This window comes from Vigna unguiculata, chromosome 11, assembly GCF_004118075.2.
Source record: "Vigna unguiculata cultivar IT97K-499-35 chromosome 11, ASM411807v1, whole genome shotgun sequence".
NCBI lineage: Eukaryota > Viridiplantae > Streptophyta > Magnoliopsida > Fabales > Fabaceae > Vigna > Vigna unguiculata.
In genome coordinates, this window is record NC_040289.1 from 35,400,321 (window position 1) to 35,471,624 (window position 71,304).

The following is a 71,304-nucleotide window of genomic DNA, read 5'->3' on the forward strand; positions in this document are numbered from 1 at the left end:
TTTCAATAGAATTCACCGAGGGAATCATTTGAGCCTCTCTCAATTGTCCTTCCATTTCTCTTTCTTATGGCCAAAACTTTCCACATAAACGACTGAAATCACATTTACAAATATTCACAATGATATTTTGATTACTAAATTTTGACAATTTTATCTTACAACATGATGTGTTATTTTTTAAGTGGTTTTGAAATATTAAAAATGAAAAAAATAGAAAAATGGAAAACCACTTAAAAGATGACACCTAAAGTTATAAGAGAAAGTTGTCAAAATTTAGTAGTCAAAAAATCATTTTCCTACAAACATTTGAAATAGTCCAAGTGAGTCAAAAAAAAAAAAAACTTACATTGGATAAAATAAAATAGACAAAGTCAAATACTATATAAGAATAAAAACCCATAACACCATTGCCTTAAGGTTTTGAGGTTAAGTGGTATCAAAAGTCTTATATATGTAAAAACTAATGTCATATGATAAATTATAAAACTCATCGGTGATGACTGACCGCATAATTATAACCAAAAAATCCCTTGAATTAAATACTTATGTCATATATATATATATAAAACAAACATGGTGTATAAAGAAAAAATTGGTTTTTTTTCTAATTAATTGTTTATTCATTATTAGTTTCAACATGGGCTTTTATGAAAAATGAGAGAATTAAAGAGATGAGATTGTGGTTTATTGGAGGTGATGTGGAAGAGTTGGTGACAAAAGGAAGGTGGGCCCATTATGCGATGTATAAAGTTTTTGAATTTTGCAATGTGTTGAAAATAAGAAGTAATCACTATAAAAGTTAAATAATTAATAAAGATATATTAAAGATAATGAATTATATTCTTGGGATTTATGTCTTATGGCAATATAGTTAATTGTTTGAGTGTATAAGATAACAGTCAACTAAAAAGTAATAATTAATCCAAGGGTTAGTGTCTTATTTTTCCAATATTTATAGGAATTGTTTAATTCTTTTATTACTTTTTTTAATGCAGTCCTAATATTTATTAAATTGAGTGAAGGTGATCTCAATATTTATTAGGAGTTAATATGATTCATTCAATTAAATCAAAGTTAACATTATTACAAAGTGATGAATTGACATGATATATATATATATATATATATATATATATATATATATATATATATAAACCCAACAACAAGTTAATGGCCAAAAGAAAAAAAGAGTAAACATTTAATCGAGATAATTCTTTTATAAGCCTTTGCCACAAATTAAAATTACTACAAAAATCTAGTACGTTGTTATAAGGTTATATTTATTAAAATAATTAATAAATTAGTACTTTTATAATATTAAGTCATTATAAAACGCATTTGTAACATTTCATATTGAAAAAATGTCAGTAAACAAATTTAGTAATATTTTTATAAATGTAATTATTATTATCAGGTTAAAACGATACTAAAATTTACTCCTAAGATAAAGTACAATTAGTATGTATAAAATTTATTAAATCATTAGTTACACTATTTTGTGATATTTTCTTGTGTAATTTATTTTAAGTTTAATTATTTGTTTGTTATTATTTTGCTCGGAAAGTTTCAAGTTGGTACACGCTTAATTTTTTGTTTCAAGCATCCAAATTTTTAAAAAAGTACCTTAATTAGGTCATTTTCAAAAAATAATTACTAATTGCGTTAACGACATGTCATATGTTAATATGCAATTTATTTTATTTTATTTTATTTGCAAAAAAATTTATTGTCTATATGTCTGGTTCTTGCTGTGACATGGAGTACTGTTAGTGTCACGAAACATGGTAGTATCACGTATCAATATCAGTATAAGCGTCATTGTCTTGATTTCAATTTAGTCTAGTCTTATATATGTTTTTTTTATTCAATTTAGTCTTAATTTTATTCAAAATGAAATAATATAGTCTACCTCCAAATTGAGACAAAATTTATTAGATTTAAATGTTATATTAATATTTATATATTAAAATTAATTTTTTAACATATTACATTATTGTATATATAGTTAATTCATCTCTTATTAATTCATATTTTTTAAGATTAAAGCTAATTAATTATAAATATTTTTAGAAAGGAAATAACTATTTAAAATCAATATATTATTAATCTATATTTTTTATAAGAATAAATTAATGTTTAGTCGTCTCATTTTATACGGTTGGTTTTTATTCTTAATAAAGAGTTGCACGTTGAAACTTTTTGTTATATAAATCCAAGGTCGCAGATTGAATACAACATAACCTTTGAATTACTTGGATTTGAATCTGTCGTTGTGATAGAGAAGAAGGGAAAGATGGATAGCACAGCGAAGCAAAGTCGTGTTTGTGGCAACGTCTTCTTCTTGTTCTTGTTTTGCACACTGATCTTCAGCAGCAGTGCTGCTTCTACCAAGGGTATGAACTTCTTCCATACATATAGTCTTTATTATCTCTTAAACTGTGATTTTGACTATTGGTGAAATTGCAGATAGTGAAATTGCAGAACGATCGGTGGCATTAACGGGTGGGGCTAGGAAGCTGATCGGATCAAGACCACCATCATGCTATTCCAGGTGTGCCTACTGCACACCCTGCTCACCAATTGTTGTAAATTTGTCACCTGATGCTGCCATCTGGAAATGCTCCTGTGGCGGCAGAGTCTACGACCCATAGATTTTTAATTATCTCTATGGAATTTCACATTTTCTCAAATAAATAAATGTGTCTAATAAATTGTGATTTTAATATCCAATCTTGGCATGTTATATAGGTTTTGGAATTAATATTCAAAAGTGACGTTCATTAAGTCTCTTGTATTATTCATGTGGTAGATCATGATGATAAAAAATAACTTCAAGATCCAAACATAAGTTTATTGTTTCTGAATGTTTCTAAATCATATCGTTTGATTTCATGTTCCTTTCACGTTGTACATGGTTTCCAATTGGGTGCTATTATTTTTGTTTTATTAAAGTTGAAGTGATATAAGATAACACCACTTCGTTTAAGTTTTTTTTAAATAAAGTTGTCATATGTGATACAATTTCAGTTGTATTTTTTTCTTCGTGTTGAAATTTTTTTTATCGTTACGACTTCAATTATGAATTTTTTATTCCTTTTTTCACACAAAATAAATTCTATATTTTTAAATTTTTATTCTATGTTTCAATGGTATTTATTTTTTGTTTTTTATTTAATTAATTGAAAAAAATTGATGAAGACTTTATTATAATTTTTATTTTTTGAGATTTTAATTTAACAATTTGTAGTAATTTATATTAATAAATACTTAAGGAAAATTAAAAGGAATTGAAACAAAATAACTGAAATGTATCTTTTTGTGTTATTATTTCCCCACTTTATTAATTTTTTTATATTAACTATAGAATTAATTTAGTCTTATTCTAATACACTTTCTAATTATTCATTTATTAATATAAATAACTATATTTAATTAAATTAATTAAAATCTTAAGAAAAATAAAAATATTCAATTTATTCTTGTTGTTATAAATTTTTCAATTATTCATTCTGTTAATATAAATAATTATATTCAATTAAATTTATAATAATCTCAAAAAAATAAAATAAAAATTAATTTTTCTTATTTTAATAAACTTATTCACGAAAAATATAATATTAAATAAAAATTTATTTTAAAAGTACAATTCAAACCAAATTATTTACTAAAATATTAATGTAATGCAAATTTAAATGAGTTGTAAAAAGAATTAAAAAAATAATCTTTTTTAAAATAACCAAATTTTTAGATCTAAATAAAATACAAATATATGAAGCGAAAATTTTAATAATTCTTCAATAATTATTATTTGCTTTCACTAGTAGCTTTATTTTCATTTAAAAAATATAATGAAATAAAATTTACAAATAATTAACTTTTAAAGAAAAAATATAAAACAAAATAATTATGAGCAAGTAACTTTTATATGCGGATCGAAAACCATAATACTCTTACTCGTTCCATTGGCAAACAAGTACTTAAATAGCTGTATTTATTTCTCGCAAGTATCCAAAAATATTTATTTAGTATCTGTCACAAATTTTATCAATAAATATCTGCGTCTACAAATTTTTTGTCATCCTTAATAACTGGTCTTTGTCACAATGCAACATATAATATTATAAATTATACAATTAAAGTCGAGTCTAACTTATGTCGAATAAATTAAATTCACCCCAAAATGAATTAGTTCATGTCGAGTTTGGTGATATCGAGTTTGGTTCGTTCTCAAGTTAAGTCGATGTATAATTATATGGAGGAATAGTGGTCTGTGTATATAATTATAGAGTTTAGGTTGTAAAATGTATTAAGTTTATGTTGGTACTAATGTAATGTAATGTAATAGTGGTGTACTGAAGAACCGGAATGTAAAATAATAGGTGGTCGTTATCTTGAAAAGAAAATCAGTTTTTTAATTAAAGTCTTATTTTATTATATATGATTAAAAGTTATAAGTTATATTAATTATAGAATTAACTTAAAATTCATGCATCAAAGAGATTAAAAGTTATAAGTTATATTAATTATAGAATTAATTTAGTCTTATTCTAATAAATTTTTTAATTCTTCATTCTATTAATATAACTAATTATATTCAATTAAATTAATTAAAATACTAAAAAAAATAAAAAATAATTAATTTATTCTTATTCTAATTAATTTTACAATTATTCATTTTATTAATATAAATAACTAAATTAATTAAAATCTTAAAAAAGTAAAACGTTATTTATTTTTTTCTTGTTCTAATAAACTTTCCAATTATTCATTTTATTAATATAAATAACTATATTTAATTCAATTAATTACAATCTTAAAAAAATAAAAAGTATTTAATTTAGTGCTACTCTGATAAATTTTCTAATTATTCATTCTATTAATCTAAATAACTATATTCAATTAAATTAATTAAAATCTTATAAAAGTAAAAAAATAAAATTATTTTATTGGTAAATTAACCTACATTCATTAATTCATCATTTTTTACAAATTTAAAAGTAAACTTTTTTAAATGATTAAAATATTCTTAAAAGTTGATTATCAAGTATATGATACTTTTTTTATTAGCAAAGAGTAAAATAAATTAAATAGAGTACTTAAAGGGTGCTCTAACCCTTATACAAAGAAGCAGAACCTGAACAATTAGATGCAATAGCTTAGTATCGTGGCTCCATCAAAACAAAAGACCATCCAAAACTAGATGATCACAATTTGGTACAACTTTGTGATCCATAAAACAAAGGAACAAAGAATACGCATACCTAAAAACAAACCCCCACCAAATTTCCAAACAGTATAATAATGGTATACATTAATCAGACCACATTCTTCCTAATACCAATTCTTCAAACGTTTGAACACGTACTCCACCTCATAGAAGGAGGATAGATGTATCCAGATGGCTCTCCAAGAGAACAAGAAAGATTAAAGTACGCTTAATACATTTCATTCTCATTACATTTGTTAAACTGGCAATTTCACTTTTGTCCCAAAGGAGATTGATCAACATGTACTATTGTTTTTATTATTTGTCTTGGTCCCTTCGTTAATGACCTGTACAAGCTTGCCTGGCACACTTAAACACGCAACAATTAATCATATCACAAAGATTTTAAGCATATATAAGGAGAAAGAAACCAATCACTATAAGAGAACATAACAGATGAACTTTAATGTTTCATCCAAACCCAAGCTGTTACTTGAGCAAGAGCAAATATCTCTACAGGATCAACTTTCCTATGTTTAAAAGTTATCCCATTCCTATGTTTCCATATTTCCCCTACTATTGCTAACTACATTCCTTTCCAAATCTTATTTTGTTTTCTATTAAGGTTCACTAGATGGAAGTGTTGAAAATTATCCCTTGCTTTAACATGATGCACTGAGCTCACCCCAATCCATATATCACACATATTCCACACCTTATGGGATTACATGAGAAGAATAGGTGTTCTACATTCTCTTCACATGCTAAGTACATCTCACATAGGTTATTTTGTAATTGAACTCCCTTTGCTGTTAGTTTAACCTTTGTAGGTAACTTATCCATGAACAATCTCCACCCTAATAGTTGTGCCTTCGGGGCCACCCTAATACTCCACAATGTTTTAAGCTCTTTATTCCCTTCCTCATCAAAGGAACCTTGTAACTTATTATAAGCAGACTTAACCGAAAAAATACCATTGTCATTATCCTTCCACTTCCAAGTATCAAAGCTCCCCATTCTAAGACTATGTCCGTTTAATAATACTTAAATCAAATCTTTAAAATATTAAATTAAATAAAATAATATTTTTAAAGTACTGGTGACTTTCTTTTGATCACTTCACTTAAAAAATATATATTAAAATAAAACTCATCAATAATTTGTTTCCAAGAAAAAATATAAAAAAATAATTATAGGTAGGTAACGAATATCCACAGGTCGAATACCATAATTCTAGAACCCGTCCAATACAAAATGGATAATTAAATACTCGTATATATTACACATAAATACCATTAAGGATATTTATTTGGTATCCGTCACAAATTTTATCGGTGAATATTCGTACTACAAATTTTATTATCATCTCTAATAACTTGTTTGTAGCAATGCACAATATGAAGTTATGGATTATACAACTAGGTCGAGTTAAATTAAGTTTAGCTTAACTCGAGTCATGTTAAGTTCATTTAATAATGAATTGATTTGAATCTAGTTGAATTGTATAGAGTCAAGTTATTCGATATCAAGTTGAGTCTATATTTATTGAATTATGTTATATATGCAAAGTTGTGTTATATGGAGGAATAGTGTATAGTTATAGACTTTTAGGTTGTATATTGTATTACGTTGGTACTAATGTAATGTAAAACTTAACCTCAAGAACCGGAATATAATAATAGTAGGTGTGGTTATCTTTAAAAAAAATCAGTTTTTTAATTAAACTCTTATTTTATTATATATGATTTGATTCATGCATCAAAGAGTTTAAAAGTTATAAGTTATAGCTAATTCCTTTTATTTGAAAGTATGGATTAAACATTTATTATTGGATAAAAAATTATAGGTAAATGGTCCATATAATGCTTGGAACAATTAATTTATAATTTATGCTATCGTACGTGGTAAGTAACATTTTATTTTCTGTTTTCGAATTAACATTTAAATGTTGAAAAAGTATTTATTAGATGTTGGAGAACATTTACAGTGAATAACAGATTTATAATAACTTTTTCTATAAAAATATATAGAATACTACTAAGAAGAATTTACTTGAATAATGTTATCTTCATTAAAAAAAATTACCAACAGGCAATAATTTATAATTGTTACAAATAAAAATTACTGGTAATATAAGGTACAATTAATATTCATAAATTGTTTCTAAATCATATTGTTTGATTTCATTGTATTCCTTTAATGTTGTACATGGTTCCCTATTGGGTACTATTATTTTTTGATATCCAATCAATTTTACACATACTTTACATTTATGGTTAATTTACTAAATGGAGTCAATTTGCTTTTTAATTATGTAATGAGGGTCAATTTTTAAAATATTACGAAAATTGGGTGAAGTCGCAAGCCTGGGAGTGTGGAGTCATATTACCTATCTAGCAAAATTGTATTTTTGTTTTTTCTCTTTTAAATAAAATCGTATTACGTGCCACAACTTCAATTTTTTTTTTTTTTATGTTGAAATTGTTTTTACCGCTAGGACTTCAATTGTGATTTTTTTTTTCTTTATTCTTCCTTTACACAAACGAATTTTATGTTTTTTTTTTTTAAATTTTTATTCTATGTTTCAATAATATTTATGTTTTGGTCTTTAATTTAATTAATTGAATAATTTGATAAAGACTTTATCATAACATTTAAGTTTTAAGATTTTAATTTATTAATTTGTACTGATTTATATTAATAAGAATTTATGGAAAATTAAAAGTAATTTAAATACAAAATTTAAAATGTATTGTTATTTATTTTCTCATTTTATTAATTTTTCTATATGAATTATAGAATTAATTTAGTCTTATTTTAACAAATTTTTTAATTATTCATTCTATTTATATAAATAACTATTTTCAATTAATTTAATTAAAATATTAAAAAAATTATTAATTTATTCTTATTCTAATTATTTTTTCAATTCTTCATTCTATTAATATAAATATCTATTCAATTAATTAATTAAAATATTGAAAAAATAAAAACTTATTTAATTTTTTCTTGTTGTAATAAACTTTCCAATTATTCATTTTATTATAAATAACTATATTTCATTAAATTAATTAAAATCCTATAAAAGTATAAAAAAAAATTATTGGTAAATTAACCTACATTCATTAATTTATCATTTGTTTACAAATTCAAAAGTTAACAGTTTAAATGACCAAAATATTTCTAAAAATGGATTATCACGTGCAAGCACTTAAAAAAAAGAAAAAAACTTCTCCTTCCTATTTTGAAGAGTTTTTCTTTGATATATTGGTTATATAAATTCATGCTCTGAGAGTGAACATAACACAACCTTTGAATAAATCGGAGGAATCTGTTAATGTTGGTAGAGAGGAAGGGAAACATGTTGAACGAAAGTAGTGTTTGTCGCAATGTCTTCTTCTTGTTCTTGTTTTGCAGTCTGATGTTCAGCAGTAGAGCTGCATTTAGCAAAGGTATGAAAGTTGTTTCACAGATATACAGTGTTTAGTATTACTTAAACTGAGAATTTGGCATTAATAATTGCAGATAGTGAAGTTGGAGAAAGTTTGGTGTCATCAAGGAGTGAGGTAAAAAGGGTTTTAAAAGGTTTGCCACATCCACCAAGATGCATCCGCAAGTGTGAGAGATGCTTACCCTGCACACCAGTTCTCGTAGCTTTGCCGCCACCTACCGCCCAGCGATCCGTCATAGCCTCCGGGGGACCAGGCGACTATGTCCCCCAAGTCTGGAAATGCACGTGTGGTGGTCGCTATTACAACCCTTACGATTAGTTTCTCTGACTATCGCCTGTTCATTTTCGTATATGATATTGGATATGGAATTTCACACACAACTTCATTTGATCTCAAATAAATGATACATTCACACAGGTTACGGATAAACGTGTGTAAGAGTATAATTATTCCCTTCCATCGTTTCTTTTTGTTCTTCTGTTTTGTTTTATGAATTGTTTCTTTGCTTTGCCATGTTCAAAAGTATATTTTAAAATGATCAAAGTGGCGCGTTAAGCAACAGTTCTACGTATCTCTATACATTATGAAAAAAGAGACAATCATGCACACCTTTTAGGTAGGCTAACACATCGTACCGAGTGGGAAATAAAATAGAATTTCTGTTAATAACTTGTAGGTAAATTATAATTCTAATTATCAATGCAATTTCTGTGAATAATGAATATATTGATACATTAAAATTTGTCGATAATTATATTGTTAATGAATTTTTATGAGTATTTGTTAGTAATTGAACTTTTGAAAATTCTTTAAAAATTTCATCGATAAAAATGCAACCTGTTTGAGACTTAGACAAAACGAACAATGTTCCAAGCTACCATTTGGATTGATGATAGTGATAGACCCTCTAAAGCCAGAGGAACACGCAAAGCCCACCAAGAAGAGAGGGCTAGACTAGGAGAGAACCCTCGACCAAGGCCAAAAGATTGTCGCCAAATCCAAGACTATATTAAAAAGAATCGAGAGGAATCATCTCAAACGGTGGAAAGGTAAATGAAGCTTTAACTTACTTGTGCTAAGAATACAACTGATATTTTTTCCAAGAACTGTAACTATAAAAGCAACACAACATTAGATTTGTAAAGAAAAATATATGTTTTTTAAAAAAAAAATTGGCAAGAAAAATTGTAGCCATCATATTTTTTAGCCAACGATAATTTGTATTTTTGTGATTTTGGTTTGTATTTGGATTGTATTAAAGTTTATTTGGATTTTAATTAGAATTAGAATTTAGTTTTTACTGAAAAAAAATGTATTTTTTTTTAATTAAATGAGCCCGTGAGCCAACTTATTTAATCCACCGATTCGTGATGAGTTGGGCCGGATTCAAATTTTGTTGACTCGCTAATAAGTGAACAGATTTGGATTAACTCACTAAGTGATAAACCCGTGGTGGGTCAAGCTAGGTCGAGCAAGGTTACCCGTTTTGATAGCTCTTTGTGTTGAGTCCTTCGAGAATTTAGGATGAGCCCAACCCATACTTAAAAAATTGACACTACTCTTAATTTAAAACTTTAAAATAATAAATTTATAAATCTTGATTCTTATGTGTTGAACTTTTTTTATTTTTAGTCAACATGTCATCTTCACACTTTGATTCCTAACATAGTAAGATAATTGTATTATTGTTTGTTTATGTTAGCCGAATCTTCTTTTTCAACCTTCTTTGATTACGAAACCTTACAACTAGTCATTGCTTAACCATCTCAAATCCTCTCAATGAATTTGAAAAAGTTATTGAAGAAATCATAAATCAAACCAAAAACACTTAAATTTATTGAGGGAGACAACAATCAGTCAAATCACAGACACTCTAATCTGTAATACTCGGATGATTCGCCACTGCAGTGCTCACTCCTTTCTCCCAATCATATAACACTCTTGAATATTAACTGAATAGTATGTAATGCCATCGATTTTTGTAAATTCCTCAAGTCCAGTTCTTGTTTACGAAGACAATGCAGTCACAGCAACTAGTCCAAGAACAAGGGACACCCACTTTCCATGCACATGGATTTTCTCAGAGCCAGAGTTGTTGCTGGTGGGATTAGTTTGAGATGATTCTGAGGAATCTGGGGATAATGGATCCTTATCCGCTTTAGGAGCCTTTGCTGAAGGTTCTGGTGCCAAAGATGGTCCCTTTGCAGGTGCCTTGGCCACAGCAAAGAAGTCCATAGGAAGAAGCACCTTACCCACCTTGTAAATAGCAAGATGCTTATCTGTGTATACAATGCCAGTGATGGTGGTGTTAACCTCACCCGTTGAGATGTTCACACTCCCTCCGTAACTTATCACATTCAGTTCCACCTTTCCAGGTTTAGCTCCTGCAAGTGTTCTCACAGGGTTGGTTAGAGTATCAAAGTTGGAGCTAGACACATACTCTGAAATAACGTGGAACTGTAAGAGCTCGAGCTTTTGGCCATCAGAAAGAGAGTTGAGGAAGCCTGGTTTGAGTTCGGAGAAGGAACCGTCATCAGGTGCTAGAATGGTGATGCCACCTGATTTAGTAGTGAGGAGTTGTGCATTGAGTTGGTTGATCAATTGGGTGGTTTTCATGAGTCTGATTAGGATGTTGAATGCTTTGGCTTGTCTCAGGATTCCAACAATGTCAACAGCTGAAGTGTCAGGGGTGGAATCACTTGGTGACTGTGGCAATGAGGGAACCAATGGTTGTTTAGGAGCTTCAGCTGGTGGTGTAGGGGTAGGTTGTGGTGGTTTTAGAGGCGAAGCTGCTGGTGCTAACTGGGCTAAAGTGGTGGTGAAAAACAAAGATGAAAGCAGCACTGCTATGGAGAAGGACAACACAAGTTGCTTTTTCATCATTTTTGTTGAATGAAGGTTTGGATGATATTGGAAGTGATTTGAAATGATAGGAATTGTAATTGCAGTGTGCAGTTGATGAGTTGATGGCATGAAGGAGTAGGCTTTTATAGAGAAAGTTTGGAAGTGGGAGGAATTGACAGATAGGTGAAAGGCTATTTTTTGAAACCTTAAATTGTGATTTATGAGCATACACACAAAGTTTCTAGCTGGCAAGGATATTGAGATGTTGCATCACAGAGCAATGTGTTTTTATGATTGAAGGCCACACCAATCTCCCATCACAATCAATTGATTTTGTAAATTTTATTGGTTTTTTCTGACACCACTTTTATTATAACATGTAATTTAGCAACATGTGTGAGTAGAATTGTACATATCAATTACTGTCATGTTGTTCTTGCTTTGTCACTTATATCAGTTGGGAGAAGATGTTTTTCATTTTCCTTTTACCTTAGTATCTTCCTAACATCTTTCTTGATTAATAACAGATTCAGGGAATAACCCTTAAGAGGACTTGGTTATCCAAAACAATGTTTTTGATGAATGTTATGGAAACGATTCAAGAAGACTTCTTCTGAGTTTTTATTTTTCTCCAACTTAATATACCTTTTAATAAAATCAAGCATAGAATATTCAATTAGTTCAACCCTTTTTTCACGTATACCAATAATACAATGTGTATTTCAATTTTGCTTAACACACAGCCACTCTTCATGTTAAACATAATAGATGTTATTACTGTTAGAAAATTAAAACAAATAATTCTGATATAATTATTGCCTGTCGAATATCATATGCCGAGTCTTTACACAAGAAAGTTTGCTTCTTTTTCTCTGAATTATGATTAACTTTAGAACGTTTACAGCGGGGTAGAATTAAATTTGTCGATAATTATTTAGGTTACATTATTAAAAAAATTTATATGAAATTTTTCTTATAAATTTGTTAAAGAAATTTGTAAAATAAACTTTTTTCAACTATTTTTTATAAAATTTTTAATTGACTAAGTAATTTTTCTTTAAATAATTATTTTTTACAAAATTATAAAATTTGTAAGTTTTTTTTACAAAATTGGTTGTGAAAATTGTTTTATACAAAATATTTTACAAAATAATTGATAGTAATTTTCTGTAATTTTTTTTATAACAAAATTTATAAGTATTTTTAAAAAAATAAATTTAAGACAAAATTAATATAAAATATGATTTTTTTAATAGTGTTAATTCAATCATATCTAAGGCAAAATAGTCTAATGCCAGAGATTTACAACACAGAAATAAAAGTCACTGACTTTGGCTTATGAACAAGATGCTTATTAGCTCTAAATATACGTTATGTAAAGTCTCCACAAGAAATATAAATTCTCAACAAAAAGAATTTAGAACATAAAACATCATGGAACAATTATGGATTAATAACTGAATCGTGAATCATTGAAGGATTTTCGCCCTTTCATAACCCCAACACACAAGATACCAGGAACAGAGCAAAATTTAAACAAAAAAAGCAAAGAGAAAGAAACTAAAATCATGTTTGGCACAGAAAACTGGAAGCACAGCTGCCAAATGGATCATCAACACCACATGGTTGCCACTGCCATCAAAGCTATGCCAAGTGACACAAACTTTGTTCCACCAATGACCAAATTCACTGCTCCCGATTTATTGTGATCCTGGTTTGTTTCTTCTTGATCGTCATCAGAAGAGTTTTCTTTAGCAGCTTTGGGAGCCTTTGCAAGAGATGTTGGAGCCAAAGCTGGAGCCTTGTTGGTTGCAAAGAAATCAAGAGGAAGAAGCACCTTGTCGACGTGATAAATCCCAAGTTTATTATCGGAGTAGACTACACCCAAAACGGTGGCATTGACGACCCCAGTTGAAATGTTGACACTGTTACCTAATGCATTCACGTTCAGTGGAAGCCTTACAGGGTCTTTGCCAGCCACTGTCTGCACAGGGTTGCTCAGAGAATCAAAGTTTGAGCTTGACACAAACTCTGGCAATATGTGGAACTGCACAAGTTCGATTTTCTGGCCTTCGTTGAGGGAGTTTAGGAAGCCAGCTTTTAGGTTGGAAAAGGCAGAATCATCTGGTGCAAGAATTGTTATGCCCCCACTCTTTGCTGTTATGAGCTGTGAGTTTATGTTGTTCATGATTTCTGTGGTTTTGAGGAGGCGAATCAGGGTTGAGAACATTTTGGCCTTTTTGAGGATTCTTGTGATGTCATCAGGGACAGAGTCAGGGGAGTCTGGGGACTGAGGTAATGTGGGGACTAATGGTTTTGGTGATGGTGCTGCAGCCTTTGGGGTATGGGGAGTTTTTGCTGCAGGTGCTTTTGGTGCTGCTGCAGGTGCAGGTGAAATGGCCAAACTGGTAGAGCATAAGAGTAGGAAGAGAGATAAGGAGAAAAGGGTTGCTTGTTTCATCTTCCAATTGCCAATTGAAGCCTGTTGATGGCTTTGATGATTGTGTCTGTGGAAGAATGTGAATGATTTGTGTTAATGATTGTTGCAGTTTGTGTCTGATATGTTGGATTTGTGAAGGAGAGGGGTTATATAGTGATCAGAGGCCAAGAAAATGACAGGTTGGTGAGATGTTTTGGGTGTGAAATTTGTTAGCTGTGTGTGGAGGGTGAGGATATATATATTACATCTGTCATAGATAACAAGGATCTTTAATCTGATTATGATTTGGAAGAATGATGAGTACACATTGAGGTTAGAATGATGAAGCTTTGTTCCTAATTCCTAAAATAAAACGCTTTAGAGCACAGGTTATAATCACATTATTGTATTGGTGAGGGAGGTTTATTAAGTTGGGAGGGACAACATTGAGATGTGAACCATGAATATATCAACTGAACTATTATGCCTTCCTTCATGTCAAATGTTATTATCAGTATTCATCATATATACCAAATGGCAGAGACTTGTATTTGTGAGCATTAATAGTGAGTTGATAGAAATCGAGGAAAGATCACTCAGAAAATCATCCTATACTCAAGTTTGTAAGAACAAGAAAAATGATAGAATATATGAGTATATAAGTGAATAAGATAATGACTTAGTACTTCCTATAGGATCAATTTGTATTTATAGGCTTTGCTGAAATATCAAAAGATGTTAAAAACAAATAAAAATATATGATTGATTAATTTCTATGGGTGGCAATATGGGTTTGGTCCATCGGGCCGACCCGTAAGCCTGCAAAAATAACGCGGGATGGGTCAAGACACTGAATCCACAAGCCCACAGTGGTCTGGCTCGTCGAAGCACGCGCAGACAGGCTCACGACCCACATAACAAAAATTTGCACTTGTGTGTATCAGTTACTTTTTTCTGGACTCTTGTATTAACATTCTAAATTCTTGTATGACTGAAAAAGACAAGTATTATGTATTGTTTAATTATTAAAATTTGAAGAATACATCTTGTATGTCAAAGTACGAATATGAATATGAACATCAATACGATGAAAATGTTGAATTACTAATTTATCATTTAAGTTTCCAAAGTTTTTACTTTAATAATTTTGTGAACTTTTTAAATTTTCTCAATTTTTTGAACATTAAAAATTTTATCATAAAAATTAAAAAAAATTAAAAAAACGAACTGACCCGCAAGTCCACACTTATGTGAGATGGACTAGACATTTTAGCTTGCATTAAAAATACAAGACGGAGCAGGTCGATCCGTATCGTGCGGGTCAAATACCTGTCAGACCTAAACGGTCGGCTTAAACGGGACGGGCCTATAAATTCCTAACTTGGTAAACTTTAACTACCCAAATTCAAGATATACGAAGATAGATTGTTTCACATAACTTGAATATATATGTGTCAAATATGTGGTTATAAGTGATTGAATGAGCTTCATTGTTTATCTCGAGAAATTAGTTTTGAGGTTGTATTTTTACATTTTCTTTTTGAGGTTGATGCTTTGCAACCTTTTTGTGGTATAATTAATTTGGTTGGATTCTATACAAAATTTTGATCCACAATGTGTTTTGCAATTACTCATCGGATTATATTTGATTTAATGATATTTTATTTCCAAATGACTTGTTGTGAGTTTACTTTGATACAATAAGATGGTAATTTAATTTTCAAACAATTTGTTGTAATAATGAAATTGCTTTTTATTCAATGAAATACTCATTTAATTTCAAACAACTTGTAGGATTGTTTTTGATTGATGAGATAGTTGTATATTTTCAAACAACTTCAAATCATTGTGATGATATTACTATGATTCCAAGTGATAGTTATTTATTTTCAAACAACTTCTTATTATTATGATTCATTGTGATAACCAATTATTTTAAACGTCAGATTATTGTGATGGCCGTTTATTTTCAAACAACATAGTATTACTTGGATTAAATGTGATGATTATGGTTGTTTAATTTCATATGATCTTAATTATTGGTGTGGATATTTATTTTCAAACGACTTTGTATTACTTTGATTTTATATGACAATTATTTATTTTTAAACAACTTTTTATTACTTTGATATGATGTAATAATCATTTACTTTTAAGCAACCTCAAATTACTTTGATCATGTATGATGGTCATTTAATTTCAACAACTTGTTTTAGGCACAACTTCTTATTACTTTGACTTAATATGATGATTGTTTATTTTCAAATGACTTATTTTTAGAAGATCATAATAGGACCTTTATTTTCAAATAATTTAGTAAAATTTATTGAAAAATATTTATTAAAAAATTATTTTACTAAAATATTGTTAGACAAAATTTCACAAAAAGCGAATTGAGAAAAAAGAATTCAATATTCTTTTATGACATTCATTTAATATAACCTTGTGGATTGCATATACCTTACCATTAGAATTATGGTTTAGGAACATTTTATAATTTAAAAAATATAACTATATTTCATGTAAAAATTAGTTATAAAAAAAAATTGGTGATGTGTTTATTCTTAAGAGAATTTTCTCATATTTCAATAGAAAACATAAAAGAAAGGTAGATGTTAAATTAATTAGAAAAATAAACACATATTAGTTTTGAGATTATACAATGATTTCTCATTTTGAGTAGACTCCCTCCCTTCACCTCAAAAAATAAAATTACATTTTGATTTACTCTTTTATCCTATCAAGCAACTTTTGCTTGGTCGAAAATCTGACCTAATGTAACAAAGTTTTTTAAAGAAAATTTGATAAACTATTTATTTTGATAAAAAAATCTTACTTTATTATTTTATTTTAATTAAAAAAATAAAAAAAATAAATCTATTTTAATACTATTTATAAAAAGTTTTTCAAATTTGTTAAAAAGTTTATTGTCAAAAACTTATTTTCCAAATTAATATTAATATAAACTTATTTATTAACATTGTATCAAAATGATTGAGATCCAATTTTAATAAAGTTCTGATATTATTATGTCATTACCGATAGACTAATTATAAATATCTAATATTATTTTTGAAATCTTAATTCTTTGATATGAAAAATATTCTTAAAAATATATATTATTATTATTGTTATAATTAATATAAGATGTTACATTAAATATTTGTATTGACTTGTTATGGAACAATTTTTATTTTGTCAATTTTACTTTTTTTTTATTCTTTTTTACTATCTTTTACCGTTAAGAGTCTTAGGTTTAATTTGAATCGATGATCTATTTTAAATGTTTCCATTATAATACATGTTTCACTCGTTATAAAGAAAAATTCATAAAATCTTTTGGGGTAGTATTTATTATTTTATTTTAGTTTCTATAAAACATTTATTTTAATACTTCAGTTTTTATAATATTTTTTTTTCATTTTTGAATTAGTTCATTTAACAAATACCTGATAGGTACTATAAATACTTTACATATTACAACATAATTCTTTCAGAAAAATTGAAATTAAACAATAAGAACCCAAAGAACTTTGGGCCTGCACATCTCTACCTAATAAAAAAGCAACAACTCTCCGTACACATCTCTCAAGTTCCTCTATGTGTAACCTCACTTCTTCACTCTGTTGGGCCCTTAAATTTGGGCCTGCACCTACAAGAATGCTTTCTTAAAAGAATGTTAAACACTGTCGACGTAAGTGAATTTTTTAATCTTAATTAAATACCTAAATCATACATAATAACTATGAGTTATGTAATACATTAAAGGACATGTAATTTATATTTCTAACGTGCTTAAATAACATTTACAAAATTAATTCCCATTTTCTAGCCACAACTAACATTGTTTTATATTTCTTTAATAAGTTGTACTATTATGATACCTAACACGGTGAGATTAAAAGGTCTCTCACAGATTTGTTTGTCGCCCTATTCATGAATACCTTAATTACCTAATCAAGAATGTTCTTATACACATCTTTGAAATTCCCATCTCATTAATCAGAAAAGGAATAAAAAATTGCAGAAGATTAAGCATACGATGAAGTAACCTCTTAACAGTTTAGTTTGTAACTTTCCATCCATACATCTTCATCGATGCAACACCTCAATCTCCTTTGCCACCTATTAACTCACTGTATCATCACAAATCACATCTCAAGATTTTCAAACAAAACCTCTCACCTACCTTTCACTGTCTCTCCCACTCACAAACATGCTATATATAACCCATCTCCTCCACCATATCAATTCATCAACTGCACATTGCATATACAAATCCTACCATTTCCGTTCCTTTCCAATATCTTCCAAACCATTATCATCTAACAAAACCAAAACATGATGAAAAAGCAATGTCTTTTATCTTTCTCACTAGCACTGTTAGTTTCATTTTTGTATTCCACCACCACTTTAGCCCAGTTATCACCAGCTTCTGCCCCTCTCAAACCATCACAACCTACACCTACCCCACCAGCTGAAGCTCCTAAACAACCATTGGTTCCGTCGCTGCCAGAGTCACCAAGTGATTCCACCCCTGACACTGCAGCAGCTGTTGACATCGTTGGAATCCTGAGGCAGGCCAAGTCATTCAACATTCTTATCCGCCTCATGAAAACCACCCAATTGATCAACCAACTCAATGCACAACTCCTCACTACTAAATCAGGTGGCATCACCATTCTAGCACCTGATGACGGTTCCTTCTCCGAACTCAAACCAGGCTTCCTCAACTCTCTTTCTGATGGCCAAAAGCTCGAGCTCTTACAGTTCCACGTTATTTCAGAGTATGTGTCTAGCTCCAACTTTGATACTCTAACCAACCCTGTGAGAACACTTGCAGGAGCTAAACCTGGAAAGGTGGAACTGAATGTGATAAGTTACGGAGGGAGTGTGAACATCTCAACGGGTGAGGTTAACACCACCATCACTGGCATTGTATACACAGATAAGCATCTTGCTATTTACAAGGTGGGAAAGGTGCTTCTTCCTATGGACTTCTTTGCAGTGGCCAAGGCACCTGCAAAGGGACCATCTTTGGCACCAGAACCTTCAGCAAAGGCTCCTAAAGCGGATAAGGAGAAGCCACTGTCTCCAGATTCCTCAGAATCGTCTGAGATTAATTCCACAAACGACAACTCTGGCACAGTGAAAATCAACGTACAAGGAAAGTGGCTGTCCCTTCTTCTTGGAGTACTTCTGTTGCTTAAATTGTCATCGTGAACCAAAGCAGGATTTGATGAATTTACAAACTGTTGTGAGTCTCTGTTTTCAGAGACTTTTCTGTTACACTGTTTTATCAGTTTTAACTGATAACAGTTTCTGATATCAGTTTATTTTCTTCCTATATATACATGAGTTATCTTGTATGTTGGCAGCGTGCTTTTCATAAGAAAAAAAAAAAGAAATATACCTTCACTTATATTTTTTTCCTCTTATCATTTATTTTATGACTTGATTTAGTATAAATTATTGATTTTTGAAAAGAAAAATAATATTATATCATTTTAAGTCATGTCAAAAAATAAACAAAATGAAAGTAATAATATCATTTTTCTAAAAAAAACAAATGTTTTTCTCAGTTTTAAAGTTCTTATACTAGTTTCCTATTTGCACGAATCCAAAATCCTTTTAAGGATACCATATTGCTGTTACTTTACTAAGTTGATATTCAAAGTATGCTACGAGTGAGTACTAAATTATCCATGAATGTTTATCTACTTTACATTTTATAGTAAGTTTAATGAAGAACATTTTTTTTATATAAATATTTTAATGTTTTAATTGTAAGTAAATAAATACCGAAATTGAAACTTCAAAGAATAAAGAAGGGTAAAAGAAGAGTAGCTTAAAAAACAAGGTGAATAAAGCATATGATAGTATTGAATTTCTTCTCTCTATGATTTGGGGAGTTCTCCATTATCTCCTGTATACCTAAACTTATTTCTCTGGGATAAGTGAACTTCAATGTAATATACAGATTTCTGAATCGGTTTAATGCAAAATTGATTTCTTTTATTTTGTTTGCGTTCTATATGTTCATAATAAATGAAGTTTGTGGGAAGCCCATTCGATTTTTAATATATATTAAAATTATTTTGTTAATAAAATTTGATTATGAAAATAATATTTAAGCTTTATTTATCACTTTTCCCCGTAAAATAGTTTGTTATTTTTAGCAATTTCTAAGTCATGCTTTAAGGGTATTAGCTAAAAATACCCTTAAAAATGTTGCATTTTTGAGGAATTTTTTAATCCACTTACATATTCATTTCAATAGAAAACTTATTTTGACTCCATTATATTAACTAATTCTCTAATAACACTGATTAACAAGAACTGTTATTTTGATTATTAAATGATATTTTTGATTCTCTATTTTACTTATAAGTTTCAATTAGTCATTTGTCTTTTGAAAATTCAATTTGATTCTTCATATATGTGGATAAATTTGTTTATTTTAAAATAATTATCATTTTTTCCTGACCAAACTTTATTTTTTGGTCGCGTTAGTATGAAGTGAAATCTTAATATATATTAGTACACCAAGTTTTTTTTTTTAATTCTTTTGGGAATCATAATTCGATGCGATACCTAAAACTTTTTCTATTAGACTCGTGACTAATATGAAAAATATAGAATTCAAATTAAAAATAATCGTATATATAGTGAAAATAGAGTCAAACTATAGGTCCACCATGAACTAATTAAAAATTGAAAAATGAATTGTATACACTTTTTTTATTGGAACTCGATTTCCTCGTAAAATTCACTTCAATTTATGGTAATTTTTGTTTGACGATTGAGTTTCATAGTTTGTTATAAAGGTTTATCAATTATGACAAATTTTAGGTCAAGAATCGGTCAGAAAATGACACATTGAGAAGATAAAAATGATTAATGATCAAACTGAAACGTATGAATAAGATAAAAAGTACCAAAACTTCAATTCGGCCTATTATTTTTTGTAGTACCCAAACAATTCTTTTTTAGATATATATTCTATTATTTTTTTATAACCTTTGTTGTGAATATAAACGGCGTCTTTTTTTTTCTCTTTAGACCAATTTTTCTAATAGTTTTTTCTTTCTTATTCTATTATTATAATTGTAAAGACTAAGTAATTTATTGACGATTAATTACTTTACTCAGTTTCTATTTATTTTGTTAAATTATAAAAGAGTTTGGAAATCAAACGATATTTATAAACTTTTACCAATAAAACAAACTTAGGAATATCAGTTTGTGTGAATTGATTCACAATTGAAAATAGGGATGTTAAAGCACATTCGTCAAACCGGTCCGCTGGTCAGTCAAGAAAAGGACGAATCAGGTTGAAACTTTTAATCCACCAATCTGTGTAGTTCGATCTACCTAATCTGCCAGTTTGACGAGCCAAAGGTGGACCAGTCCATCCTAACCCATCAACCCATTTTCTCTTTATGTTTAAAATGATTAAAAAATAATAATTTTTTATATTACATAAATAAATTTATATATAAAAATATTTTTTAAAGAAAAATTTTAAAAAAATTAAGAAAACTGAAAAAAAAAATGGCGGGCTTGTCCGCCGGTCCATCCTGAGGCGGGACAGGTTGCAATATTTAACCTGTTTGCTAATGGACGAGTAGGGATGTCAAAATGGGTCAGACTCGTCGGGCCGGTCCACAAAAAAAAAGTGGGCCGGGTTGAAATTTTCAGCCCGCCAGCCCACTGTAACCTGGCCCGCTAGCCTGCCAATTTAGCGGGCCAAAACGGGCCAGCTCGCAAACCCGTTTATTTATTTATTTATTTATTTTTTTATGTTTAAAATTAAAAATAGTTAAAAAATAATATTTTTTTATATTATATATATATATATATATATATAATAGATTTATAAACAAAAAGTTTATAAAAAATTAAAAAATTAAAAAATTAAATAGGCCACCCCACCCTAAAACGGGACGGGTTATAATATCCAGCCCGTTTTTGGGTAGCGGACCAGCCGAACCCGATCTGTTTTTGACGGGCCACAGGCGGGTCGGGCCAAAATGGGCCGGTCTGGCCCGTTTTGCCACCCCTATGCGCGGGCCACGGACGGACTAGGTCAAAACGTGACGAATGGTCCGTTTTGCCATCCCTAATTGAAAATAAAAGATAGTCATTTTAATAAAAAAAACGTTTTTAATTAATTATAATAATATTTAATAATTTAAAGTTCATTACAAAAAAAGACACTTAGTTTAAGCCAAAAGTAGAAGAAGATCATGAAGTTATTAACTAACTTACAAGCTTTAAATATTTTGCATGCGTGCGTGCCGTACCCTTTTAATGCTTACCATAAATAACCTTTCTCTTCCCATGTTTATCAATTTCAGCTTACAACTTCTTTTATTTCCACAGCTAATAAACAGAGTATCTTTCAAACAAGAGGCCAAACAGCAACATGATGTGCAAAAAAGACACAAGAAACTGATTGATGAACCTAATCAAACAGCAAGACATTGGTTGTTCACAAACTTGTTTTTTCTGTCTGTCCTGAAAAGCTGTCCACTTTTAAATTTTATTCCTTTCTTTCCACCTTTTCAATTCATTTCTATCTTTCAAGAAAATTAACTGTGTTGAGATGAGTTCAGAAAATATAAATAAGAGACAAAGTTGCTTTATTAAAGAATCATAATGAAGCTTAATGTATTAAAGTTAATGAAGCTTATAATATTGAAAATGACTTGAAAAATAGTTAATGTAACAAAGTATGAGACCGCTAAAAAGGGAACATTTCAAAGACAGAAAATTTACTGAGGATAATGCTGGAAGAATATCCGTAATTTCCATTTACATTTGCAGAAAAAGAAAATAAAAAAGAAGTGATCCATATCATAAGGAAATAAATTGTAGAAAAAGATGTATAAGGTTATTGAAACCCTAACCCTTAGGGTTTTTCCCGTTTTCCCCCTTTTCTTATAACTGATTACTGATTTAATCAGTAATCTAGGGTTTTCATTGTACCCCTGTTTTTCCCCTCTTTCTATAAAACCCGATTGGGTTTTTCCCCTTTTGTATGAACAGAGAAATAAAAACAATAACAGAAACAGTTCTTACCTTTCTCTTGCTTCTCCCACGAGCTTGGCTCTGCACCTCACTGCAGATCCCCTTTCTCTCTTCACCATTCTTCGTTTTCTCTTCCAATCTCTCTCTTCTACGTTCTCTACCATGGCCACTGTCTTTTCCTTCGCAAATATGACAGAGAGAGTGGTTGTGGTACTGCTTTATGGTACCAGAGCAGGTTTCTAACCTGCTGTGCTTCCGCTTTTCCCTTTCTTTATACCAAGAACGTGATTCTTGGCATCTTTTTGAAGGATCATGGATGGGAAATCTGAAACAAAGCCAGAATACACCAGCCAAAAGGCCAACAACTTTGATCTTGACCAATCACTCATACCCACCAGTCCCTACTACCTACATCCTGGAGAAAATCCAGGTTTGGTTCTAGTTTCTAATGTTTTAAATGACAATAACTATGTTTCCTGGAGCAGGAACATGCAACGTGCTTTGCTCTCCAAGAACAAGCTGAAATTCGTTAATGGCAGCATTAAAACACCTCTGCCCACTGACCCAAATTATGAAGCCTGGGAAAGATGTAACGTGATGATTCTTTCATGGATTATGAGAACTCTTGCACCAGACATTGCAGAGAGTGTTATGTACATAGATTCTGCTAAAGAACTATGGGAAGAATTAAGGGAAAGATTTTCTCAAGGGGACTACTTTCAAATATCCGATCTGTTGCAGGAAATTCATTCCATCAGACAAGGAGATAGAAGCATAAGTCAATTTTTCACTGAATTAAAGAAGTTGTGGGAAGAACTAGAGTTCTTGAGACCCATACCTAACTGCACCTGTGGAAAGCCCTGTGAGTGTGATTTGTCCAAAGTTTTCTTGAAACAGAGGGAGACTGAACATGCCATCTGCTTTCTAAAGGGATTAAATGATAACTACAACAGTGTCAGAACTCAGATACTGCTCATGGAGCCTCTACCTAACATAAACAAAGTTTTCTCTCTTGTCATGCAGCAAGAAAGAAAGGGCAATGGTTCTGGAAATTTGGCTAATGAGAATAAAGTTCTCATGAATACAGCTGACAAAGGATATAGGAACCAAGAACAAGCTTCTTGGAGAGGCCAAGGAAGAGGCAATGGGTCTCGAGCACAAGGAAGAGGCAGAGGCAGGAATCCTAATCAAGGAAAACAATGCACCTACTGCCACAAAATGAATCACACTGCAGAGGAGTGTTATTCAAAACACGGATATCCTCCATGGTACAAGCAAAGGACAGAACAAGATAAAGGCTCCTATAGTAATAAAAACTCCAATACTCAACAGATGTGCAACCTTAATGTCAATCCTGAATCTCAAAAATCCTCTGATCACACTCCAGAAGAAGGTACTGCCAATACAACCTTAAGTATTGAACAAATTCAGAGACTGCTGAAGCTTTTAGATGACAAAGATGAGCCTAAGCACTCTGTCAGCCACATCCAGAGCTTCAGCAACAATGTCTCAACTCACAAAAATCAGCAAGGTAAAGCCTGGATACTTGATACAGGGGCCACAAACCATGTGTCCCATGACCTAAGCCAATTTTCAAGCTTTTACAGAATTAAACCTATTACTGTAAAATTGCCTAACAATTCTACTGTCACTGCTGAATTTGCTGGAACTAAGAAATTCTCAGAATCTTTGATCATTTTTAATGTGCTATACATTCCTGAATTTTCTTTCAATATAATATCTGTTCAATCTCTCATAAATGACTCAAACTGTAAACTAACTTTCTCTTGTGAGCAATGTCAGATACAGGACAATCATTCATACAAGATGATTGGGCATGCTAGCATGATAAAGGGGCTGTACTACCTTGATGAAAACACCTCTACTTCACAAGATCATGGTTTTGTTAATAATGCTATGAATTACTCTAAGAAAGACATAAATGTATGGCATTACAGACTTGGACACCCATGTAATAGTGTGCTAAGACAAATTTGTAGAACTTTTCCTTATGTTCGTGATTCTTGTAACAACATATGTGACATATGCCATTACTCGAAGCAACATAAATTGCCCTTTCCTCACAGTATTACCATTTCTGATAATTGTTTTGATTTAATTCATGTTGATATATGGGGTCCTATTTCCATTCCTTCCATACATGGGCATAAATACTTTCTTACTGTTGTTGATGACTTATCTAGACATACTTGGGTTTTCCTCATGCATTCTAAAGGAGAAACCAGAAGCCTTTTATTGAATTTTGTTATATACATTAAAAATCAGTTTAAGAAGGATATAAAAATCATCAGATCTGACAATGGCCCTGAATTTGAGTATGATGATCTTTATAATAAATATGGTATTATTCACCAAAAGAGTTGTGTTCATACTCCTCAGCAGAACTCTGTAGTTGAAAGAAAACATCAACATATTTTAAATGTTACTAGAAGCCTGCTATTTCAGTCTAATATACCTAAATGCTATTGGTCTTATGCTGTTAATCATGCTGTTCATATAATAAACAGAATACCCTCTGCTGTTTTAAAAAATAAATCCCCATATGAAATGCTTTATTCAAAATCTCCCACTTATCTTGATCTGAAAACCTTTGGTTGCTTAAGTTTTGCTTCTACCCCTGACATAAATAGAAACAAACTTGATCCTAGGGCAAGAAAATGTGTTTTTATTGGCTTTAAAAATGGAATAAAAGGATACATTCTGCTTGACTTAAAATCTAGAGAGATCTTTATAAGTAGAAATGTCTTGTTCTATGAAACCATTTTCCCTTGCAGTTCCACTGAAACCATCATTGCTGAAAGAAATAATCACATGAATCAGGATTTTAGTTTCTTAAATGACTCTCATATCAACATTAGGGAGAACCATATTGCTCTTAACGATCCTACAGGAGAAATTCAAGAAAATGATAGCACTATTGATGATGAAGAAGACAGGACAACTGACAGCTCCAATTTACAGCAGACAGAACCTGAACAGATTGTGAATCAACCTGCCCAAGATCATGACAACCAAGAAAATACAGCATATGAACAAGATGACACAGAAGACAACATTCAGGATTTGAGAAGATCCAGGAGAGACAGAAAAATTCCTCATTATCTGAAGGACTACCAGGTTAATGGTTCCTTAACTATCAATAACTCTTGTCAACCTAAATACAGTAACAAAATAAAGGCCAACTATAAAACTGCTTATCCCATTGATTCTGTCGTTTCTTATGATGGTTTATCAAAGGAGCATCTTCACTACACTCTCGCCATCACTGCCAACCACGAACCACAGTCCTATACTGAAGCTAGCAAAACTAAAGAATGGAGGGATGCTATGAACAAGGAAATACAAGCTCTTGAAAACAACAAAACCTGGTATCTCACCAATCTCCCAAATGGAAAGAAGCCCATAGGTTGCAAATGGGTTTTCAAGACCAAGTATAAATCTGATGGAAGTATAGAAAGGCATAAGGCTAGGTTGGTTGCGAAAGGATATTCCCAACAAGAGGGAATAGACTACTTTGACACTTTCTCCCCTGTGGCTAAACTCACAACTGTCAGAATCATTTTAGCCTTAGCAGCTGCCAAGGATTGGTACCTATATCAGCTTGATGTTGATAACGCTTTTTTACATGGAGATTTAAATGAAGAAGTCTACATGACACCTCCACCAGGACTGAAACTTCCCAAACAAGGACAAGTCTGCCGTCTAACTAAATCTCTATATGGCCTAAAGCAGGCCAGCCGTCAGTGGTTTGCTAAGCTTTCCTCTTTTCTCTTAGAACTCGGTTTTATTCAATCCACTTCTGACTACTCCCTTTTCATACATAAAACTGCTAGTACTTTCACTGCCTTACTTGTGTATGTAGATGACATTATATTAGCAGGGAATTCTATGGAGATTATCAATAAGACCAAAGGTACTCTGCATCAGACCTTCAGAATCAAGGATTTAGGGAAACTAAAATATTTTTTGGGTTTTGAGATTTCAAGGACCAAGAGAGGGATCCATATGTGCCAAAGAAAGTATGCCTTGGACATACTAAGTGAAACTGGAATGACTAACAGCAAGCCTTGCCAAACCCCCCTCATGAATGACACAAAGCCTCTTTTCGCAACTAATAATACCTCCTACAATGCTGATTCCTATAGGCGATTGATAGGGAAACTTCTCTATCTCACCAACTCCAGACCTGACATCAATTACTCTGTGCATCTTCTCAGTCAGTTTGTACAGGCACCCACTGTTTGCCACAACCAAGCTGCCCATCATATCCTAAGATACATCAAGGCTGATCCTGGTCGAGGACTGTTTTTTCCTAAAGACACTGATCTACAAATAAAAGGCTTCAGTGACTCTGATTGGGCCACATGCCCTGAAACAAGACGCAGTGTCACTGGTTATTGTGTGTTCCTGGGAGAGTCCCTCATCTCATGGAAATCCAAGAAACAGAGTACTGTTTCCCGATCATCTTCTGAAGCTGAGTACAGGGCTCTCGCGACTACATCATGTGAGATTCAGTGGATTAGCTATATTCTTCATGACCTCTGCATTCAACTTGATCTGCCCCCAGTTCTCTATTGTGATAATCAGGCCGCCAGACATATCGCTCAGAATCCCTCTTTCCACGAACGAACGAAGCACATTGACATTGACTGTCATGTGATTCGCGAACGCCTCCAGAACAACCTCTTTCGTCTTCTCCCTATCAGCTCCAATAACCAGCTTGCCGACATCTTTACGAAAGCGCTCCACCGTACCAACTTCAAGCTCAATGTTCACAAGCTTGGGATGTTGAGCATCCACCATCCAGCTTGAGGGGAGGATATTGAAACCCTAACCCTTAGGGTTTTTCCCGTTTTCCCCCTTTTCTTATAACTGATTACTGATTTAATCAGTAATCTAGGGTTTTCATTGTACCCCTGTTTTTCCCCTCTTTCTATAAAACCCGATTGGGTTTTTCCCCTTTTGTATGAACAGAGAAATAAAAACAATAACAGAAACAGTTCTTACCTTTCTCTTGCTTCTCCCACGAGCTTGGCTCTGCACCTCACTGCAGATCCCCTTTCTCTCTTCACCATTCTTCGTTTTCTCTTCCAATCTCTCTCTTCTACGTTCTCTACCATGGCCACTGTCTTTTCCTTCGCAAATATGACAGAGAGAGTGGTTGTGGTACTGCTTTAAAGGTGTTCATGAGGAAAGAAAAAGGTTATTGAGTTTGAGTCTCGCTTCTCTTTCTGGAAAGAAGTGCTATAAATGACAGTGGAATGAGTATAATCTGTGTTGATTCTTAAGCCCGTTTTGTTTTAGCACTTGTTTTTCTTCAAGTACTAGAGCATAACGCAAAGAGGGTATCATTCATCTGTTGCTTTTGTTTGTTCTTTTTGCTCTAACAATTCCAGAAGGCAATGAGAGCATCACAGACTCTGTTTCTTTTACTTTGGTTCTTCTGCATTTATGCTCCTACTTCGTTTTCCACAAATGTCACTTACGACCATAGAGCATTGGTCATTGATGGCAAGCGCCGAGTCTTGGTTTCTGGTTCTATTCATTACCCTCGTAGCACTCCAGAGGTTCTCTTCATTACCCTCTTTCTCTGTCTGTGTTTGTTACATGTGACCATTTTTTCCTTTGTTTTTGAAGTTGGAGTTAAAAGGGGTGGTGTTTGTTTGTTGCAGATGTGGCCAGACATCATTCAAAAGTCCAAAGATGGAGGACTTGATGTGATTGAGACTTATGTTTTCTGGAACTTACACGAACCAGTTCGAGGCCAGGTCCTCTTCTTTCTAGTTCTGTTAAAGTTATTATTACTATTACCATTCTTCTATAGTTTCTGTTGTTCATTGCTACTTGCATTGTGTTCATTTTTCAAACTTTCTCAGTAATCAAACCTGAAAATAAGTATATGCAGCTTTGGAAAGTAAATGATCACTGCTTCTCATATTTTTCTGAGTTAATAAGAACAATGAGATAGAGGGTATTTCTTAATATCAATCAGAAGCTTAAATTTGTGAATAAATCAATGAAAGAATGTGTGCTTTGGCTTGGCAGTATAATTTTGAAGGTAGGGCAGATTTGGTTAAATTTGTGAAGACAGTAGCAGCAGCAGGCCTATATGTGCATCTCCGGATTGGTCCATACGCATGTGCTGAATGGAACTACGGGTAAAATATGATCTTTGTATGTATTTTTTCACAAAGAAGTTGATATCTGATCATGGCCTTTAACTTTTCTGAGCAGTGGTTTCCCTCTTTGGCTACATTTTATTCCGGGAATTCAGTTCCGAACTGATAACAAACCATTTGAGGTTATAATTCCTTTCCTTTCTCCGTGTCTTATCTTGCTAAATCTTCTTCTGCTATCATGTGAAATTGAATTGTTTTCAGGAAGAAATGAAGCGATTCACAGCTAAGATTGTAGATATGATGAAGCAGGAGAATCTCTATATGTCACAGGGAGGACCTATTATTTTGTCTCAGGTTTTTCTTAAATTTTACTGAAAACATTTTTCTTATCCAAATGTCGAAGCATGATAAACAGACAGTTCTGAATTTCTATTAGCATAGTGCCAACTTTTAAATGTGAAAATGCTATGAACAGATTGAAAATGAGTATGGGAACATTGATGATCATTATGGTCCAGCTGGTAAATCCTACATCAGATGGGCAGCATCAATGGCAACATCTCTTGATACAGGGGTTCCTTGGGTAATGTGCCAACAGCTAGATGCTCCTGATCCAATTGTAAGTTTTCTTCTTTAAGCCATCTACAATTATGCAGAACAGTCTATGTTTTAGCTTTCTTCTAGTGTTATATAGTTGTATTACACCATTATCTGTTTTCTTGATTCCTGAATTGAGCAATCGTACTATGTTGCTGTCAACTATTATCCAAAACCATTATTAACCTCACATTTTGTCATATCAACTACTCTCAGATTAACACGTGCAATGGATTTTACTGTGATCAATTCAAACCGAATTCTAAGGCAAAACCAAAAATATGGACTGAGGGTTATACTGGATGGTTAGTGTCCTTTTCTGTATACATCATTAGTCACTTGAAAATAATACTCAAAATATGATCTGACTGATAGTATCTCCATTCACATTCAACTCTAATTTTGTTTTTCTTCTAACCTATCGAAATTTACAAAAAACTGTAGGTTTCTTGCATTTGGTGATGCTTTACCTCACAGACCTGTGGAAGATCTTGCATTTGCTGTGGCACGCTTTTTCCAACGAGGGGGAACTTTCAACAATTACTATATGGTAATGCAACCTTAAATGATGTTGAAGGCTTTTTTAACTTTAAGCTATTGTAGATAATTAGGAACTTTTTTGGTTGCTTCCGAAACAGTACCATGGAGGGACAAACTTTGGCCGGGCTTCTGGTGGGCCTTTTGTTGCTAGTAGTTATGATTATGATGCACCAATTGATGAGTATGGTATGGAATTTTTGCAACCTTTATATTTCATATTTATTGTCTACTCTGTAGAATTATATAAACTAGTCAACATTGCTTCCATATGCAGTCAACAAGAAAAATAATCAAACTTGTATCATGACAAGAAATTCACATTTTATATCTGAACTGCATGATTCAGGAATTATTAGACAGCCTAAGTGGGGCCACCTTAAAGATTTGCATAAGGCCATAAAACTTTGTGAAGAAGTACTGACAGCTACTGATCCAACAATTACATCTCTTGGACCAAATATAGAGGTAATAAGTAGTCCTTTCAGAATTAGGCCACAATTTCTGGATTATCCTAGTGATCTAAATGTTGGGTAAATGGATATAATGAATGTCAAACTCAGAATTCAGAATCAGTTATCCCAAATGGATAGTTTAGTTACATCTCTTAACATATACTATTCAAATCCAGGTTGCAGTTTACAAGAAAGGAGCTCTATGTTCTGCTTTCCTTGCCAACATTGCCACATCTGATGCAAAAGTGACATTCAATGGAAATTCATATCACTTGCCTGCATGGTCTGTCAGCATCTTACCAGACTGCAAGAATGTAGTGCTCAATACTGCAAAGGTTTGCCTTATCCGCTTTAAGATCAACATATATAGTTCAATTGAACAAAGTTACTTTCAGAATGCATGTGATTGATCTATCTACACTTTAGACCTTTTCTTTCATTTTCTAGTGCATGAAGTTGCATAACTAGTTATTTGTGATTACAGATTAATTCTGCATCTGTGATTTCAAGCTTTACAACTGAATCTTTAAAAGAAGAGGTTGGCTTGTTGGATGATTCTTACTCGGGATGGAGTTGGATTGGTGAACCAATTGGCATTTCAAAGGCTGATTCATTCTCAAAATTTGGGTTACTGGAGCAAATAAATACAACTGCTGATAGAAGTGATTACTTGTGGTACTCATTAAGGTATATAATATATCTTCTAGGTGGAGAAGCTGTCTTCTGACTTGAAATTTTCTGTCCCATAGTAATGCTTTTCATGGTTTTTTTCTGCAGCATTGATCTTGATACTGGTACTCAAGCTGTCCTTCACATTAAATCCCTTGGTCATGCTCTTTGCGCTTTCATAAATGGGAAACTTGCAGGTATATTAAATTTAAATCTTGTTCCACCCACCCTTCTTGAAGTCAAAGCTTCTCCTTTAGAAAATGCTTTAAAATGAGGTAAACTTATGTATTCTGGTATCTCTATCTTCCTAGTATGTGTGGTTGCAGATCCAAAAACTTCACACAAGTTCGCATTCTTAAACATTTAAATGTATACTGAGTAGATGTAATAACTCATGTTCTGTTGAGTAATGTGTTGTTACAAGTGTTTAATGGAAATTTATGCTTATTAAAGAGTCTATTAAGAGTATTTAGTGGTATTTATGTCACTCTTTATATGTTTAACTGTTAGAGAGTATTGTTACGGAATTCTAAGAGTTATTTCAGTCTATAAAATACACTTAATGTATTAAAAAATGTAAGCAAAGGAAAAAAGAAAAAAGGAAGAAGAAAGAATATAGAAAGAAATACAATTAAAACATATAGGCCATTTCAATCGCCAAATTATCTTCCTTTTGTTCTGATTTTTAACTGCACAATTTTGCTTCCTCTGGACTACCTTCAACATTGATGTTCACTCATCTGTGGACATTATGGAATATTTCATTATCTATCAATGATGACACTCATCTGTGACATTATGGAGAACTTTTTCAGGGAGTGGAAAGGGAAACCATGAGAAAGCCAACTTCAAAGTAGACATCCCCATCACTCTAGTGGCTGGGAAGAACACAATTGATCTCCTGAGTTTAACTGTGGGACTTCAGGTTCGTCTTTTCTTCTTGTAATATATTGATCTGTTAATCCTCCCCGTATTATTTCACTTTATCACTAAACCAATTTTCATCGCCACATTAACTAATGCAAACCTTATGCGCATCAGAACTATGGAGCTTTTTTTGACACATGGGGTGCAGGGATCACTGGTCCTGTGATATTGAAAGGTTTGAAAAATGGAAGCTCCCTTGATCTTTCCTCCCATATGTGGAAATATCAGGTTAGTCTCATGCCCCAGCCTAACTAAAGCCAGTTTTTTTTTTTTTTTTTCTCATTTTGAGGTTTTGGTTGGACCCATATATAGAATAGACTGTCCATAATTTTGTGAATTCAGATTGGTCTTAAAGGTGAAGATTTAGGTCCATCTGGTGGCAGTTCTGGACAGTGGAATTCACAGTCTACCCTACCTGTACACCAACCCTTGATTTGGTACAAGGTAATCTTTAACAGAATATATAATCAAGAAGTTAATTATCCTTATAACTGCATAAGAAGACAAAGTCTCTTTACTTTGCTCCAATTTGTTTCCCTTTGTTATGGATTGTCTAATTTCATGTTTACTTTTGCATCTGATATCTTCACAGTCACACACTTATAGAAAATTAAGGCAATGCTACTATAGGACAAATGATTTTGCTGCTAGCTAATGTATTAATGGATTCTATTAGACAAACTTTGTTGCTCCCTCTGGTAGCAATCCAGTTGCAATTGACTTCACGGGGATGGGAAAAGGTGAGGCTTGGGTGAATGGACAGAGCATTGGGCGATACTGGCCTACGTATGCCTCTCCAAGTGGTGGTTGTACTGATTCCTGCAATTATAGAGGGTCCTATCAAGCATCCAAATGTCTCCAGAACTGTGGAAAGCCATCACAGACATTGTAAGTGCTACATATTCTGCATGAGAAGTTGAAACTTGAAAGTAAGTTGAAATCATGCTAGATACTTATTTAGTAACTAATCCTGCAGATACCATGTACCTCGATCATGGTTACGACCTGAAGGCAACACACTTGTTTTGTTTGAGGAAAGTGGAGGCAACCCTAAGCAAATCACTTTTGCTACAAAACAGATAGGAAGCGTGTGTTCTCATGTATCTGAGTCTCACCCTCCACCTGTAGACTTATGGAGTTCAGATGCAGAATCAGGAAGGAAAGTAGGGCCTGTACTGTCACTGGAATGCCCTTATCCTAATCAGGTGATCTCTTCCATTAAATTTGCTAGTTTTGGAACACCTCAGGGGACTTGTGGGAACTTCAAACATGGACGCTGCAGCAGCAATAAGGCTCTATCCATTGTGCAGAAGGTGTTATCATGCTTTGTCATTAAACAAGAAGTTCATATATGTCTTTTTTGTGGCTAATTTTATTTTATCTTTTCAATTGGATTATACTTACTCTAAGGAGCTTCTGTTAACAGGGCTGCATTGGATCAAGCAGTTGTAGAATTGAACTATCAATTAATACATTCGGAGATCCATGTAAAGGAGTAGCAAAGAGTTTAGCTGTTGAAGCTTCTTGTGCATAAACTTGTTGCTTCAAGCCCATTTATTATCTTGGACTTTGCTGAATAGCACTCTGCTGCACTTTCCCAAGTCTCAGACACTCGTTGAAGATGATTCCTCATTGGCCAATGTAAAAAGGCCTTCTGCTAGTAAACTAGGAAAAACGTGTCAAACAAAAACAGTGTATTCATAGTTTTATGAAAGAGGAAACTCTTAACTTAAGAATGATCTGTATAGTCTTATTTTTTACTTGTGAGGGGCAATAAGGCTATTTCTCGTAAAAGAAGTTGGATTGATTAAGTTTGAATGAAAAGTTTCCCAAAATAAAACATTTGCGTGTGTCTGTCTCTATTGGTTGAACCGTTTGATCAAGCACTCTTTCTTTCACCCTATAAATCCTCAGAAAAAAAAAAAAAAAAAAACACTGTTTAATTACAATGCTCTCAGCAAAAAACAAAAAAACACAAAAACAAAATACTATTGACGAAATCAATTGATTTCGATGGCAGAATGGTGTAGCATTCAATCCTTAAAATGCATTATGCTTAATACATCAGTAGATAGTTGATGCAAAATCTAAATATCCTTTTCTAGCTAACAACTGTGTGTATGCTCACAAATCACAATTTAAGTTTGAAACAAAACCTTCCACCTACCTATCATGGTCTCTCACTCCCACACTCGCTCTATAAAAGCCATCTCCACCATATCATCAATGCATCAAGTTCTCATTCCCAATAAAAATCCTACCACTTGCATTCTTTCCTCTGGTCTAGCATCGTACCCTTCAATCCTCAAAACTAAAACCATGATGAAAAAGCAATGTGTTTTGTCTTTCTCAGTAGCACTCTTAATTTCATTTTTGTATTCCAGCACCACTTTAGCCCAATTATCACCAGCTTCTGCCCCTCTCAAACCAGCACAACCTACACCTACCCCACCAGCTGAAGCTCCTAAACAACCATTGGTTCCCTCATTGCCAGACTCACCAAGTGATTCCACTCCTGACACTTCAGCAGTTGACATTGTTGGAATCCTGAGGCAGGCTAAGTCATTCAACATCCTTATCAGACTCATGAAAACCACCCAATTGATCAACCAACTCAATGCACAACTCCTCACTACTAAATCAGGTGGCATCACCATTCTAGCACCTGATGACAGTTCCTTCTCCGAACTCAAACCAGGCTTCCTCAACTCTCTCTCTGATGGCCAAAAGCTCGAGCTCTTACAGTTCCATGTTCTTTCGGAGTATGTGTCTAGCTCCAACTTTGATACCCTGACCAACCCTGTGAGAACACTTGCAGGGGCTAAACCTGGAAAGGTGGAACTGAATGTGATAAGTTACGGAGGGAGTGTGAACATCTCAACGGGTGAGGTTAACACCACCATCACTGGCATTGTATACACAGATAAGCATCTTGCTATTTATAAGGTAGGGAAGGTTCTTCTTCCTATGGACTTCTTTGTTGTTGCTAAGGCACCTGCAAAGGCGCCCTCTTTGGCACCAGAATCTTCGGCAAAGGCGCCTAAAGCAGATAAGGAGAAGTCTCTGTCCCCAGATTCCTCAGAATCATCTGAGATTAATTCCACCAACGGTACCTCTGGCACTGTGAAAATCAGCCATGGAAAGTTTTTGTCCCTTGTCCTTGGACTTGTTCTCCTGATTGCATTGTTATCATAAACCAAATAGCTTTTGCAGAATTTACCAGATTTCATTGTAGTATGTCTTTCATGTTGAAGAATGTAATGTTTTGTGATTGCGAGAAAGGAGTGAATGTGAGAATTTATCAGAGTGATTTTTTCCTCTATTAATTTAAGTGTTGTGCTTTTAATTTATGGTTTCTTAAATAATGCTTACAAGCTTTCCTAACAGAAACTTTGTCCCATAAGCCTCTAATTTTTGTTAAACATAGATTCGCATTTAAAGTTAATTTTCCTTTCAATAAAGACACATGTTAATTACTAAAGACCAAACTCATACTCAATAACTTCAACCATTAACAGAATTCGAATAAAACTAATGGAATTAAAAAATTTGTATGAAGATGTTATGTTATTGTTTTTTTTATTGTACTATAAACCAAATATTTAATACTTATCGTACCGAACTAACTACTTATCCAATATTTATTTAAAAGGTTAGAGAATGAGTAGTTGTAAAGTTTGGTAACTAAGGGTCTGTTCTCTGGAGTGAATGTCAGTGTTCAACGGAATAAGGAAGCGCATATTCATTTTGAAATTGTGTTTCATTGCACTGATTAGGACCGATAAACGAGGGTTGATTTGAGGGATGCACAAATTTTTTCATCCACGATAGAAGCAGAAGATTAGCGAGTATTATTAAAGACTTTACTATCTTGCTCTCGTTTCTTTGGTTGTTTGGTTTTTTGAAGCAAAAGGTCATCCGTGAGGTGAGTTACTGTGATTGTTGAGTGCGGAGGGGAAGGAAGATGAGGTTCTTTGGGGTGTGGTGGTGGTCGTGAGAGGTGTTGCGGTGGTGGCATGAGTGGTGTTGGAGGTGTTGCAGGGGTGGTGAAGGGGGAATGGGATGGCACCGGTGTGACAGGTATTGCAAGGGTGGTGATGGGGAGTGGGATGGCACCGGTGTGATAGGTGTTAGGGGTGGTGAGGGAACTCGGATGGCACCGGTGTGGCAGGTCTTGCAGGGGTGGTGAGGGTGACTGGGATGGCACCGATGTGGCACCGGTGTTGTGAATTTCAGAGAAAGGGATGACACCGGTTACGTAATCGGTGCTTTGTTTTTAAAGGGGACGACACCGGTTACGACACCGGTGTCATGGTTATATTTTTTTTTGACCTTTTTCTTGACTTTTTTGACTTTTTTTTTTAATTTTTTTAACTTTATTTAACTTTAGTTTAAAATTTAATTATATATTTTTTTTAAAATTTAATTGTATAATTTTTTTTACATTCATAAAAATTTAATTTTTTTATTTTAAAATTTTATATAAATTTAATATTTTTTTAATTCGTATTAATTAATTATAATTATTTTTATAACATCAAATTACAAAATCATTCTTTTTTTTTCATCAAGGGTATTTTGGTAATTTTCTAATTCTATCTATTTTTACAATTTATTTTATTTATCACATCAATCAAATCTTTCACTAATTTTCATAAAATTTATCTCCAAATCTACTCACTTTACCCTCTAAATCCACTCAAAAAAACACAAAAATTCATCCACCTAAATCTACACAAATTCATCTTTACACTCTCCTCCATATCCATCCTATCAAAGGAAGACACCCTAAAGGAGGTGGGGAAAGAAGATATGCCTCATTGCCCATTTTTCCCAAGAATATTGAATTTTTATCTTCCGATACTCTTGATTAAATTTTACATTTAACAGGGTAACTTGATTCACACCAAATTGTGATTTGTTAAGCATGCAGTAAAATGGTTTTGATCCATGATTTAGGATCCCTCACTAGTTTAATTTTGTTTCTTTACGGGGAAGGATTTATGCACCCTCTTAAAAGATAATAATATTTTGATTTTTTTAGTAAAGTGATGGATTAAAAGTGAATAAAAATAGTAAGTCAAAATATCAGTATTCTAAAAAAAAAATTAACAATGTAAGCTTTACACAAATTCGAAGGATAATTTATTTGCACCATGGAGAAGTAAGTTCAATAACATTAATTATTAATTTAAATTGTCTTTAACTTTTACTTTTTAGCAAGTAAGACTATCGAGTATACTAGAATAATAATATTATACTTGTACGTGACATTGGTTAGAGAACTTAATTTAGAATCCCAACATAAAGTTAACCTACAATACAACAAGGAAAATTAAACATTAAACCGAAACATATGAGTGCTTGGGACATTTTTTTCTATTTTGACGAGGCTTCAAGCTCTGTTCCAATACAACATAATAAGCAATGTGGACCAAAGTACAGGATTTACGTTTTTAGTTTTTTATATCATACAGTTAAAGAGTATGCCAGATCTCACTATCTCACACCTAATACAAGTTCCATGCACAATCAAACCCCTGTCAGTGATCAAGACAATGACTATCCATTTTTATTGATGTAAATACTCAACTAGTACACAGTGTCGCCATGCATCCAAATCCAACTCATGTATGGTGACAACCTATGAATTATGACGTGAAAGTAAAATAGTTGCAGATGTTCACATACCAGCAAATACTTCCTTTCTTCCACTTCTCAATTCCAACTCAGAACAACTTCTCCATCTCTCACCTTGATGCACCAACTTTCCATGATAGGTAACTGAAAATTGTTTACAGAGCGATGTTTAATCTTTCTGACACACACACCTTGTACACATCATTCTTCCTCTGCCACATTATATAACGGAAGCGACTTCTTCCATTTTCCTCACATCAAAAACAGACAACAGAAGTAACACATTACAGTCTGTAGTGTTCAAAACAATCACTATAACACAAAAACATGATGCAACATTCTCTCTTCTTATGTGCCTCACTTGTACTTGTGATAGTCACCACATCAGCTCAACCATCACCCGCAACAGGACCACAATCACCATTGGCATCTCCATCGGGAATGAATACTGTTCCATTGGTACCAGTGTCTCCCAACGCTGCTCCTTCACCCGCCACCCCAAAAGCTTCTACCATTGACATTGCTCAAATACTGAGTAAGGCCAAAAGATTTTCCGTTCTGATTCGGCTTTTGAAGACGACCCAGTTGATCAACCAACTCAACTCTCAACTCCTCACATCGGGTTCCGGGGGATTGACCATTTTGTCCCCACCTGACAGTGCCTTTTCAAAGCTAAAAGGAGGGTTCTTGAACTCACTCGACGATAGGCAAAAGGTGGAACTTTTACAATTCCACACTCTTTCTTCCTTCATCTCAATCTCCAACTTCGACACTCTCACCAACCCCGTTCAGACCCAAGCCGGTGATGACCCCCAGAGGCTGCAACTTAACATCACCACTTACGGTGGCAGCCACGTGAGCATGAGCACCGGTGCCGTCAATGCCACCATTACAGGCACCGTGTATGCAGACAACAAGCTTGCTATTTATGAGGTGGACAAGGTGCTTCTTCCACTTGACGTGCTTCTTCCTAAACCTAATAAGGCTCCGGCACCGAAATCATCTGCAGACAAAAGTGGTGATACTAACAAAAATATGGATGATGACAGCGGTGTTCCGGTGGAGGCTTCTGGTGGTTGCATGAACTTCAACAGCGTACTTGTAAAGTGGATGTCTTTTGTTGTTGGGGTTGCTTTCATGGGTGGAGCCATGATATGACATGATATGCATGTTGAAGGCAAGAAGAAAATGATGATCTACTTATATTTATCTTGGTTGTAGTGTATGTGGTTTTGTATGCATTTTGGTTCAATTATATATGAATAGTTTTTTCTTTTAATACTCTATTGCACAAGAGTTAAGACCATAACTTATTGTCATCTCATTTTTTAACTGGTATTCCCAGTTAAAAAAAATTAAAAAAATTATTGAAAATCACTAGAGAACACATTAAAAAGTATTATGAAGAGGACACTTTTTACACATTCTATTTTTTTTTTTTAATTTTCTTAACAGGTGCTTAAGCAAACTTATTATTAAATTCTATATTGAGTAGCTTTTTTATTTGAATATTTAATGTAGTATGATTTATATACTTAGGTCTATCTAGATTTGTTATGAATAATTTCTTTTTATTAAAAACTCAAAATTTCATTGAGGTTCTACTGGGTTTCCTATTATTTTAAAAGAATCAACACTTAACTGATATAAACTTGAATACAAAAGATTAACTGATATGTGTGTGACAAAGTTACTAAGTTTTTGTCCAATAACATCAATCAATTCAACTGCTCAAAGTCAATTACTGCATACTATGGCAATTACATATACACTTCAATCATAATTGAAAAAAAAAGTTAGACTTATTTATTAACACAAGGATCTTGGTGAGGAATATTTCATCTAACTTTAGACCTCACAGACGGATTTTGAAATATCTCTAATAAATAAAAAATGATAGCCTGATTATCTCTGTTAGTGCTAGATTTTTCCTCTCCAGCAGATTTTCGAATTGTTGGAGGATCTAATAGAACACATTTGGTGGGAGGAAAATGCATAGAATGAGAAAAGATAAACAGATGAAAAGTGTAAAGAGAGAAACATATAAATACAAATATAAGTCATTTAATTTAAGAACAAATGAAGTGGAGGGAGATATGAAAAAGGGAGAAAAAGTAATCTAAATGAAGAGAATATTATCATAATTAATTAAAAAAAAAAACTCTCAATATTCATCAATTGGTGGTAAAAAGTATCTTTCCTCGCACTTTCACACTTTCAACAACAAATAATTTGTATGTAGGGCATACATACAATCTCAGCAAGCTTCTTGTTACTTTCCCACTAAACAAACATACTCCATGACTGTTGGGATGTCACTCCACAGCTATCAAATTTCACCAACCTATCATTTCCTTGCCCTCTAATCTCTATATAAACCCTCTCCTTCACAAATCCAACATATCAGACAAAAACTTGAACAATCATTAACACAAATCATTCACATTCTTCCACAGACACAATCATCAAAGCCATCAACAGGCTCCAATTAGCAACTGGAAGATGAAACAAGCAACCCTTTTCACCTTATCTCTCTTCCTACTCTTATGCTCTACCAGTTTGGCCATTTCACCTGCACCTGCAGCAGCACCAAAAGCACCTGCAGCAAAAACTCCCCATACCCCAAAGGCTTCAGCACCGTCACCAAAACCATTAGTCCCAACATTACCTCAGTCCCCAGATTCCCCTGACTCTGTCCCTGATGACATCACCAGAATCCTTAAAAAGGCCAAAATGTTCTCAACCCTGATTCGCCTCCTCAAAACCACAGAAATCATGAACAACATCAACTCACAGCTCATAACAGCAAAGAGTGGGGGCATAACCATTCTTGCACCAGATGATTCTGCCTTTTCCAACCTCAAAGCTGGCTTCCTCAACTCCCTCAACGAAGGCCAGAAAATCGAACTTGTGCAGTTCCACATATTGCCAGAGTTTGTGTCAAGCTCAAACTTTGATTCTCTGAGCAACCCTGTGCAGACAGTGGCTGGCAAAGACCCTGTAAGGCTTCCACTGAACGTGAATGCATTAGGTAACAGTGTCAACATTTCAACTGGGGTCGTCAATGCCACCGTTTTGGGTGTAGTCTACTCCGATAACAAACTTGGGATTTATCACGTCGACAAGGTGCTTCTTCCTCTTGATTTCTTTGCAACCAATAAGGCTCCAGCGTTGGCTCCAACAACTCTTGCAAAGGCTCCCAAAGCCGCTAAGGAAAACTCTTCTGAGGACGATCAGGATGAAACAAATCAGGATCATAATAAATCGGGAGCAGTGAATTTGATGAGCATTGGTGGAACAAAGTTTATGGCACTTGGCATAGCTTTGATGGCAGTGGCAACCATGTGGTGTTGATGATCCATTTAGCTGCTGGTGTTCCTGTTTTCTATGTCAAACACGGTGTTAAAGTTTTTCTCTTTGCTTCCTTCGTTCAAATTTTGCTGTCTTTTTCTGGTATCTCGTGTATTGGTGTAATGGAAAGGGAAAGAATCCTTCAATTGTTCTGTTGCTGATAAACCACAACCATTCCTAAAATTTTCGTTATGCATCAATTTACTACACTCATACCTTGTTTAGATTAAGAGAAGAATGAAGAGCACAAGGACTACTCTTTATCTTTGTGCAAATGTGTAGGTGAATAAAGAATATAATGGAGAATAATCATTCTAACTTTTATTTACTAATTTGTTTTTTCAAACAAATGAATTGCGAGTTTTTCATGTTAGAAAGTCATCGAAGATGGTTAGGGGTGATCATGGATTGAATTTTTAATAATCCAATCGACATCCATTTTGGATCCAAATAATTAGATTAGATTTTCAATCCAAATCTATTTTTTCAAAAAAAGTAGATTGAATTTTTTAAAAATTTAGATCCAAATATTTAGATCAAGTTTAAATCCAGATCTAAATATTTGGATCAAGTTCAAAATCCAAAATTCATTTTTCATAAAATAAATTCAAATTAAATTTTTTAATACTTGTGTCCATAGGGCTGACACCATAGAATTTGACAGATTTTTTGTCGGGGCCAACGAGGCCAAATTTCAGCATGGGATGAACTTGGATGACTTTCGAACGAATTTCGGTCAGGGACGACGTGACCAAATTTTGGCCAAGGTCGACTTGACAAAATTTCAATCGAGATCGACTTGACTGGATTCGACTGAATTTCGGCCAGGGCCGATTTTGCCTAATACGACCAAATTTTGGCTAGAGCCGACTTGGCCAAATATGGCCACATTTGGGCCAGGGCCTGATCAGTTAAATTTTGATCAGAATTGACTCCACTAAATTCGTCGGTCGGGACCGACTTGACTAAATATGACAAATTTTCGATCACAGTCGACTAAGTTGAATATAGTCAAATTTCGTTCGGGACTTACTCGACCGAATACGGCTAAATTTGGGCTAGTGTCAACTCGACCAAATTTTGGTCATGACCAACTCGACTGAATTTGGCCAAATTTAGGTCATGACCGATTCGCCTAAATATGACCAAATTTCGGTCGCGATCGACTTTGCCGAATACGACCAAATTCAAGCCAGGACCAACTCAGTCAAATTTTGGTTGAGACCAACACAACCAAATTTTGACCAGAGCCGACTCGACTGAATTCGGCCGAATTTCAGTCATGGCCGACTCAGTTGAATACGGCCAAATTTCATCCTAGGCCGTCTCAGCCGAATACGACCAAATTTGGGATAGGGCCGACTCGGCAAAATCTCAATCGGGACCAACTCGATTGAATTCAATCGAATTTTGACCGGAGCTAACTAGGCTAAATACAACCAAATTTTGGTCGCGGTTGTCTCGACCGAATACCGTCAAATTTTGTCTAGGTCGACTTAGCCCAATGCAGTCAAATTTGGGTCGGGGTAAACTCAACCGAATACTTCCAAATTTTGTCCAAGACCAGCTTGATTTTATCTTTGAAGTATGAACTGAATCTTGAAAAGTTCTAAGTAAAGAAAACAAAATTAAAACCTTCTTGAGGTATACAAGAACATAAAAGATTTCTCCACAAGGTTCAAACTCGAGACTTAGTTGTTAATCAACAAGAGAGATGCTTGGAAGGTAATATGGTAAAAAGAAAAATCTATCTTCTTCCAAAGGATTTAAGTGGAAGACAGTAAAATTGCAACATCTCCTTGCTTTTTTCAGGGTTCCTTTGCATAATGCATTCCCTTTCTCCAACTACATTGGTTTTACAAAAGATGCCATAACTTGTGCATCACAATAGCTATTTCTTTCACCCTATTTTCATTGCAAAAAAACTGCTCTGTTTGATAACAGCAAAAAAACTAAAATTGATTGTGATGAAAGACCAGTGTGGCCTTCAATCGTGAAAAAACAATGCTCCATCCATATATCATTGTTGATGCAACATCCATATATCATTACCAGCTAGCAGGAGTGTGTGCTCAAATATCACAATTTAAGGTTTTAAAACAAAATCCTATCACCTACCTATCATTGTCTCCCACTCCCAAACATTCTCTATAGAGAACTCTGGTGCTATGAAAATCCATATGCATGGAAAGTGGGTTTTCCTTGTTCTTGGACTAGTTCTTGTTATGTTGCCCGGATACAAAAACGGGTACGGATATGACATGAATACGAACACAAAGATACGGTTAAATTGATAAAATATAAGATACGGAACACGATGTGTATATACATGTTAAATTTGAAATTGTCAATTAATACATTGTCAACTAATACAAAAATAAATCTAATTTATTTATCTAATATCCAAAATGTCAAAAATAGTGATAGTATAAGATTTTTTCTTTATTTTAATCGTCAAAATCATGTCAAAAATAAAAAATATATCTTTCAAATTAGACATAATGTGTCGTACAAATATTGTAGAGTGTCAGTATCCGATGTATCATACACGGGACACGCCATTTATGAGACGTGTCGGAGCATCATAAGTTGTGCCTGCATTGTCTTTGTAGACAAGAAATGGGTGTGATGATTACCAAAATCCAAACCATTACTTACCATGCAGTTAATGATTAAGAGTGTTTGATTGCGAGAAAGAGTACTATAGTGGTGAATTTATCAGAGTGTGTAATTTGACTGATTGTTGTATCCCTCTATATATTTAAGGGTTTTTCTTGACCTATGATTTCTTCAAAACATTTGCAGCCTATATTATGTTACACAAGGACTAGTTTTAATGTTTGATAACTAAAGGAGGTGGGAAAAGAATATTCTGTGTCTAATATATATAAGAAAACAGTGGTTGCATTGCAAAAAAAAAATGCACCTTTTTCCCAAAGAAATTGATATTTTTGTTTTCTTGGTAAGCTTTAGATTAGGCTCTATCATCGGGTTAGCCGTTGCCTGAAGTTGGTTGAAAATAATAGTGATGTCATTAACAAGCTAAAAAGAACCGCACCAAATTATGATTTGTTTAAGATACAGTTGTTGACTGATTTACATGATAATAAGAATATGATGCCTTAACTTTCTTTCTTTCAAAGTTTACAAGGGCACAATACATGTAATTGTGAAAAATAACGTACAAAGTCTTTCTTTTTTAATACTAGATTTTAGGATTCAATTATTTTTTCGTTTGCTATTTTTTAAATTAAAAAATTAGTGTTTCATTGAGAATAGATCTAAATAGCATAAGTAATACGAAAGGTAAAAGATATATGAGAGATATAAGATATATATTGAACGAAAAAATTTATTGTATTATATTAATGTACTCTCTTATATACATAATAAAATGTATCATAATATCAAATATTAAATATTTATAATATCTCAATCTTAATCTAAAATAATAATTAATTTTTAAAATTGAAATATTTCTTAAAATTTAATTTAAATTAAAAAAATATTAAGTAAATATTTTCAATAAAAAATATACAAATCCACAAAAGAAAGTAATTTTTTTTGGATGAAAAATATTGCATCCTAGTAAGTTCAGAAAATAAATAATGAGTGGAATTTGCTTTAGTAAAGAATCATAAATAATTAGATAATAAAAAGAAGGTAAAGATGAATGATTAACAAAACTGTGCAAACTTCCACAAAATAGAAAAACTTAATTAATTAAGAGTATTAAAAAACAACAACGTGACAAAGTATCATATTATCAAAAAACGATTTTCCTTAAAAGAGTGTATTTTTTTTAAATAAGGTTTCATGAATACTCATGGTCTATGATGTACACACGTAGAACATTTATATTATTTATTAATATATTTAATTTTTTAAATAATAAAATATGATATGTAATATATACATATTTAAAAACACAATAAATATATAATTATTATTATTATATGAATCTAAATTAAAATTATATATAAATATTACCAAAACAAAAGATTATACATTACTATTAGCATAAAAATATTACTGTATTATATATATTAAATACTTGAGTGATAAAAATCCACAAAGTATCCACGTGTATATGTCATCCAATTTAAAAATTTTGATATATCATGTCTCGGAACATGTCTGCAAATTTCCGACACACCATGTAATTTAAAAATAAAGGCAGAATTTTAATTTTTTTAAAATGTTATTATATTTTAAAATCTTCTATCTACATTATTTATACAAATAATAGCCTTCCAAAATAATAATAATAATATTCAAACTTTTTATCAAATCAAAAATGAAAGAAATGATAAATTTGTAGAAAAGTAATGACATAATAGGAAATGAATACATAACCAGAAAAAAAAAAAAATTATTGTGCCATGCACTCTTCCGAGTAACAGTGCAGTTTTGTCTTTCGTGTCAGTGTCGGATGAGCTTTCGGAACAGGGAAGCGCGGGTCGCAAGGCGTGTCGGAGCTTGTCTTAACTTCAGAAAAATCCTTGTTTCCTATAAATACAGGAAACGAAAACGAAGAGTAACTCATTCCTCAGTTGCTTGTATTTGTTTGTTTTGCACTCACAATCCAAAAAAGGCAATGAAAGTGACACATATTCTCTTGGTTCTGGTTTGGTTCTTCTGCATTTATGCCCCTACTTCGTTTTGTACAAATGTCACGTATGACCACAGAGCATTGGTCATTGATGGCAAGCGCCGAGTCTTGGTTTCTGGTTCTATTCATTACCCTCGTAGCACTCCAGAGGTTCTCTTCATTACCCTCTTTCTGTGTCTTTCAAATGTTACATGTACACTATTTTTTTCCCATGTTTATGAACTTTGGAGTTAAAAGGGGTGGTATTTATTGTTGCAGATGTGGCCAGACCTCATTCAAAAGTCCAAAGATGGAGGAATTGATGTGATTGAAACTTATGTTTTCTGGGACTTACACGAACCAGTTCAAGGCCAGGTCCTCTTCTTTCTACTTCTGTTAACGTTATTATTACTAATACTATCACCATTCTTGTATAGTTTCTGTTGTTCACTGCTACTTGCATTGTGTTCATTTTTAAAACGAGCTCAGTAATCAAACAGAAAATAAGTATATGCAGCTTAGGAAAGTAAATGATCACTGGTTCACATATTTTTATGAGTTAGTAAGAACAATGAGATAGAGGGTATTTCTTAATGTCAATCAGAAGCTTAAACTTGTGAATAACTCAATGATGGAGTGTGTGCTTTGGCTTGGCAGTTTAATTTTGAAGGCAGGGCAGATTTGGTTAAATTTGTGAAGGCAGTAGCAGCAGCAGGTCTCTATTTGCATCTGCGGATTGGTCCATACGCATGTGCTGAATGGAACTACGGGTAAAATATGATCTTTTTATGTATTTTTGACAAAGAAGTTCATATCTGATCATGGCCTTTAACTTTTCTGAGCAGTGGTTTCCCTGTTTGGCTACATTTTATTCCGGGAATTCAGTTCCGAACCGATAACAAACCATTTAAGGTAATTATATCCCTTTTTTCTCTTCCTGCATGTCTCATTCTGCTGCCTCTGCTTCCTTTTATCATGTGAAATTGAATTGTCTCCAGGATGAAATGAAGCGGTTCACAGCTAAGATTGTGGATATGATGAAGAAAGAGAACCTCTATGCACCACAGGGAGGACCTATTATTTTGTCTCAGGTTGTTCTTAAACTTTATTAAATACATGTAAATTTTACTTTATAAAAATTTGTGACATCCACTTGTGAAGGACCTAATATTTCATACCTTTCCAATATGAAAAAATTAAGTAATACTAGTATGTATACCTTTTAATGCCAGATTGAAAATGAGTACGGGAACGTTGATGAACATTATGGTCCAGCTGGTAAATCCTACATCAAATGGGCAGGATCAATGGCAACATCTCTTGATACAGGGGTTCCTTGGGTAATGTGCCAACAGGCTGATGCTCCCGACCCAATTGTAAGTTTTCTCCTTTTACATTTTACTATATTGTCTATTTTCCTGATTCCTGCATAGAGAAGTCTTACTATGCTGCAGTCTACACTTATTCCATAATTTGTAATTGTGACAACTCTCAGATCAACGCATGCAATGGATTTTACTGTCATCAATTCAAACCAAACTCTAACTCAAAACCAAAAATGTTTACTGAGAACTGGAGTGGATGGTTAGTGTCCTTTTCTATATAAATCATTTAAGTATTTGAATGTCATACTCAAAATATGATCTGATTGATTGTGTATCACTTTCTCATCAACTGTACTTCTCTTTTTGTTATAACCTTTTGAACTCTGTGAAACTGTAGGTTTCTTGGGTTTGGTGGTCCTGTGCCTTATAGACCAGTGGAAGATCTTGCTTTTTCTGTGGCACGCTTTTACCAACTAGGTGGAACTTTTAATAATTACTACATGGTAATACAATGTTACATGTTGTTTAAGGATTTAAGCTATTCAAGATAGGAAAAGAGCTGATGCTTTCTACTTTTTCTGTTCCTTGCTTGGAAAAAGTACCATGGAGGGACTAATTTTGGCCGAACTTCCGGTGGACCTTTCATTTCTACTAGTTATGATTATGATGCTCCAATTGATGAGTATGGTATGGAGTCTTTCAACCTTTGTATCTCATATTAATTTTCGATTCTGTAGAAATATATAAACTGGTCAAGTTTGATTCTATATGAAGTCAAGAAGATGAGAAAATAGTATTACAATGGAAATATATTTTTAAAATGTCTGAACTGTATGTATGATGCAGGAATTGTTAGGCAGCCTAAGTGGGGCCACCTGAAAGATTTGCATAAGGCCATAAAACTTTGTGAAGAAGCAATGATAGCTACTGATCCAACAATTTCATCTCTTGGATCAAATATAGAGGTAATAAGTTGTCTTTTCAAATTTAGGCAACAATTTTCGGATTATAGATCATGAATGTCAGACTAAGATTTAGAATCAATTATCCCAATGGCGTAGACACTTCATTGACATGAACTGTATAATTACATATCTCAACATTTACTATTCCAACACAGGCTGCAGTTTACAAGACAGGATCTGCTTGTGCTGCCTTCCTTGCCAACAATAATGACAAATCTGATGAAAATGTGACCTTCAATGGAAATTCATATCACGTGCCAGCATGGTCTGTTAGCATCTTACCAGACTGCAAGAATGTAGTGCATAATACTGCAAAGGTTTGGCTCATCAGCTTTAGATCTAAATAGATAGTTCAATTGAATGAAGCTACTTTATCTACAGTTTAGATCTTTTCTTTCTTTCCCATCACAAGAAGTGTTATAACCTATAGTTGTTTATGATATGATAGATTAATGTTGCATCTACAACTTCAAGTTTCACAACTGAATCTTTAAAAGAAAAGACTGGTTCTTCGGGTGATTCTAGCACAGGATGGAGTTGGATTACTGAACCTGTTGGCATTTCAAAGACTGATTCATTCACAAAATTTGGGCTAGTGGAGCAATTAAATACAACTGGTGATAGAAGTGATTACTTGTGGTACTCATTAAGGTAAAGTACACCTTCTAGTTGGTAAAGCTTTCTTCTGATTTGCAATTCTCTGCCCCATACTGATACTTTTCATGGTTTTTTTTTCTGCAGCATCGATCTTGATGCTGGTACTAAAACTGACCTTCAAATTGAATCCCTTGGTCATGCTCTTCATGCTTTCATAAATGGGAAGTTTGCAGGTATATAAAATTTGAAGCAATGACATGATGATATTCATGGTCGATTAAGATCAATTGTTCATAGATTGTTTCTTGCCAAAATGTCCAGTTCTTTATATGGAATAACTCATCATTTATCAATAACGATACTTATCTCTGACACTATAGAGAACTTTTTCAGGCAGTGGAACGGGAACCAAAAACAAAGCTGCGATCAAAGTAGACATCCCCGTCACACTAGTGGCTGGGAAGAACACAATTGACCTATTGAGTTTAACTGTTGGGCTCAAGGTTTGGCTTTTCTTCTTGAAATATACATTGCCGTCTTAATTCATCTCCACAGTATTTCACTTTATAATCAAACCAATTCTCATCACCACATAAACTAATGCAATTCTTATGCGCATCAGAACTACGGAGCTTTTTATGACTTAAGGGGTGCAGGAATCACTGGCCCTGTGACACTGAAAAGTTTGAACAATGGTAGCTCTCTTGATCTGTCCTCCAAGACTTGGACATATCAGGTTAGTCTCAGGCTCTCTGGTGTAACCAAATCCAGCTTTTATTTCTCATTTTGAGGTTCTAATGAAGATAAAATACACTGTTTATAATTTTTGTGAATGCAGATAGGTCTTAAAGGTGATTTCGGTCCATCTAGTGGCAGTTCTGGCCAGTGGAATTCACAATCTAATTTACCTACAAACCAACCATTGATTTGGTACAAGGTAATCTTGATCAGAATATGGAGTCTACTGAAATTAATTACCCTCTTATCGTTATAACAGCATAAGTAGACAAAGTCATTATTACTAAACTGTGTGTATCTGATATCTTGGCAATCACACACTTCGTATGAAATTAAGAGAATGCTACTTTAGGGCAAATGGTTTTTGCTGTTTTTGCTGTTAACTAATGGAAATACACTTTGTATCAGACAAACTTCATTGCGCCCTCTGGTAAGGAACCAGTTGCATTTAACATGACGGGGATGGGAAAAGGTGAGGCTTGGGTGAATGGACAGAGCATTGGGAGGTACTGGCCTACGAATATTGCTCCAAATGAGGGTTGTACTGATCCCTGCAATTATAGAGGGTCCTATCATGCATCCAAATGTCTCAGGAACTGTGGAAAGCCATCACAGTTATTGTAAGTGCTACATATTCTGCATGAGAAGTTGAAACTTGAAAGTAAGTTGAAATCATGCTAGATACTTATATAGTAACTATTCCTGCAGATACCATGTACCACGATCATGGTTACGCCCTGAAGGCAACACACTTGTTTTGTTTGAGGAAACCGGAGGCAACCCTAAGCAAATCAGTTTTGCTATAAGACAGATAGAAAGTGCGTCTTCTCATAAATCTGCATCTCCCCTTCCACATGTAGAGTTATGAATTTCAGATGCAGAATCATGAAGAAAAGTATGGCGTGTACTTCTAATAAGGTGATCTCTTCCATTAAATTTGCTGGTTTTGGAACACCTAATCTTCAAACATGGAAACTGCAGTAGCAATAAGGCTCTATCCGTTGTGCAGAAGGTGTTATCTTGCTTTCAAGGAGCATCTTCTAACAGAGCTGCATTGGATGAAGCAATTGTAGAATTGGACTATCAAGGAGATCCATGTGAAGGAGTAACAAAGAGTTTAGCTGTTGAAGCTTCTTGTGCATAGACATGTTGCTTCAAGCCAACTTATTAGTTTGTATTTGGTTGAATAACACTCTGCAGTCTCACAAGTCTCTGAGACTCATAGTTAGAAATGATTCCTCGTTATTTAATGTTAAATGGCATTCTGGTACTAAGGAAAAAAATGTCAAACAAAAACAGTGTAGTCGCATGTTTTAAGGAAGTTATTACCCTATAGTATGTTTTATTTCTTTTTGGACTCTCTCTCCTAAGAAATTATTTATAAGAATTTTTTCATTTAATTTATTTTAAGAAAATTAACTAATTTAATTGCTAACATTAAATTTATCATTATACTTTTTTCAATAATATAATTTGTGTATTTAATTGATTATTTCTCACTTGATTTTTTTACCTGATTAATTTATTTAAAAGGATAATAATGATTACGTAATTTGTGTCTTCAATCTAACAAGAGAGCTAAACTATTCCATTAACTTTAGCATCTATTAAGTTTTGATTAAAAAAATAATAATTAAAAATTTGTCTATTATGTGAAATTTTGATACATTAAGCTTTATTAATTATCCATTTTTTTAATAATTTTGATTATGTAATTACTATAGATGCAGAATACTATCCGCATCTAATCATTTATTTCCTTCTCCTTTTTCACTTGTTTTTTTACCTAATTAATCTCATATTTATAAGGATAATAATGATTACATAATTTGTGTCTTCAATCCACAAGATACAGCTAATCTATTTAATTAACTTTTAGTATCTGTTAAGTTTTGATAAAAATTTATTAATTAAAAATTTGTCTATCAGGTGCAAGTTTGAATATCAAGCTTTATAAAATATTCAATTTTTTACTAATTTTGATTATCTAATTATTTATTATCCTTTAAAGCAACTCCCTCTCTCCTATCTTTTTTTTTTTAACTCGTTTTAATGTAGAATCTTTCTTCCCGCCAAAAAGTTAAATTAATCAGTTCTTTTTAAAGGAATAAATTTATAAAAATTGTAAGAGAAAGTAATTATTTTTAAAAAAGTGTGATTAATATCATTTGATAATGAAGAAATAAAATTTTGATTAAATTTGACATTTAATAATAATAAATTAATTTTTTTGTCTCACAAAATGATTATCTTATATTACTAATGTCATTATGATAATTATATTAGTGATGTTGCTTGCGTAGTATGTTATCATTAACACTTAAAAAATTATATATAGTATTGGACATAACTATTAACTTCAAAATGTATTTTATTGGGTATTTTATTGGTAGTACATATAATAATTTAAAAATATTTCATTGTGATTAAGATTATAGTATATGTTTAGATTTTACTTAGAAGGGTTAAATATGTTTTTGGTCCCTCAAATTTTAATGAATTTTGGAATTAGTCCCTCTTCGAAACTTGATACCAATTTAGTCCTTCATCTTTAGAAATGTGTGGATTTAGTCCTTATTATCAATTTTTATTAAGTTTATTTGATGTTTCAAGTGCATTTCATGATAGTATTTGAATTGTTTATACCATTTGACACACTTTCGCTTCAATGTTAACTTAAATATTATCATAAAATGCATTTACAATGTCAAATAAACTTAACAAAATTTGATAAGAAGGACTAAATCCACACATTTCTAAAGATGAATGATTAAATTGGTATCAAGTTTCGAAGAGGGACTAATTCCAAAATTCACTAAAACTTGAGGAAACAAAAACATATTTAACCCTACTTAGAAAGATTAGTGGTTTAGCTTAATTAGAGTTAAAAAAAGAATATACTAATTTGTATTCCCATTAGATATAAAGAAAAAGAATGTAAAATGTGTTTAATAAAAATAAAGATGATTTAAAGTTGTCAATTGAAATCCAAACAAACATGGTTTACCAATTTCTATATAAATTACGTCATTAATTAATTACAATCTTAATCTGAAATGAAATTTTTATCTACTTGTTTAAAACAGTAAGTTTAATTAATTATTATATATGTAAAATTTATCCAAAATATTCTTTCCGCTTTTCTTAAATGAATATTAATTATATTCTTTAAAACATGATTATTTTTATCACATTTATGAATTTATTATTTAAAATAAAGAAGAATAAATTTTATATTTTTGTTGGAAGAAAAAATATTAGTTTAGAAATAAGTATAAGAGTGATAAAGGTGTTTCACTACATAACTGACTACAACTAATCAAAATTAAATAAAAGTTGATAGTTAATAATATGGACAACATAGAAAGGCTCGTGAACAATATTAATTATATTTTCTTTGGGATGAAAAATATTACATTGAGGTGAATTTAGAAAATAGATAAGGGAGTGAAAACCCCTTTATTAAACAAAATGATATCATTGGTGAAGTTTAATATTTGCAAAGCCTAATGTGACCTTAGTTGGAAGTTTAATATTTGCAAAAAGATACAAATCCACCAAAGAAAGTAATTTTTTTTTGGGGGGGGGGGGAAAGAAAAAAATTCCATCCTAGTAAGTTCAGAAAATAAATAATGAGTGGAAATTTGCTTTAGTAAATAATCATAAATAATTAGATAATCAAAAGAAGGTAAAGATGCATCATTAAAAAAGCTATGCAAACTTCCACAAAATAGAAAAACATAATTAATTAATAGTATTTAAAAAAAGAAAAAAAAAACTAATGTAACAGTATCATATTATCTGAAAACGATTTTTCTAAAAGAGATTTTTTTTTTTAAGATAAGGTTTGATGAATACTCATAGCATGTCTTTAAATTTCGGATACACCATGTGATCTAAATATGAAGGCATAATTTTATTTTAAAATATTATTACATTTTAAAATCTTTAAATTACATTATTATATAAATTTATAACTATATGCAAAAATAAAACTTTCTTATTTCCACAATTACCTTCTTTTTAATTTATCTTTTACAACATAATTATTTATTTATTTTTTAAAACATAATACTTAATTTTACACTTTTCTATAAAACTATCCTAATAATTTTTTTTCATTCCTTTATTTATTAATATTTTTTTATTTTCTTTCTTTCATTTATTTCACTCTACTTAATAAATATAAATTTATTTTATATATTAATTTAATAATATTATAATATCATTATCTATTAATATGACATCATATAGTATTAATATGATATCATATATATTTAAAAATGTGTAAATTATACTAATAATAATAATAACAACATCCAAATAAAATAATAATTGAAACACTTTTCTACTAAATAGTTTCCTTTCCGGCCCTTTTTTGAAAATCTGAAGATCTTTAATAGTGGAAGATCTTGTGCATGAAACCTGCTTGAATAGACTCTTGTACAAGCTTAAACATCCCAACTTTTTATCAAATAAGGAAATATGAGATAAAATAAATGATAAATTTGTAAAAAAGTAATGACATAATAGGAAATAAATACATAAACAGAAAAAAAAAAAAAAAAAGATTATTGTGCAATGCACTCTTCCTTGAGTAACAGTGCAGTTCTAGCAGTTGCTCTGTTCAAGTGTGTCTTAACTTCAGAAAAATCATTGGTGCCTATAAATACAGGAAATGAAAGAGTGACTCATTCCTCAGTTGCTTGTGTTTGTTTGTTTTGCACTCACAACTCGAAAAAGGCAATGAAAGTGACACATATTCTCTTGGTTTTGCTTTGGTTCTTCTGCATTTATGCATTTATGCCCCTACTTCGTTTTGTGCAAATGTCACGTATGATCACAGAGCATTGATCATTGATGGCAAGCGGAGAGTCTTGGTCTCTGGTTCTATCCATTACCCTCGTAGCACTCCAGAGGTTCTCTTCATTACCCTCTTTCTATGTCTGTGTAATGTTACATGTAAACTATTTTTTTCCTATGTTTATGAACTTTGGATTAAAAGGGGTGGTATTTGTTGTTGCAGATGTGGCCAGACATCATTCAAAAGTCCAAATATGGAGGACTTGATGTGATTGAGACTTATGTTTTCTGGAACTTACACGAACCAGTTCAAGGCCAGGTTATTATTACTATTACCATTCTTCTATAGTTTCTGTTGTTCACTGTTACTTGCATTGCATAGAGTTGTTTTTTCAAACTTGCTCAGTAATCGAACCAAGTGTGTGATTTTTCACTGCTTCACATATTTTTTCTGAGTTAATAAGAACAATGAGATAGAGGGTATTTCTTAATGTCAATCAAAAGCTTAAATTTGTGAATAAATAAATGATGGAGTGTGTGCTTTGGCTTGGCAGTATAATTTTGAAGGTAGTGCAGATTTGGTTAAATTCGTGAAGACAGTGGCAGCAGCAGGTCTGTATGTGCATCTGCGGATTGGTCCATACGCATGTGCTGAATGGAACTACGGGTAAAATATGATCTTTATATGCATTTTTTTCACAAAGAAGTTCAAATCTGATCGTGGCCTTAAACTTTTCTGAGCAGTGGTTTCCCTCTTTGGCTACATTTTATTCCGGGAATTCAGTTCCGAACTGATAACAAACCATTTAAGGTAATTATATCCCTTTTTTCTCTTCCTGCATGGCTCATTCTGCTGCCTCTGCTTCCTTTTATCATGTGAAATTTAATTGTCTTCAGGATGAAATGAAGCGGTTCACCGCTATGATTGTGGATATGATGAAGAAAGAGAACCTCTATGCATCACAGGGAAGACCAATTATTTTGTCTCAGGTTTTTCTTAAACTTCAATAAATGCATCCACTGGTGGAAGAGTAGTATAGACAGACATTCTCGAATTCTAAATGGCCTACTGCATACTTTTTAAATATGAAAAAGTTATGTAATACTTAGTATGTAATGGCAGATCGAAAATGAATATGGAAACATTGATGCGGCCTATGGTCCTGCTGCTAAATCCTACATCAAATGGGCTGCATCGATGGCAACTTCTCTTGATACAGGGGTTCCTTGGGTAATGTGCCAACAGGCAGATGCTCCTGACCCAATTGTAAGTTTTCTCCTTTTAGCCAGCCATCAACTTAAACTGTTATGTAATTCATATTTTACTGCATTGGCTATTTTCCTGATTCCTGAATAGACCAATCTTACTATTTTGCTGTATACACTTATCCTACTTGATTGTTTACTCCATAATTTGTAATCTTAACTGCACTCAGATTAACACATGCAATGGATTTTACTGCGACCAATTCAATCCAAACTCTAACTCAAAGCCAAAAATGTGGACTGAGAACTGGAGTGGATGGTTAGTGTCCTTTTCTATATAAATCCTTTAGTTATTTGAATGTCATACTCAAAGATGATCTGATTGATTGTGTATCACTTTCTCATTCAACTGTACTTTTCTTTTTGTTGTAACCTTTTGAACTCTGTGAAACTGTAGGTTTCTTGCGTTTGGTGGTGCTGTGCCTTATAGACCAGTGGAAGATCTTGCTTTTGCTGTGGCACGCTTTTACCAACTAGGTGGAACTTTTAATAATTACTACATGGTAATACAATGTTACATGTTTAAGGATTTAAGATATTCAAGATAGGAAAAGAGCTGATGCTTTCTACTTTTTTCTGTTCCTTGCTTGGAAAAAGTATCATGGAGGGACTAATTTTGGCCGAACTACCGGTGGACCTTTCATTTCTACTAGTTATGACTATGATTCTCCAATTGATGAGTATGGTATGGATTCTTTAAACCTTTGTATCTCATATTAATTGTCGATTCTGCAGAATTATAAAAACAAACTTTAACTTGACATCATATTCTCATTTTATATGTAATGTCAAAGCTCAAAATTTGATGTATATTCTTCTAAATATATCTGAACTGCATGATGCAGGAACTATTAGACAACCTAAGTGGGGCCACCTTAAAGACTTGCATAAGGCCATAAAACTTTGTGAAGAAGCACTGACAGCTACTGATCCAACAATCACATCTATTGGACCAAATATAGAGGTAATAAAGTGGTCCTTTCAAATTTAGGCCACAGTTTCCGCATTATCTTAGTGGCCTATATGTCTCAAATTTTACCAAAATCCCACAAAACTTTAGAGGTCTACCAGATTTTGTCAATTTGTCATAGTCTGCTAGTTCCTCCCTCCTTCCCAATTTTGTGTTGCCTTTTATTGATTGTGGAAAAATATTGCAGTCTGGTCAGTGAAGGTTCTATTCTTTCTCTTCTGGGTGAATACTTGTTTTACTAGCTTTATCAAGAGTCAGTCTCTTCTCTTTAAATAATGTATACCATTTAATCAAGCATCACTTGGCATAAATGTTGGTTAAAGAAGGATCGTGAATGTCAAACTAAGATTTAGAATCAATTATCCCAATGGAGTAGAAACTTCAGTGACATGAACGGTATAATTACATATCTTAACATTTACTATTAAAACACAGGCTGCAGTTTACAAGACAGGATCTACCTGTGCTGCCTTCATTGCCAACAACAATGAAACATCTGATGCAAATGTGACCTTCAATGGAAATTCATATCACCTACCCGCGTGGTCTGTCAGCATCTTACCAGACTGCAGGAATGTAGTGCTTAATACTGCAAAGGTTTGGCTCATCAGCTTTGAGATCTAAATAGATAGTTCAACTGAATGAAGCTACTTTCATGATACATGTGGTTAATCTATCTGTAGTTTAGATCTTTTCTTTTGTTTCCTATGACAAGAAATGTCATAACCTACAGTTGTTTATGATATGATAGATTAGTTCTGTATCAACAATTTCAAGCTTCACAACTGAATCTTTAAAAGAAAAGATTGGTTCTTCGGATGATTCTAGCTCGAGATGGAGTTGGATTAGTGAACCTGTTGGCATTTCAAAGGCTGATTCATTCTCAAAATTTGGGCTAGTGGAGCAAATAAATACAACTGGTGATAGAAGTGATTACTTGTGGTATTCATTAAGGTAAGTGCACCTTCTAGTTGATAAAGCTTTCTTCTGATTTCAAATTCTATGCCCCATGGTGACACTTTTCATGGTTTCTTTCTGCAGCATCGATCTTGATGCTGGTACTCAAACTGTTCTTCACATTGAATCCCTTGGTCATGCTCTTCATGCTTTCATAAATGGGAAGCTTGCAGGTATATAAAATTTAAAGCAATGACATGATGATATTCATGGTCGATTAAGATCAATCGTTCATAGATTGTTTCTTGCCAAAATGTCCTGTTCTTTATATGGAATAACTCATCATTTATCAATAAAGATACTTATTTCTGACACTATCGAGAACTTTTTCAGGCAGTGGAACGGGAACCAAAGACAAAGCTGCAGTCAAAGTAGACATCCCCGTCACACTAGTGGCTGGGAAGAACACAATTGATCTACTGAGTTTAACTGTTGGGCTCCAGGTTTGGCTTTTCTTCTTCTAATTTGTTTATATTTTATCATACATGGTATATAGTGTTTAATTTTGTCTTTTCTACCTATCGGCTTTGATACCACTTACCACTGTTGGAATTATATATATTTTTCATCATATGGGTTATAGGATATAGTCATTAAGAAATTTTGGTTCAATATATACGACATTAGTCTTACACATATAGGCATTTGACACCACAACATTAGTCTTACACATATAGGCATTTGACACCACATTTAACTTTGCCTTTTTTATCTAACGTCGAACTTTGATAACGTGAAACTTTGACTCATACTTGGATTATTCCTGACACAAACCGGTTCTCATCACCAAATCAACTAATGCATTCCTTATGTGCATCAGAACTACGGAGCTTTTTTTGACTTAAGGGGTGCAGGAATCACTGGCCCTGTGATACTGAAAAGTTTGAACAATGGTAGCTCTCTTGATCTGTCCTCCCATAACTGGACATATCAGGTTAGTCTCAGACTTTCTGGCGTAACCAAATCCAGATTTTATTTCTCATTTTGAGGTTCTGATGAAGATAAAATACACTGTTTATAATTTTGTGAACTCAGATTGGTCTTAAAGGTGAAGATTTGGGTCCATCCAGTGGAAGTTTTGGCCAGTGGAATTCACAATCTACTTTACCTATAAACCAACCATTGATTTGGTACAAGGTAATCTTTATCAGAATATGGAATCTACTGAAATTAATTACCCTCTTATCGTTATAACTGCATAACAAGACAAAGTCACTATTACTAAACTGTGTGCACCTGATATCTTAGCAATCACACACCTCATATAAGATTAAGGGAATGCTACTTTAGGGCAAATGGTTTTTGCTGTTAACTAATGGAAACAAACTTTGTATCAGAAAAACTTCACTGCGCCCTCTGGTAGTGATCCAGTCGCAATTAACATGACGGGGATGGGAAAAGGTGAGGCTTGGGTGAATGGAAAGAGCATTGGGAGGTACTGGCCTACGAATGTTGCTCCAAGTGATGGTTGTACTGATTCCTGCAATTATAGAGGGTCCTATCATGCATCCAAATGTCTCAGGAACTGTGGAAAGCCATCACAGGCATTGTAAGTGCTACATATTCTGCATGAGAAGTTGAAACTTGAAAGTAAGTTGAAATCATGCTAGATACTTATATAGTAACTATTCCTGCAGATACCATGTACCACGATCATGGTTACGACCTGAAGGCAACACACTTGTTTTGTTTGAGGAAACCGGAGGCAACCCTGAGAAAATCACTTTTGCTACAAAACAGATAGCAAGTGTGTGTTCTTATGCATCTGAATCTCACCCTCTACATGTAGACTTATGGAATTCAGATGCAGAATCAGGAAGAAAAGTAGAGCCTGTACTGTTTCTGGAATGCCCTTATCCTAATCTGGTGATCTCTTCCATTAAATTTGCGAGTTTTGGAACACCTCAGGGGACTTGTGGGAACTTCAAACATGGAAACTGCAGCAGCAATAAGGCTCTATCCGTTGTGCAGAAGGTGTTATCTTGCTTTCTCTTTCAATAAGTTCATACATGTCTCTTGTGTGGCTAATTTTTTTTATTTTTTCATTTGGATTATACTTACTCTAAGGTGCATTTTTTAACAGGGCTGCATTGGATCAAGCAGTTGTAGAATTGAGGTATCAATTAATACATTCGGAGATCCATGTGAAGGAGTAGCAAAGAATTTAGCTGTTGAAGCTTCTTGTGCATAGACATGCTGCTTCAAGCCCACTTATTAGTCTGTACTTGGCTGAATAACACTCTGCATTCTCACAAGCCTCTTAGACTCAAATGATTCCTCATTATTTAATGTTAAATGGCATTCTGGTACTAAACTAAGAAAAAAATGTCAAACAAAACAGTGTATTTATACTTTATGAAAGAGGAAACTCTTCACTTATAAATGATGTGTTAAGTGATAATTGTCGTTTTTTACTCTAAAGGAAGGTTTCTTGCACACTGGACAAGAAATTGTTGTCATACATATAAGATTGAGAAACACAAACAGTGAACAACTTCTCTAAAATAAAATTCATTAGATTTACGAAAACGCGGGGCAACATATTATGCCATTGTTTGTCTCGATACATCATCACCTAGTTATAAACCCGGGTTATGGAATGTCAATAATTCGTTCAGGGAACTTTTATCATAATTATTTATAATAACTATTGTTCGACCTATGTAAAATATAAGAAACAGGAAATGGATCTAATAGATTGTGTACTAGAATTATGATTGGAAATGCATCATATACACCTAATATTATGCAAATTGTTCGACCTGCTCATGATGATCCAGAGACATGGAAACTAACTGACATTGATTTTACTGTTTAATCAACCACTCTTTCTTTCGCCCTATCTTTACCCGAAAAAAAAGAAAAACTCAAACTGTTTGATTACATGGTCTCAGCAAAAAAACAATACCATTCACAAACTTAATTGATTGCAATGGCAGATTGATATGGCTATCAATCATTAAAGTGCATTGCTCCATGCTTCATATATTGATGGAACACCTCAATGGCCTTTGCAGCTTACAACGGAGTGTATGCTCAGAAATCACAATTTAAGGTTCTAAAAACAAAGCCCTTCACCTACCTATCATTGTCTCCAACTTCCAAACTTTCTCTATAAAACCCATCCCCACCATATCAACAATGCATCAACTACTCATTACAATTACAATTCCTATCATTAGCACTCTTTTCCAGTATCATCTCTACTTTCTAAACCATCATTTAACAAAACCAAAATGATGAAAAAGCATTGTCTCTTTTCCTTCTCACTACCACTGCTAGTTTCATTTTTGTATTTCACCACCACTTTAGCCCAATTATCACCAGCTTCTGCCCCCCTCAAACCATCACAACCTACACCTACCCCACCAGCTGAAGCTCCTAAACAACCATTGGTTCCCTCATTGCCACAGTCACCAAGTGATTCCACTCCTGACACTTCAGCAGTTGACATTGTTGGAATCCTGAGGCAGGCCAAGTCATTCAACATTCTTATCAGACTCATGAAAACCACCCAATTGATCAACCAACTCAATGCACAACTCCTCACTACTAAATCAGGTGGCATCACCATTCTAGCACCTGATGACAGTTCCTTCTCCGAACTCAAACCAGGCTTCCTCAACTCTCTTTCTGATGGCCAAAAGCTCGAGCTCTTACAGTTCCATGTTCTTTCAGAGTATGTGTCTAGCTCCAACTTTGATACTCTGACCAACCCTGTGAGAACACTTGCAGGGGATAAACCTGGAAAGGTGGAACTGAATGTGATAAGTTACGGAGGGAGTGTGAACATCTCAACAGGTGAGGTTAACACCACCATCACTGGCATTGTATACACAGATAAGCATCTTGCTATTTACAAGGTGAGGAAGGTTCTTCTTCCTATGGACTTCTTTGTTGTTGCTAAGGCACCTGCAAAGGCACCCTCTCTGGCACCAGAATCTTCGGCAAAGGCGCCTAAAGCAGATAAAGAAAAGTCTCTGTCTCCAGATTCCTCAGAATCATCTGAGATTAATTCCACCAACGGTACCTCTGGCACTGTGAAAATCAGTCATGGAATGTGGTTGTCTCTTGTCCTTGGACCAATTCTCCTTATGATATTGCCATCATAAACCGAAATTGGTTTCACTGAATTTACCAACGTTCAAGCTAGTATACATTCGATGTTCAAGAATGAATTGTGTTGCGTGATTGCGAGAAAGGAGTGAATATTGTGAGTCCAGAGCGAAATTCGAACATTGTAGCGGTGAATTAATCAGAGTGACTGTTGTTTTCCTCTATAAATTAATTCAAGTGTTGTGTTTTGACTTATGGTATCTTCAATATAGTTTACAAGCTTTATTATGTCTTCTTAAGAGAAATTAATAGAAACTTTGGTTTTACGAATTTAAACCTCTAATTTTAAGCACACTGCATATCATTTGAACTCCTCCACTTAGATTAATTCTAGGTAATGGTCTAATTAGTTTAAACTACTGCTTCAATCTAATTTGGCATTCGACTAAGTGATGAATACCCTGTAATTTGAGGTTCAGGTGCCGTGATCCCACACTTTTATTTATATATATAACGTTTCAAACGATATTTTAATTCATTTTTAAATTATTTACGCAATTTGAATATCATTCTAAATATCATTTAACATGTAAAAAAATAATAATATTAAGTTAAGATAATTATATTTATTTTATTTTTTTAAAAGTTTTAAAATAAAAATATATAATTTAAAGAAGAAATAAGTTTCCGTTTTACATTTAAATTAAAACATTTTGTTTTTTTCTGAACATCGCTTACTTTATGACTAAGTTAGTCGTATGAGAACAAGACATCAAGTTTCCTTGTTAACACGTACTTGTACAGTGTATCGTTGTCGGTTATGGAAAACACTATCGCAAATTAAATAGCGAAAAATGGAATAAAACATTTTTGTATTAGTTAGTGTAAAACATGGAGATGTAAGCTTAGGTGAGAAAATGACATAAAGGAAAATAAATAAATTAAACTTACATAAATAAAACAATAACGAATTCCGTGAGAACTTTTTTAATCTTTTTCTCTCACCATCTTGGGAAAAAACTAAATATAAATATAATTGATGAATTAATTTAATATGTGATTTCCCAATCCCAATCCCTTTCACTGCTAAATCTTTGGAATCTCACCAAACTAGTAGCCATAGATGGATGTAGCACTTTAATTTCCTGGGTAGGTAAGATGCTTATTCTCATAACTAACGTAACTACACTCTGAAAATGCATTTATAAAATTTAATTAAATTATACAATTACTTAAATAAATTTAACAGAATAATAACCATTTAAATAAGTTGAAATAAACCAAATTATTTTAAACCTTTTAAATTAGTATTTTTAATATCTAACTTATTTTAAACCACACCACTATTATTAATGAATTTATAATTTTTCTAATTTCTTTTATTATTTACTTTAATGGGTTATTTGGTTAGATATATCTTTGTATTTATTATTTCAGACAAATGCTTAAATTATGTGGTGACTTAAATTTAATTGTTATTGATATTAGTGGGATATTATTATATTCAATGAAGTTTACACTCACATAAGTATGTAAGAAAAAAGAATTAACTTCGTAATTCATTATCCAATAACTTATCATTTACGTATTTATGTAAATACAATTTACATAAGATTCACAAAATATATTAAGTAATTAAAATAAAGATAGAAATTACGTCTACTTCTTAAATTGAAAGGAAACTTAAAATAAGGTGGCTTGGTAAAACTTGATTAATCTTGTATTCTTTTAGTTCAGCTTAAACTTTTTCAGAACAAACATTTTCTTCAATTTATAAAATAACTCAATTTTGAATGGCTTTAATGAGTTTTTTATGTTGTCTCTTTATTAAGCCTTTCAAATACACTTATATTATTAGTATATTGATTTTTTTAATTATTTTAAAATATAAAAATTAGAATGATTAATATATTTTAAAGACACATGAGTAGCTATATCATGAATTTGCTAAGCAATCCTACTTCAAATACAATCTATGATCTTGATATCAAACTAATTACGAATCAAACTTTTATATAATGGGTTTCATCTACCTTTTGTCATCATTTTTATTTTTTCTTCACTTGGTGTATAAACTAACTTTGAATATTTTAATATTCTATCTTAAACTTCTTGAAAATATCATTAACATATCTTTCATGTGACATGATTATTCGTTATCTTACTGAATAACCTCAAGCCATAAAAAATAAGACATTAAGTTTAAAATTGTCATTATTATTGAAAACAAATATTAAATCATCAGCATAAAGACACATAATAAAAGTATATCATAACTCTCTTTTTTCTCATTTTCATCTCTCTTTTTTTCACTTCCTCAAATTTATTATCTATATTTTTTAAAATAAAAAATTCTCAAATTGAACAAAATTAAATCTATTGTGTTTCCGATCGTGTTAGTCTAGCTTAAATTAACGAAAGAAAATTGAAAAACTAAACTAAATTACATTAAAAATAATTTTCATTGGTTTCATTTCCCTCAAGATTAAATCAAATATTTTTTTATTTATTTATAGTTTTTGTTTACAGCAGTGAAAAAACGTGGTTACGCATATGTACTTTTTTATTATGATAATAAAACATAGCAATTAAACGTTGTCACAAGTATTAAAATATTAAATATTGTTAAATTTAAAAAATATGTTGATTAAAAGAAATTTTAAATAATTTTTTTTTATAATTTTATTCTAAATATTGTTTTTCTATCTCTCTCATTTTGTCAAATCATATATCTTATAAATCTATATAGAATTTTGTTCTCTCTCAAGGTATATATCAGGTTTTCAAGAACTAATAGTATCATCTATCTAAACAATAAAGAAAATGTCTTTTATCTTTATGATCAACCAAAAAAAAAAACAACTAAACTAGCCAAACAAAGCATCCTCCACCCTCTAACCATATATGAGAAGATGTCATTAGTACAGTTGATTATGGGTGGTGACTATTGGAGACTACAATGTGGTGTAAATTTTGAATTTGGATTTTCTGCAGAGTTTTTTGTGTTGCTCTTTTACTATATCTTCATAACATACTGATTACCACTAATTTTGACATTTTAAAATATATAAAAAGATATTTAAAATATCAACACAACGTATTCTAACAACATCAAAAAAGCCAGTAGAGAGTCTGGACTCCTAAATTTTATGCTCCGATATTATATTAATAAATGAGTTTATATTTTTAATCTTTACTTATAATAAATATCAGTTTTATTGTATTATTTAATATAAAATTTACTGTTATAACAATACTATTTATATTAATTAGTTACATTAGTAACCAATCAAATGTTAAATGGTTTTACATAAATTAGAATGGTAAGTGATATAATTGATTTTTTTGTAATAACAAAACTATCACTGCATTTGTCTAAATCTCAAGTATTCGTAAATTACGTAATATGCGCGTTTGTAAACTTATTTTCACACTAGTGTTTGTAGCCGATAAAATAACAGCTATTTAATTAGTTCAAATTATTTTTTACACAAAACTAACAATTGTGTCAAGGCATTTTATACACCAAACAACTATATGATATGTCATAAAGTGGAGCTAGCTTATAAAATATATTTTACATGAAACTAGTATCAATTTTATGATAACAGTGATTGTGTAAAGCTACCACAATATGTTTCATTTAACTTGTAATTCTTTAATCTATACTATATACGTATTATAAATTAAACTTTAATATTATTATTCTTCATTCGAGTGCATGTTAAAAGCTGACATGCACATTTTATTTTTATTTTTTTACAGAAGAAACATACATGTGTATATATGGTAAACGACATAGCTTATGAAATTATGAAAGCATATTTAAAATGGGTAGAAAATAAAATAAAGAAGTGTTTATTTACCTCTATGAAAAGCATTTCACGCCCTGCACAGTTAAAAGGCCACTGAAAAAGAAAGAAAAACTAGGTCATAGACACCAGGTAAAACGTACGACAATGTAAAGTTGTATCAACCTTACACGTCAGAGAAAAAAAGTCTGGTTCAATTGCTAAGAGAAAAGACAGTGTTTTTCTGCTTCATCCATGGACATGCATGGCCATGGAGAGGGAGGGTAGGGACCTTCCATAACGGAGAATCAAATCACCCTCTCAGTTTTGGACTCATCTCATAGATATATAGATATATATTCACATACACATGAATATATATATCTATCACTTTTGTCCCGTCTCACATGCATTGGCCCCCACCTCCCTCACGAGACCCTCTATGATATATATCGAATATATATTATATATATCACACGTGAAATCTTCACGTTTCACTGTGCATCACTGAGTCCACTCCATTGGTAACGTTGTTCAGTTTATGTGCTCCAACTAATAACAGTAGCTAGCTATATATATCACTATGCCATAACTTCATCAGCTTCTTTAGCTCTAAGCTATGTTTCTTTAAAATGGAAGTTTGAAAGTTGAGACTCTACACATAGTGTCCACCGTACTGCCTCTGCAGGTTAATGCCTGAGGCTGACCCCATTGCATTAAATTCAACAAGATCTTGCTCGAAAAAGGTCTCCTTATTGATTCAATGTTGTTATCTCCGACACCCAAAAAATCTCGGGTTAAACCAAGTTGATTTTTGCTTATGGAGTGTAATTGCTTTCCCATAATTGATGCTGCTCTTGTCTCTTCATCCACCGGCATCATCATGTGCTCAAAACCCTTCGTGCCATTCACAACCACAAACGAGTTATTGTTTGAGTCATCATTCAATAAATACCCACCACCACCACCTCCAAGGTTGGTGCACCCTTCCACACTCACCAACTCGTCCAGTTTCTGAACCTCAACAACAACGTTGCTGTTGTTGTTGACAACATTGTTGTGGTTGCTGTTCCTATTCGAGCAAAACGCGTTGTCGTTCACCCTTGTAGATCCCATTTGAACAGTTTTCTGCAACACTGTAGTGGCTGACATGTAATGAGGTGGGTTCTGGTTACTACTCAAGTACAAATTCGAGCTCGCGCTATGCGACAACTCCCCTTTGTTTTCTTCTTGTTCCTGCTTCAGTCCATGTGGCGGCAGCACAGACAGGTTGGCACCTCCAAATGACGCTTCTGGGTAACGGTAATTCACAAACTGTGGCCCAAACATGTCCATAGTTTGCACCATATCAGGCACAGGGTTTGGCCCCGGAGAACTGAAAGCACCTGGTTTGGTTGGGAAGTTCATAAGAGGGTGGTGAAGTACTTGTGAATTCACCTGGTGGTCTAGCCAGAGTGGTAACCTCAGCTTTTGCTGCTGCAGTTGTTGTTCTTGTTGTTGTTGATGATGATGATGATGATGATGATGGTTTGCCTCAGCATAATTCACCAGTGTTTCTGATGTTCCTGAACCACCACCGAATTGATCTGAGTGAAACCCTGAAAAAATCTGAGGGATCCTCGAAGCTTGAGCATTGGTCAAGGGATGATCATTTCTCAAGTTGCTTAAAGCTGGGGGAACTGTTGTCGTTGTTGTTGTTATCCTCACACTTTCTTCAGCCAAAGCGTCGCAAAAAGCTCTATGTGTTATGAAGCTGTCCTTCCTGATTGATTTGTTAGAATATGCACAAAAACATCAATTAAGAACCCTCATTTATTATTCCAAACAAATATTCTCTCAGTTAATACTGCTACTGCTACTACTGCTACTGCATACATATATATTTATATATGGCGTCTGTTTCCATGCTTATCTTATCTGGCATCCATTTGATGTAATGAATTAACTGAATATTAAATTGCAACCGTGTATATGTAACCATGCCTATGGATGAACTAAAGGAACAAATTAATTATGAGAATATGAGGCATTAAATAGTATTAATTATTTGTGTGGAAATGCTATAACCTGGAGAAAAGTGTGCCACAGTCACATTTGTACTCTCTAGTCCCACAAATCTTGCTATGGGCCTTCCAATCAGATTGAACAGCATATTTCTTGGAGCACTTCTCACACTTCCACTTCTTCTCCCCATGCTTTCTGCTGTAGTGCTTCTTTATGCCTGTCAAGTCTCCCAAGGCTCTAGAGGGATCGTTATGCACACAACTCTTCTCAGGGCACACATACACCTTCTTCCTCACTTGATCTTTGTTTGTTCTCTGCTTCAGCTTCCACGGAAGGTTGTGCCCGCGTCTATGCAGCTGCAAATTCTGGTCTCTCTGAAAACCCTTGCTGCAAATTTCACATATGAAACGGTTGGTGGCCATCAGGGACTTGGGTGACAGAGCCACCACTTCTGCATCTGGATCTGCTTATGCACAATTCATATATATTACTCACAATTAATCAATGTAAACTAGAATTTCCTGGTTGGAAATGATGAAGAAATAAAAGAGATTGAGAGATAAGAAGTGGATTAACAGTCATAATCACTTGCCTGGTGTTCCGGGTAGGCTTCTCCTTCTCTTAGCTGGATTTGAACTAGGGTTAGGATTGTTATTATTAGGGTTTGAGCTGGGGGGTTGAACATGAACCAAGGAGTCTCTGACGGTGTTGGGAGGAACAGAAAAGGGTTCTTCAGACATCATTTTTTGAAGTGAAGAAAAATTGTGTGTCCTAAACTAGCTACCCTAGTAGTTTGAGAAAGGTACTGCCAAAACAAATATAAAACCAAAAAACAGCTTGTTGCTAGCAGCTACCAGTGCTGCTGATGCTGGGAAAAGATAGCATAATATGCAGACATGTTGAAAGGAAAACTTCATAGATACAATTGATCATTTTCACTGAGTTGATTTTGCGGTTTGAGACACAGAAAAAGAAAAGGAATATACGTGTGGGAAGAAATTGAAATTGGCTTTTCATGTGAATCGCGCTGAAAGGAAAGTCATAGTTGTGAAACAAGAGTTAAATGAAGAGAGAAGAGAATAATGGTTTATAGAATCTTTCTCCCTCGATCTCTCTTCCTTTCTCTCCTTATCTAACACGGCTGTTTCTGAGATGAGGGTCAGACAGCCATAGACTCTGTGGACCACTTTCTCTCTCTCTCTTTCCCTCTCTTTCTCTCTTTCTCTCTGTCTTTCTCACTCTATATATACTAAGTAGCGCTATATATAAATCTACTCAATCAACAAACAGTTTCAATCAAGCTAAGCATAAATCTGTGTTACAGTTACCAAACGTGTGTGTTCAGAACCTTAGTATTGGGTTAAAAACGTTATGTTATAGTTTATTTGAATAATGTAAAAAGCTGAGATTAATTATGGAATGTAAAAGTAAGAAGTAATGAGTTAGTTTCTGAACAGAGGTGATTCCATTCCACTAGTAGGTTTTGAAATAGAATGAATAATATTCTGCGAAGAAGAAGATAATGTGTAACTTTCAATGCGTCATTGTTTGATGACGGAGCATTCCTTTATTTTACTACTACCTAGTACTATTACTAGATAACAAATTTTAGGGAAGGAAGAAAAAAAGGGGACAAGAAAAACGCGAGTTTGGCTCGTTGGGAAATAGTAGCAGTATGATTGAAAAGAGAAAGAAAAGGGAAAAAGAGTGAACTTTACAGCCAGGTATGAAAATGATTATGCCATAATTGTATTAGGACCGTAATCTCACAAAAAGTTAGAGAGAGAAAGAGGGTGGTGCCGTCCGTGAGCCCTCACTGGTTGGGAGTAGGGGCCCACCAAATGACTGTCAGAATGACTGTGAGAGAGAGAGAGAGAAAGAGTTTCACAGAACAAACACAAGAAATGACTGCTACTGGTTCATGTGTCCACCCACCCATCATCACTCACACACAAAAAAATTCAATTTTTAAGTCAGTTTTTTCTTAAATCACAAAACTATAACCATTTTTATTACCCCAGTTAGAGATTAATCACGTCAGAAAGTACAAAATTCAAACTTTTCTTGTAAAATTCTGAGTGGGTAAGTGAGTAAGTAAGTGAGTGAATGAGTGAGTGAGTACAGTGTTTGCAGTGCAGCACATTTTTCCAGAAATTCGCCGCAGTGGGCCATCTCTGATCGCTTGGAAACAGTGACAACTGTGCTCCATTGCCAACAACACTCCTCGTGAAATTCTCGTACCATAATCATTCAAATGTTACTTTTAATGGAACTGGGTTCAAATAAATTTTCCCAATCATTCAAATTCATTATGCCTAATAATAATAAATTTATGCAAGCATTGGGTCAATCAATAAAGGTACACTACATTACATTACATTACGTGTTTGCCTCACCAACACTCGCTTTGTTTTGTTTATCGAAAGTAACATTTGTGGTTTGAATTAAGAATAAAGTAAGTTATTAAGTGAGAGTGTAATGAAGAACAGTGTTAGGTGTGTGGTTGCATTGATGTACTTGGTCTGTGAGTCACTGATTGATTGACTGAAGAGTCAAATGTGAGAATTGGCAACAATCATGGAAGAAACAAGTAAAAAACACGCTTTTCCACTGAGTTGACTCGGTCATGCATCCACATCTGCCCCCGCAAATATCGTACCTTTCGTCCTTCACTCACATTCATCTACTTTCATTCCCAACTTTGCTTTGCCTATTTTAAAACCATAACTCTCTGTGTTACCACTTTTGGGGAACTCCTCACATGCTTCCTATTTTTATTTTTCAATCATTTTTAAGTATTTATATTTACTAATATAGTCAAAAATATTTGTTAGGATTTCAAGTGTTTGATGCCATGTGCGACGAGTATGTTGATACATCAAAGTAAAAATGAGTCTCAAAAAACATTATAAGAAATAAAATCTACTCATTGATTCTTTTTAAGATTTGGATCGAAAATAATATCTTAACTTTTTTATATGAAATGTTTATAACTCATTCATGTTAAATCTTTTTGGTATGAAAAATCACGTGGAAAGCAAATTAAACATGTAAATAATTGAATTTGCCTTCAAATAACAAACTATGGAATGAATGCTGTATAATGTTATATAAAAGATCAATACACTATTTTTAAAATAAAAATCTTAAATTATTAAGACTTGGACTTTAAATCTAATACAATCTTATAAAATTAACTTGTAAGGTAAGATTTGTACCTATTTATATATTATGAAATTGTCTTATCTCTAGTTATGATACTTTTAACATAAATATTTATATATTATGTATCATTTTATTTTGTTATTTATTGCTGATAAAAAAATTATATATTATATCTTACTTGTTTGTAATTAATATAAATTTTTTAAGTTATCTTAAAATAATACCAAAAGTAATTATATGAAATGATTTGCTTCTAGCTTTAGTTTTTTTATAATCTCTAAATCACTATTTCAAAAGGTTGACAATTCAAGTAAGAATGTGTCTCCTCTTAATAATTGTATGTGTTAACTTGTTGGTATGCATTGTGTTGACCACAAGTGTTATTATTATGAATCCAAATAATTGAGCGGAGAAATGTTAGCAAACCTTTAATAATGTAAGCAACTATTCATTGTTTGACTTGTATTTAATTATTTAACGTGAATTTTCTTCATATTTAAATTCTCAAGGTACGTTTGTTTCTTACATTAGAAATAAAAGAAAAAATAAATAAAAAAAGGAATATGGGAATGGGAAAACGTCCCTCGTTTTATGCCTCAACATGTTTCTCTTAGAGGACACAATTGTTTCAAATCGCCATATTTCAAAAGTAAATTTTAGTTGTAAAGATGATTTGTTATGTTTTTAATTATTTAAAAAGATTTAATGATTTTAAGTTTTTAACATTTTAGTCCTTTTTTTCCTTTTCTTAAACTATAGCTAGTTTAATATTAAAAATTAAAGTTATTATTATTATAATAATTATT

The 71,304-nt window shown here is 32.8% G+C and overlaps 11 protein-coding genes and 1 pseudogene across 11 annotated transcripts; 9 read left to right on the forward strand and 3 right to left on the reverse strand.

Moving 5' to 3' along the window:
* Nucleotides 1-2,163: 2,163 nt before the first annotated feature.
* LOC114170659 (EPIDERMAL PATTERNING FACTOR-like protein 5) lies at nt 2,164-2,725 on the forward strand. Its single transcript, XM_028056185.1, has 2 exons — nt 2,164-2,393; nt 2,467-2,725. Exons 1-2 carry the CDS (start codon nt 2,294-2,296, stop codon nt 2,649-2,651), a joined length of 285 nt encoding a protein of 94 aa, XP_027911986.1. The 5' UTR covers nt 2,164-2,293; the 3' UTR covers nt 2,652-2,725.
* A 7,748-nt stretch (nt 2,726-10,473) lies between these two features.
* On the reverse strand, nt 10,474-11,602 carry LOC114168989 (fasciclin-like arabinogalactan protein 12). Its single transcript, XM_028053996.1, has one exon. It carries the CDS (start codon nt 11,539-11,541, stop codon nt 10,666-10,668), a length of 876 nt encoding a protein of 291 aa, XP_027909797.1. The 5' UTR covers nt 11,542-11,602; the 3' UTR covers nt 10,474-10,665.
* A 1,316-nt stretch (nt 11,603-12,918) lies between these two features.
* On the reverse strand, nt 12,919-14,076 carry LOC114168900 (fasciclin-like arabinogalactan protein 11). Its single transcript, XM_028053870.1, has one exon. It carries the CDS (start codon nt 13,961-13,963, stop codon nt 13,115-13,117), a length of 849 nt encoding a protein of 282 aa, XP_027909671.1. The 5' UTR covers nt 13,964-14,076; the 3' UTR covers nt 12,919-13,114.
* Nucleotides 14,077-18,191: 4,115 nt separating this feature from the next.
* LOC114168981 (fasciclin-like arabinogalactan protein 12) lies at nt 18,192-19,318 on the forward strand. The gene has a single exon (XM_028053986.1). The coding sequence runs from the start codon at nt 18,263-18,265 to the stop codon at nt 19,142-19,144; it is 882 nt and encodes a 293-aa protein (XP_027909787.1). The 5' UTR covers nt 18,192-18,262; the 3' UTR covers nt 19,145-19,318.
* An 8,561-nt stretch (nt 19,319-27,879) lies between these two features.
* On the forward strand, nt 27,880-34,093 carry LOC114168287 (beta-galactosidase 8-like). The gene is made up of 19 exons (XM_028053040.1): nt 27,880-28,542; nt 28,648-28,743; nt 29,021-29,133; nt 29,210-29,276; nt 29,356-29,448; nt 29,570-29,713; nt 29,908-29,996; nt 30,136-30,241; nt 30,330-30,417; nt 30,578-30,696; nt 30,860-31,018; nt 31,168-31,370; nt 31,461-31,549; nt 32,168-32,277; nt 32,394-32,507; nt 32,622-32,723; nt 32,956-33,167; nt 33,256-33,592; nt 33,706-34,093. The coding sequence occupies exons 1-19, from the start codon at nt 28,378-28,380 to the stop codon at nt 33,811-33,813; spliced, it is 2,514 nt and encodes an 837-aa protein (XP_027908841.1). The 5' UTR covers nt 27,880-28,377; the 3' UTR covers nt 33,814-34,093.
* A 432-nt stretch (nt 34,094-34,525) lies between these two features.
* On the forward strand, nt 34,526-35,629 carry LOC114169101 (fasciclin-like arabinogalactan protein 12). Its single transcript, XM_028054124.1, has one exon. The coding sequence runs from the start codon at nt 34,599-34,601 to the stop codon at nt 35,472-35,474; it is 876 nt and encodes a 291-aa protein (XP_027909925.1). The 5' UTR covers nt 34,526-34,598; the 3' UTR covers nt 35,475-35,629.
* A 2,561-nt stretch (nt 35,630-38,190) lies between these two features.
* Nucleotides 38,191-39,198, forward strand: LOC114170090 (fasciclin-like arabinogalactan protein 12). The gene has a single exon (XM_028055572.1). It carries the CDS (start codon nt 38,247-38,249, stop codon nt 39,075-39,077), a length of 831 nt encoding a protein of 276 aa, XP_027911373.1. The 5' UTR covers nt 38,191-38,246; the 3' UTR covers nt 39,078-39,198.
* Nucleotides 39,199-40,333: 1,135 nt separating this feature from the next.
* LOC114169014 (fasciclin-like arabinogalactan protein 11) lies at nt 40,334-41,453 on the forward strand. The gene has a single exon (XM_028054023.1). It carries the CDS (start codon nt 40,422-40,424, stop codon nt 41,271-41,273), a length of 852 nt encoding a protein of 283 aa, XP_027909824.1. The 5' UTR covers nt 40,334-40,421; the 3' UTR covers nt 41,274-41,453.
* Nucleotides 41,454-45,867: 4,414 nt separating this feature from the next.
* Nucleotides 45,868-50,790, forward strand: LOC114168875 (annotated as a pseudogene).
* Nucleotides 50,791-54,214: 3,424 nt separating this feature from the next.
* LOC114168874 (beta-galactosidase 8-like) lies at nt 54,215-59,901 on the forward strand. Its single transcript, XM_028053842.1, has 19 exons — nt 54,215-54,405; nt 54,513-54,608; nt 54,844-54,956; nt 55,034-55,100; nt 55,187-55,279; nt 55,413-55,556; nt 55,726-55,814; nt 55,953-56,058; nt 56,153-56,240; nt 56,401-56,519; nt 56,961-57,122; nt 57,277-57,479; nt 57,567-57,655; nt 57,816-57,925; nt 58,303-58,416; nt 58,518-58,619; nt 58,820-59,031; nt 59,120-59,456; nt 59,566-59,901. Exons 2-19 carry the CDS (start codon nt 54,513-54,515, stop codon nt 59,671-59,673), a joined length of 2,352 nt encoding a protein of 783 aa, XP_027909643.1. The 5' UTR covers nt 54,215-54,405; the 3' UTR covers nt 59,674-59,901.
* A 712-nt stretch (nt 59,902-60,613) lies between these two features.
* Nucleotides 60,614-61,798, forward strand: LOC114169055 (fasciclin-like arabinogalactan protein 11). Its single transcript, XM_028054072.1, has one exon. The coding sequence runs from the start codon at nt 60,719-60,721 to the stop codon at nt 61,592-61,594; it is 876 nt and encodes a 291-aa protein (XP_027909873.1). The 5' UTR covers nt 60,614-60,718; the 3' UTR covers nt 61,595-61,798.
* A 3,577-nt stretch (nt 61,799-65,375) lies between these two features.
* On the reverse strand, nt 65,376-68,580 carry LOC114169476 (zinc finger protein BALDIBIS-like). Its single transcript, XM_028054638.1, is given in 4 exon segments — nt 65,376-66,070; nt 66,073-67,091; nt 67,397-67,796; nt 67,926-68,580. Coding segments are annotated over 4 exon segments (1,656 nt in total). The 5' UTR covers nt 68,077-68,580; the 3' UTR covers nt 65,376-65,984.
* Between the last annotated feature and the right edge of the window lie 2,724 nt (nt 68,581-71,304).

Excerpts from the sequence above, each read along its gene's own strand:
- LOC114170659 (XM_028056185.1), top strand. The coding sequence starts at position 2,294 with ATGGATAGCACAGCGAAGCAAAGTCGTGTTTGTGGCAACGTCTTCTTC. Across the intron at positions 2,394-2,466 it reads CAGTGCTGCTTCTACCAAGG|ATAGTGAAATTGCAGAACGA; the intron begins GTATGAACTTCT and ends GTGAAATTGCAG.
- LOC114168989 (XM_028053996.1), bottom strand. The coding sequence starts at position 11,541 with ATGATGAAAAAGCAACTTGTGTTGTCCTTCTCCATAGCAGTGCTGCTT.
- LOC114168900 (XM_028053870.1), bottom strand. The coding sequence starts at position 13,963 with ATGAAACAAGCAACCCTTTTCTCCTTATCTCTCTTCCTACTCTTATGC.
- LOC114168981 (XM_028053986.1), top strand. The coding sequence starts at position 18,263 with ATGATGAAAAAGCAATGTCTTTTATCTTTCTCACTAGCACTGTTAGTT.
- LOC114168287 (XM_028053040.1), top strand. The coding sequence starts at position 28,378 with ATGAGAGCATCACAGACTCTGTTTCTTTTACTTTGGTTCTTCTGCATT. Across the intron at positions 28,744-29,020 it reads ACGAACCAGTTCGAGGCCAG|TATAATTTTGAAGGTAGGGC; the intron begins GTCCTCTTCTTT and ends TTGGCTTGGCAG. Across the intron at positions 32,508-32,621 it reads CCCATATGTGGAAATATCAG|ATTGGTCTTAAAGGTGAAGA; the intron begins GTTAGTCTCATG and ends TTGTGAATTCAG.
- LOC114169101 (XM_028054124.1), top strand. The coding sequence starts at position 34,599 with ATGATGAAAAAGCAATGTGTTTTGTCTTTCTCAGTAGCACTCTTAATT.
- LOC114170090 (XM_028055572.1), top strand. The coding sequence starts at position 38,247 with ATGATGCAACATTCTCTCTTCTTATGTGCCTCACTTGTACTTGTGATA.
- LOC114169014 (XM_028054023.1), top strand. The coding sequence starts at position 40,422 with ATGAAACAAGCAACCCTTTTCACCTTATCTCTCTTCCTACTCTTATGC.
- LOC114168874 (XM_028053842.1), top strand. The coding sequence starts at position 54,513 with ATGTGGCCAGACATCATTCAAAAGTCCAAATATGGAGGACTTGATGTG. Across the intron at positions 56,241-56,400 it reads TTCTCCAATTGATGAGTATG|GAACTATTAGACAACCTAAG; the intron begins GTATGGATTCTT and ends TGCATGATGCAG. Across the intron at positions 58,417-58,517 it reads CCCATAACTGGACATATCAG|ATTGGTCTTAAAGGTGAAGA; the intron begins GTTAGTCTCAGA and ends TTGTGAACTCAG.
- LOC114169055 (XM_028054072.1), top strand. The coding sequence starts at position 60,719 with ATGATGAAAAAGCATTGTCTCTTTTCCTTCTCACTACCACTGCTAGTT.